Source organism: Amblyomma americanum, chromosome 10, assembly GCF_052857255.1.
Source record: "Amblyomma americanum isolate KBUSLIRL-KWMA chromosome 10, ASM5285725v1, whole genome shotgun sequence".
Classification (NCBI taxonomy): Eukaryota; Metazoa; Arthropoda; class Arachnida; order Ixodida; family Ixodidae; genus Amblyomma; species Amblyomma americanum.
In genome coordinates, this window is record NC_135506.1 from 21,112,100 (window position 1) to 21,184,188 (window position 72,089).

At 44.3% G+C, this 72,089-nt stretch overlaps 1 protein-coding gene across 1 annotated transcript; it reads left to right on the forward strand.

The window, feature by feature from the left end:
- The first annotated feature begins 1,164 nt into the window (after positions 1-1,164).
- LOC144108072 (uncharacterized) lies at positions 1,165-44,114 on the forward strand. Its single transcript, XM_077641353.1, has 9 exons — positions 1,165-1,492; positions 16,786-17,241; positions 35,659-35,769; positions 37,385-37,591; positions 38,172-38,648; positions 39,645-39,938; positions 40,288-40,614; positions 42,443-42,766; positions 43,810-44,114. The coding sequence occupies exons 1-9, from the start codon at positions 1,375-1,377 to the stop codon at positions 44,058-44,060; spliced, it is 2,565 nt and encodes an 854-aa protein (XP_077497479.1). The 5' UTR covers positions 1,165-1,374; the 3' UTR covers positions 44,061-44,114.
- Positions 44,115-72,089: the final 27,975 nt, after the last annotated feature.

Genomic DNA, 72,089 nt, shown 5'->3' on the forward strand with positions numbered 1-72,089 from the left:
CCTGAAAAACTCACTTACAAAACATTCACTCCGCAGCGAGGAATCCTGCGTGAGACACTCCATCATGTTGGAAACACTATTTTAGCCCACAGAGGTTTTAAATATTAGAGACAGAAAGCTTGCGTCACCGTCTGCGCGAGTTTCTTAAAGACCACTTAACAAATGGAATGCGGGGAAGACAAGTTTTTTTTTTGTTTTCGCTTGGCTAGTGTTCGGCCTAAAACGCGGAGTTTGCCTCGGAATCGGCAGCTGCGCCGCAAAGCTCTCGTCTGCGTGCAGATGAAATTACTTTATTGGGGCGTTTTTCGCTTCTTTATTATACGTGCCACATGTGTAAGGCTGGTAAAGAAGGTTTCACAGCAATTATTTCAGCTTTGCCGGGGGAAGAACTGTATTATTATGGCTGAATCAAGATTTAGTGCCATGATGGATGAAGTGCAGCGCCACCAGCGAAGAAAACAAACTTGCCAGGAAGAGTCTAGTGCCTCTGAAACCTGCGCTAGAAGCGCAAGCTTTTATGCAATAAACTTATATAGTTACCAAAAAAAAAACAGGACGGTTACGAGTGTGTAACCTGAATGTTAGTAAGTTAGAAGTGGTGTGACAGCACATTTTTGTTTGCCGGTGGGCTTCGAACCCCCTACCTCTCGCATTCAAGGCGGACGCTGAAGCCACTATAGCCCAGGTGAGCCCTGAATGCGGAGAGGGCTATTTCCCTCCCACCACTTCACACACCACAGCCTCGCATTCTCTCTCCTTTCTCTCCCTTTCAAGTGAATAGAGGTATTTGCCTCTCTCCACACTGCTACCTTCAAACCGAGGTAGGTGGCGCCGCGGACGTCGACGAGGAAGGCCACAACAATGGTATGGTGACTCAACAAGTAGCCAATCTATTTCGCATTCTTCCTCTACTTAATATCTACCTCTTTCTCTCCCACTTAGCAGATAGACTGTCCACTGCCTCTGAGATGCCTGCCTGTTCACTGCATGCTTTCTTCTACCGTGGTAAGGCGGCGCGCGAGAGTTGCCGCCTTCCGAGGACTTCTGCCGATTCTCGAGAGAGGGCGCTAACTAGGCGTCTTCGCGGGTCCTCGTTTCCCGTTCGGCCGCTCCCTATCTCCCTTCGCTTTGCATGGTTCACGTCTACTGCGCTCTCGCTTCCCCATTCGCGTTTCGGACGCTCAGACTGCTAGGGTACTTCAAGGAGGTGCGCCCGCGAGTTTGCTGGGCTCATGTTTCCGTTCTAACTTTCCATCCATGCCCGTTGTGAGTGCTTGATAATTTGTTCGTAATCAAGTGTTTAAGCTCGAGGATACCCCTCTGCGTCGCTCGTTGGATTGTTTGTACAACCAATTCGTTCCGGATTTCAAAGAGATGGTTTTGAAAGCTTCAATACTGGAATATTCTTTCATGCGATGCTTGGTGATTTTGATGGTAATTTTGCTTTCGAGGACTACTGGAAACTCCGGCTCTCAAGAAGACCAGCATAAAGGTACTGAATTGAAACACGTAGTTTCAAAGAAATGTTGTTTCATTGTGGCATGTTTCATCACCAGCGTTATTTTTTTGCTTTAAACCGTTAAATGTTAGAAATCTCGACTGTTGTGACGATAGGGAGTATGCAGCACCTGCCCATAGTTCTGGCTTGTTTGCCGTAGCAGATTAGAATTTGTTCAACATTGTCCATGCGTGCTGTAAATTTAAGGTGTAAACAAGGAAGGGATTCATTTTACCCAGCATAGTTTCTTTAGTGCTCACAGCCAGAAAGAGGCATTTTTAAGTGGCAAATACGACTTGTTTTTACAAGAACAGCGACGCGTATGATGTTCAGATGTCTGCGTGTCCTGCAAGAAGAACACTATTTTGAACGTTTGCTTTAAGAGGGGCACTCTAATGTTGAGAGCTGTCGAGATTTTAGAAAACAATACCTCGGCATAATGTTTGCGCCACATAGAATAAAACCCGTATGTATGTATGTATGTATGTATGTATGTATGTATGTATGTATGTATGTATGTATGTATGTATGTATGTATGTATGTATGTATGTATGTATGTATGTATGTATGTATGTATGTATGTATGTATGTATGTATGTATGTATGTATGTGCGTTCGAACGTACGTACGTACGTACGTACGTGTGTATGTATGTATGTATGTATGTATGTGTGTTTGTATATATGCATGTATGTATTATGTACGTATGTATTTATGTATGTGCGTGCGTATGTATGCATGTACGTATGTACTTATGTACGTATGTATGTATGTATGTATGTATGTACGTTTGTATGTCGCTTGCTACCGCCACGGTGGCTCAGTGGTTATAGTGCTGGGTTGCTCACCCGAAAGACGCAGGTTCGATCCCGGCCATGTCGGTCGCATTTCGATGGAGGCTACATGCTATAGGCCCGTGTACCGTGCGATGTCAGTGCACGTTCAAGAACCACAGGTGGTCAAAATCACTCGGAGTCCTCCACTACGGCATCCCTCATTGCCTGAGCCGCTTTGGGACGTTAAAGGTCACAAAACCACAACACCGTATGTAACTTGCCTACCTGATCAGTGTGTTGGTTGTTCCTGGTAAAAAATTCGTGTTCAATATGGTTCGCCATTCATAGCGTTGTATATGTCTTCAAAAGCTGGATCTCTATAGTGGCCGTTGGGATAAAAATGGCCTTTCTCTACGAATTATGCAGATGTCGCACTAGAAGTCACTAATTTCTTGTATGGCTTGATATTACGGGTGCTTTTTCTCCCTTAACAACGTAGCCCCCGTTACAATAAATTCTTTGGTTACTTTAACAACTGCTGAGAGTTAGGATATTACCATTGTGCTAAAATCTGAGTGCCCTCAGTGCCAAATAGGCGCAGAGCACTGAGCTTTAAGGGAAGATTACTTTGCTTGGATATTTGATAAATGTACGAAAGCCGTGCAAGGTGTTCAATCCCTAATATGTATTTGTAATATGGCAGTTTTCTGCAACAATTTTAACCTTGAGAAGAAAAGTGCTCTTGAATTCTATCACGTATTTTCGTCAACGGCCGTTGGTAGTGAAGAGATTTTAGCCGCGAATGAGTATTGAAATAAGCTCAAAAGAAGCGACGAAGCAAGGACACGACAGGCGGAATGGTTACCAAAAGAGCCTGGAACTTCGACGTTGCCGAAGTACAATACATATGCCGAGTATTGGCAACATGTGCCCAAAGCACTGTGATTCAAGACCAGGTGACTGGCATTTATAGATATCTTATGCCAGCCAAGCACTCCTGGAGACAGAAAATTGCATTTGAAATAGACAAACTCAAGCATTATATTATAGTCCTTGAGAAGTTAAGATATTGCGCTGTTTAGTTCCAATGAACGAAGTTGATTTTTGTATTATCAGACTGCTTGCACTTTAAATCATTTTCTCGTTGAAAGACGAAAAGTTTAAGAAAAAATACCTGAACTTCAGGAAATGCAAAGAGGGAGGAATTACTCATTAGCTTCCACAGAAACACAGCGCAGCTGGCCAGCCAAATGTGGCTTCAGAGGAAAGGTATACAGTTTCTAAGGAAACGTCGTAGTTTAAGAAATATTCTTCCTGTTCCGGGATTCAAACCCTGGACGATAGCCTGTCCAGGGCATTCGTGCTATTAACTGAGCCAACCACGAGGCCAAACAGATCAGATACCTGAGCGAGAGCGAAGTAATAATTCAAGTTTGGAACCGTGTTGGTCCGATGTTTAAGAGAATCCCTCAGAGCGTAGTAGATCTTTAATGATGTAGTAACCGCTAGTTAGCATCCACCCAGACTCATCCATGCAGCTGCAAAAGAAAGATGTACAGCTTTCACAGAACTTTTGGATATAAAAAACATTCATCCTGGTGCGAGGTTGGAAACCAAACACCTTCTGAAATGCGAGTAATGGAACCAATGCCGTTCGTGTTAATTTCCGCCGATTCCACTCCAAAGAATTCTAGCGACGGCCGTCATTTTGAAGAAATGTTAATAAATGCAGTTTTGCAAAACCCCCCGATAACTGCTGGTAACTTTTTAATGCCGAAAGGAGGTCAGCAGAAGCCGATAGGTCTGTGTCGGAAATCCTTGCAAGGCTTATCATGTGGCTTTTTTTTCATACTTTCATTCCTTCTTGCTTTATTTCCAACGTTTTTTAGCACTTTATTTCCTTATTTCTTCTACTCCTTCTTTTCCTGGCTCTGTTTCTTTTTTCTTTGTCAATTCATTTCTTCTCTCGCACTTCTTCCCGTGTATCCTTCTTTTCTGCTTCCTGTAAAAGCAGCTTCTTTTTTTTATGTAGTCCAACATAGTGAAACCGGCTCTTCGGTTCCGCTCACTCACTACTAACAGGCACATGACGAAAGGCAAATGGCTCCTAATCAAACAGAAGCTTTGTAAACGTTCTCTCCTTTCTCTTTATCGAATGCACAAGCTTCGAACTGAGAGCACTTTGTGCATAAATTACAGCTTTGCAAACACCGAAAGAGTTTATTCTCTCCTTGATCGTTTTATAAGTGCAACATTTCAGACTTCGACACCAAAGAACACTTTTGGCAGCGACATAAAGCACTGTACTGCGTAAACAAAGTTTTTATTATTATAATAACAATAATAAGCGAAAACTGTAGCGGTACTTAACGCACTGATGATTCGCTTCCAGTGCCGCTTACGTTACGTGTTTAAACTTCATCACCAGGAACTCTTGCATATTTAATGCCTGCAGTTCGTGGAATAAGATTTTTTGTAAAACTTTTCCAAGAATTATGCTAACGCTACCTGTAACCCTTAAGCTGCAATTTGTTTCATCGAAGCACATTCATGAAAACAGTATTTATAGAACGAATTTTAAAGTCATGTCTACAGTTTTCCTCCTAGCACAAATAGATTAAAAGAAGGAATGCGATTCAACCACATTATTCGCTAACAATCGAGATCGGATAGATGTTTTTAAACGATGCAGCAGCGCTGTAGACTCCGGCTTATTATCAAAGGCTTTGGGCTTAGGTGTACCGGAGGTGCGGTGTGGTCAATGTCGTTGCCTTGTAATCGAATTGATGCTGATTAGAGGCCTAGGATATGTGGTATGCGTCTACATGGTAGCGTTTATTGAACGTAGATCTTGATAGGAAGCTGCATTATGCATTAGAGGCTTATTCAAAGGCACAGAATGAGTCTCTTACGGCGCCAGAGCGCACAGGTTTATTCACAGCCTAAGGCGGGGTGATGAAAACTCGAGACACTGTGGTGGTTGCGTTCTGCATCTACAAGCACCCTTCTTTTTATCTTTGCGGTTAGATTATGCTCGTTGCTTAGTGTAAGCCACCGCTGAAGGGTCTGAAGACTTTTCATTGTTATAACTTCGTGACGAATTTATTCGTGTTATTACTGTCGAAAATGACTGCAACTTACCTAAATTGCTCACTGTTATGTTTCAGTCTACCTTCTGCACAGAATTCCGATTTAAGAACACAACACTTCGTGTAAAAAGGAACCCTGACAACAAAAGTGCTAAAAGCGCTCGACAACACAAGCGTTACAAATCGGAGCTACTTTTATTTCAAATAAACAAGCTTAGTTTTCATTTCCGCATACATTGTACTGTACAACACAAGTACACAGCAAGAGCACTAAGATCATAAGCAAGTGGAATGCGTTTTATGCGCCATTTTCTGCAAAACGTTCGAACACCAGTGAGCCTGACTACAAATATTGTTAGGTTGAAGCCTTAGGTGCAAGTACAATATTTTAAAAGAGGAGAAAGGTACAAGCATGTTAAAACGTATTACCGCTAAGGGAAATGCGTATTTGCAGCCTCGTAAATTAAAAGGCAAATCTGATTTTCTCTCGGCATTTCACGCTTACGTTATAAACATTAGTTGCAGTTAGAGCACCCTATGCGCTATGGTCCTAAAAGCCAAATCATGCTACTTTCAAGCAATAGGCAGTGCTGCACTATTTATTTTCTCCTGCAATAATCTTGCGGTTGGGACCCTATAAAATTGCCACGACAGCTACTTCACATTTCTGTTCTTGGCGTCGATCCCAAATTGCCAATTGGCGCAGACACAAATTTTAAATGTCAATATTCGAGGTATTTTTATTTTAAACCAGAATTGAACTCGAAATGTATGTGAGCGATTAAAAATAAACCTGCATGACATCATATTAAATGATTTATTTTAATTAGTGTGCAGCGAACCCAAATTATGCTTTTATGGCAAGTGTTCGAAATAAAAAGTACTCTCACAAAGGATCCTACGTGAAAATTACATAAGCATTGCACGTGCCTAATTAGGACTTCTGGAAGAAGCAGGAACAACACTAGACGGTAGTTTATTATTAATGGTCTCCGTGTATTCCTGTAGGTACCTTTGTTTATATCCTACGGAACAGCGCTGCTTTTTGCATTCAGTTCAACAGTCCGTTCTACCACAAACCCCGCATCATAACCTCTCGAAGATGAAAGTCTTTTTTACATTTTTCATGAATGCAATAAACAAGATTTACGTAAGAGGCGACCGCATAAGAAAGCTCGTCGTGTTTTTTTCAGACCTGTGAGCCTTAATCTTATATATGAGCGCTCGGTTCTCTGCGATTTATAACTATCAGGAAAGATAGATATAAATGTGTTTGCAAAGTATTGCCGCATTAAAGTATGAATGTAGAACGATCACGAATGTATACCGGCATCCTAATGCACGAGACGCGTGAGGGGGAGTGAAAAATTAACGCAATGCGTATGCACTCTTGGGCCCGTTTGTTTTGAAAGGTGTCACCTCTAGAATAAGTTTAGGGCTTGAATTAGACCATGAAAGTATCTACTGTTCCCTAGCACTCCGAACTTTCCTCTATTCGTGGTAGCAGTACTGCGGTAATCGTCGATGCGAAGACTCGCTGTCTCCGAAAAGTGTTCAGTTTCGTTCGCTGGGTGTGCTTTGTGATAAAAAAAAATGCGTTTTGCGTTTAGCTTACGCTCTTTCTTACGTTTTCCGTACTATAAAGGTTTGCAAAAAATATTTTCAAAATGATCGGATACAAACCTTACACATATTAAATTAACTCCGAGGGTTAAATTTCTTGCCGTAACGCGTCTTCGATCCTATATATATATATATATCAGGGTCTGGCCTTCGTCAGACTTTGACGAAGGCCAGACCCTGGTCGAAATGCTAGAATAAAGATTTTTACTTTTTCCACCGTGTGCCCACTCTATTGCGTTTATATATATATATATATATATATATATATATATATATATATATATATATATATATATATATATATATATATATATATATATATATATATATATATATATATATATATATATATTGTAGGGGTGTGTTTATTCGGTGAACCCAGATGATTCCAGCCGCTCAGGGGAGACTCGCAGCGAAGCGTCAGGCGTGGCGAAAGAGCAAGGCAGCGAACAACTTCTTCGTCCTTGAGAGCGGCAGCACGCGACGCATGTCAGTGGTTATATCGATGAAGATTACCACACTACAGTTTCCCCCCGGGCAGAGAAGGAGCCATCCTGGCGACTCATGGTGCTGAAAGGACAGACGGATCGTAGTAGGGCTTGATTCGGTCCACATGAACTATTTCGCGTCCACGGCGACGCAAGTCCGCAGATGGCGTAACGGGCTCAACTACGTAGTTCACAGGAGATGTTTTTTGAAGCACTCGGTATGGACCGTGATACCGAGCAAGAAGCTTCTTTGACAGGCCGGCGGTTGTGGCAGGAACCCAGAGCCACACCAGGGAGTTGGGCGCATATGAAGGCGCCTCACCAGTGTCACGATGGTGTTTTTGTTGCCATTGATTTTCCTTTGTGAGCGAACGAGCGAGCTGACGGCATTCTTCTGCATACTGGGCGGCGTCCGAGAGTGGCGTCGATTCAGAAACATCAGGGCGGTAGGGAAAAAGCGCGTCCATTGTGCAGGTTGGCTCGCGCCCGTAAAGAAGAAAAAAGGGAGAGAATCCAGTGGTGGTCTGTATCGCAGTGTTGTACGCGTAGGTTACGAAGGGAAGAACGTGGTCCCAGTTGGAATGAGCGTCGTTGACGTACATGGCCAGCATGTCACTCAGAGTACGGTTGAAGCGTTCTGTCAGGCCATTCGTCTGAGGGTGGTAAGAAGTAGCGGTGCGATGAATGATGCGACATTCTTTCAGTAGGGCCTCGAGAGCGTCGCACAAGAAAACGCGTCCGCGGTCACTGAGCAGTTCCTTCGGAGTCCCGTGGCGAAGAATCAAGTTGTTGAGAATGAACAAAGCAACGTCTCTTGCAGAGGCAGAGGGTAACGGTGATGTTTCAGTGTAGCGAGTCAGATGGTCTACTGCCACAATAATCCACCGGTTTCCAGCAGGAGTAGTCGGAAGAGGGCCATAGACATATCGTAGGCACAGACGTGGTCAGACGAATTATCTCTAGGCAATGGCGAACGGGAAAGAGCATCCGCGTCCGTATGCTTCAGCCCTGATCGATAAATGACATGAATGTCAAACTCCTGGAGACGAAGAGCCCAGCGAGCAAGGCGACCGGATGGGTCTTTCAGAGAGGCAAGCCAGCACAAAGCGTGGTGATCGGTCACAACGTAAAACGGTCGACCATACACATAAGGACGAAATTTTCCGATAGCCCAAATAATGGCCAAACATTCCCTTTCTGTGACTGAATAATTAGATTCTGCCTTTGTCAATGTTCGGCTGGCGTATGCCACAACATACTCGCTGTAACCAGGCTTACGTTGGGTAAGGACGGCACCAAGCCCAATACCGCTGGCATCAGTGTGGATCTCCGTAGGCGCAGCCGGATCAAAGTGGCGTAGAATGGGCGGCGAAACCAAAAGGCGGCGTAAAGTGTCAAAGGCTTTATCGCAGGCTGGAGTCCAGGCGGAAAGGTCGGAGCTGCCGGCAAGGAGCTGGGTCAGAGGAGCGATGATAGAGGCGAAGTTCAAGATGAAACGTCGAAAGTAGGAGCAGAGGCCGATAAAGCTCCGAAGCTGCTTCAGGGAGGTTGGCTTCGGGAACTCTGCAACTGCGCGAAGTTTGGTGGGGTCGGGAAGAATGCCGTCCTTAGAAACTACGTGGCCTAAAATTGTGAGTTTTCGAGCGGCAAAGTGGCACTTCTTCAAATTCAACTGAAGCCCAGCGCCGGCGAGACACGTGAGGACATCCTTTAGGCGGAGAAGGTGAGAAGAAAAGTCGGCAGAAAAAACTACGATGTCGTCCAGATAACAAAGACAGGTCTGCCACTTGAGTCCACGAAGAACAGTGTCCATCAGGCGCTCGAAAGTAGCCGGGGCATTGCAGAGGCCAAAGGGCATAACGTTGAACTCGTATAATCCATCCGGTGTTATAAAGGCAGTTTTCGAGCGGTCATTATCAGCCATCGGTACCTGCCAGTAGCCGGAGCGCAAATCCAAAGAGGAGAAATACTCGGCTCCCTGTAAACAGTCCAAGGCGTCGTCGATTCGCGGCAAAGGATAGACATCTTTGCGCGTGATTTTGTTAAGCCTACGGTAATCGACGCAAAACCGGATGGAACCATCTTTCTTGGTGACCAAAACAACCGGAGAAGCCCATGGACTGTTAGATGGCTGTATGACGCCCCGGCGAAGCATGTCGTCCACGTTGTCAGCAATGACTTGGCGCTCAGAGGCCGACACGCGATAAGGACGCTGTCGTAAAGGTGCGTTTGTACCAGTGTCGATTGCGTGCGTAACGACAGACGTGCGACCCAGAGCAGTGTGAGGAAGGTCGAAGGCAGAAGTGAAGTTCTGTAGAAGAGCAGCGAGTTGATCGCGTTGTGCGGGTGGGAGATCTGCGTCAATAGCTTGTTGAAGAACATCGGGTGGTGTCGAAGCGGTCGCTGTATCGCAAGAGCTGAGCACATTAACGTCTAATGAAGTAGGCGTTGCAGGAAGAGTATTGACAAGCGCGGGATCAAGTTCTTCAATACGACCGAGACACTCGCCGCGTAGCAGGACGGACGGGCACGAAAATGGATTTGAGACGTACATTGCACTAAGGCCATCTTCGATCTTGAGGACCGCAAATGGAAGCAGGAGGCAGGGATGGCGTGAAGCGGCGTCGGAAGGTGTGAAGAAGACAGTCGAACTAATAACGCTTTCACAGGAGAGTGGAACGAGGGCAGCAGAAAATGGAGGAATGTCTGTGTCACTGGCGACGAGGAGTTTTGCAGGCCGGGTAGGGACGTCACACAAGACGGTATCACAAAGAGGTAAAAAGGAAACTTCCGCGCGGGCGCAGTCAATAACGGCATGATGAGTGGAAAGGAAATCGTAGCCCAGGATGATGTCGTGTGAGCAGCGAGACAGTACAATAAACTCGATGGTGTATAAGACGTCTTCGATGAGAACACGGGCCGTGCACGCCGCTGAGGGATGAATGCGCTGTGATGAGGCGGTGCGAAGCGAAAAGTCGGAAAGTGCGGTGGTCACCTTACGAAGACGACGGCAAAGAGCTTCACTGATGACTGATACGGCAGCGCCCGTGTCGACTAGAGCGAGTACTGCGACGCCGTCGACAAACACTTGAATTACGTTAGTGGGAGAACACCGAGGACTTGAAGAGTTCGAACCAAGCGCAGTTCTTGCCCCGGGAACTGCGACTGTTAGTTTCCCTCAACGGTGCCGGTAGAACGTCGGAGTGGGGACGGGGAACGGCGACGAGGGGAAGGTGATCGGCGAGCTGTGTACGTTTGATTGTCACGAGATACAAATTCGGAACTGGGCGGATTTCTCGGCGAGGGCTGGTCTGTATTGTAGGAGTAGTTCCATAGTTCAGGTCGAGAAGGTGGAAGGCGTTGGCGGCAAAGGCGTGCGACATGGCCCGGCAGCCCGCAAGAGTAGCAGATTGGTCGGTTGTCCGCGGTACGCCAAGGGTTCGTAGGGCGTTGGCGTACCCTTGGAATAGGGACATGGAATGCAGACCCAGGCAAAGGCGAAGGAAGGTTGGAAGGAGCGGCCTGGTAGGAAAGAGATGCTGATGGCATGAGCGGCCTGGCCGCAACTTGGGCGTAAGTCAGTGGTGCCGTTACTTGCGCTGGCACGGGGCTGGGCGGCAGCACAGGGCTGGGCGGGAGCATGGAGCTGGGAGGAAGAACGTCAGCGATGTGATCTTGAACGGCACGCCGTATGGTAGGGGCCAAAGACGGAGCCATGTCAGGAACAAGGCGGCCACTATCCTGTAACTGAGGGACCAGCGATAGCTGGCGGGCGACCTCGTCTCGAACGAAGGCTTTGATTTGCTGAAGTAAAGGGCTGTCCTCTGATGGGGTAGAACCGCCCAGCGCAAGTGTAGAGATGGCGTCGTCTCTAACACCGGACCGCCGGGTAGAAGCGCGCTTCTTACGAAGCACGTCGTAGCTCTGGCAAAGCTTGATCACGTCACTCACCGTGGCAGGATTTTTTACCCAGAGCATTTGGCACGCGTCGTCAGAGATGCCTTTCATGATGTTCTCGATCTTATCCGCTTCAGTCATTAGCGGATCGACACGCTTGCATAGGTCCACGATGTCCTCTATATAACTAGTGAACGACTCATCGACTTGCTGAGTGCGCTCACGCAAGCGTTGTTCTGCCCGGAGCTTGCGAACTGCAGGGCGGCCGAACACTTCTGCAAAATTCTTTTTAAATGCAGACCAAGATGGCAGGTCTGCCTCATGGTTGCGAAACCAGAGGTTCGCCACGTCAGTCAGATAAAAGATTACATTGCTTAGCTTGATAGCGTCGTCCCATCTGTTGTAGCTACTGACGCGCTCATATGCCGCCAACCAATCGTCGACGTCCTGGTCGGCTGTGCCACTGAAGAAGCACGGATCACGCTGCCGTAGAGCTCCAGAACACAGCACGGTGGTTGGGAGGGGCGACGATGTCGTGGCAGTGTCATCCGGCATGCTGGAAGCAGAGGGTAACGTGCGGCTTCTTAGTTCCAGGGTGGACGGGAACGTACCCAGCAGCACCTGCACCAATTGTAGGGGTGTGTTTATTCGGTGAACCCAGATGATTCCAGCCGCTCAGGGGAGACTCGCAGCGAAGCGTCAGGCGTGGCGAAAGAGCAAGGCAGCGAACAACTTCTTCGTCCTTGAGAGCGGCAGCACGCGACGCATGTCAGTGGTTATATCGATGAAGATTACCACACTACAATATATATATATATATATATATATATATATATATATATTTTCCATCCCAAATAAACGTTACGAATTTTATTAATTCTATGCGGATATAGCCTATATAGGTGCAAGGCAGATACCCTTTATTCGTGAATACAGACAAGCCTGTATCGTTCATGGCTATAGCTCGAAAGCGCAGCTTTTTGACAACTGTTCTTGGCGGCCAAATAAATATATTCGAATAAGAACCGCTAGAAGGTTTCGGACTGATCGCTCTTACCTCGCTAGTCCGGCTCGTATTTGTGATAGGTTTGGTGTTTATAGATTCCAACAGACGGAGAACAGCTGAAAAATTCTCACTTAGTGAAATTATCATACCATACTGAATAAATATTTAAGCGTGTACCCTGCGAATGACAGAAATTTAACTTAGATGAAAAGTGTGAATAGGCAGTAGACTGTGTGGTGACAATCATTACGGGACTAAAAGAAAAAATGTGAAAGCAATTAATAACATGCACTTACTAATATGGCTTACCCGTTTATGGTATGAAACCGAAATAGAGTTTACCCAGGACCTGCCACAAAAGCCTGCTCTGTGTTTTCTTGACTCTTCGGTCTTTGATATCATAAAACTTTGAAGCGACACATTAATAAGATACAAATTGAAATCAAAAACAAAATTTTTCCTAATTAGGGTATGAAAGTTCCTACCTGTCCTGGCGGCGTATCTAATACGCAATTCTCTCGTTAATTCTTTAGTTTCACCGCCTCGACTTCTGAAAGTGCTCTTTATCATGGCACTTTAAAATGCAAGAAATGTTTTCGTTTTCTTGCTAGTAATTTGCATTAAAGCAGTAGCAGAGAACGACCAGACGAATCTGTTCTAAATTCATGTTCCTTCATTGCTCTGATTCCTTTGAACGAGCATCACGCCCGCCAAACATTTCGTCACCGCAACTCTTTGGCACTGCTTTTTCTGTGTCTCGTGACGTCGTCATAAAGAAAAGAATAATTAAATAAATTAAAATCATGTTTTGGAGATTTTGCCATCCCGGCCCACTTTTTTTTCTGGTTTAGTGAGCAATAATGGAGCAATCATTTGTAATTCAGCCAATAAGTAAGTCAATATTGTTGTAATCTTGCTTCCCATTGGAGTGCATCGCGTTTTCTTCAATTCATTCATATTCATTCGCCTTCATGTTCGTTTCGCAGGAAAAATTGTTTTGGTTTTGAAAGAAACAATGTTCGAAAAGATTACGACACAAAAAAATGAAACTTTCTCTTCCATTCTTAAGCTGCGTTCAAGCAATGAGAGCGAAGGTGCCGGATGTCTCTGCCCCAAAGCAATTACTGCAATCAACACGCAGTCTGGTAGTCGAAGAGTTCAGGTCATTATCTGAGCTCCGAGAAAAGCCGGTACACAGCAATAAAATCGAGGCGTAAGTCACGGCTCTTGCGTTGCAACGCTACGTCCTCTCTTTCTGTCTCTTTCCTTGCGGCGTTTTCTAATGAGCGACAAACTAATCAGCAGCAGTCAGTGTACAGCAACTCATTATCAATATATCTGTTTTTCGCGCCTGATCTCCAGCTCATTTGCTTCCTTTACTTGTGAGTGCCATCGTGATGTTTCCCTCCGAAGAGCTCGCAGTGACTCAGAAGCCATATAATTCTGTTTAAATGCTTTTTGAGATGTCTTCTTGTTTTTTTTTCGTGCAGCAACAAAGATCGTTTGCCTGAAGTGATCGCAGACAAAAAAGATTGCATCTTGTATCGCGGAGCTAAGTGTACTTAATTTGAGCGGGCGAGTTCCTTACCGGGCCTATGAGTGTTTGAAGGAGGATGTCCTTCGCGATGCACGCAGTACGAAAAAAAAATTCATCTAAATGCTATGCTTCGCTTTTTTTCTGGAATGATATAGTTACTCATTTCTTGCGCAACCATGCTTAATCAGTGTGCCCAGAAAATACCGCTGCGTCTCACTGTACGCAGTGGTGTCGAGGAAACTCCTTTACAATTTTGCTGTAGAGCACTGTTGCTGGCGGTGGCACCGCACACCATGTGAATAAATAAAATAACGTTGTAGGGTGTCACGTACTGCATTATTAAATGGCCCAGGTTTTCCTTGTTGGCATGAAGCGGTTACACGTTGCACCAACCAGGTTTCTGCCAAGTTGCCGCATGGCTTAAGTATTGGTTTGAGCATCCGCCTCATATTACGCAGGCGCGAAGCTCAATCTGTAGTGCCGGTCGGCACTTCCTGTCTGTCATGCCTCTTTGCTTTTCTGGGGATTAAGAATGCTTGGCGAAATTCAGATTTGACACAACTCAATGTACGGTTTAGGTTTGGTTTATGTGGTTGAACGCCCCAAAGCGATTCAAGCTATGAAGGCCGCCGTAGTGGAGGGCTCCGGTATTTTCAACCAACTGGTGTTCTCTGTCATACAGCAATATATCTTCATGTAGACCACAAGCACGTTACTGTGGCGTCTTTTTTAGGCTGCCCTAGAGTCATTCAAAATTAAATATACTGATGTTTATCGCCAGTTTAACTAGGTTCTCGCAAAATTGAAATTCTCAACAGTACAGCAGCGTCATTACATAAAACTGAAGAGGTGTGCGCGAATAGTACATTTTGGAAACTGAACAGAAAACAAATAGCGCAGCATTGCTGACAGATCGAATTCGAATAGTATTGCCAGAGCAGAATTGGATACTAATTGAATTGTGATTGGACAGAATCGAATACGATTCAAAAAATTTCATGACTATTTTCTACAAAACGACTAAGCGCGAGCAAAAGCGAAAAAGGAATTAGGGCTGTGCGGTAGTATGCTATTCTTCATGGTGTTATAGCTATAGCGGTCAAAAGCTGGAAACCGACCTCCTCAACGGGAAATCAAAACATAGGCCGTATTAGATCTAATACCGTATGTCAAACGTAAAGGAAAATTATCTTTTGCTACTTGACTAAATGAATAAACTGGCACCCCATCCCAATAGGTGAGTAAGGCGCAAACTGTATGCAATGACCTTTGAGATCAGGTATTGCTTGCATGCTTTGATGAGCCTGCTTGTGCCCTGCCGAGTCGCCGAATCTTGGAGCGCATGTTATACTCTGATGAACACGGCTACACGAATGAACCGCGTCGGGACCCCGTTTCTGAAACAATCGTCAAAGAAAACTACCGCGAGCCTCTTGGGAACTTCATGTCAATTATTTCAATATTATTTGAAAACATCAAAACATATTCTATCAGCTTCGAATTAATTTGAACATGTAGCATTTTATTCGTTCAGCGAAATGGCACACTTGAACTGATGACTCATTGCATACCCCACGAAAAATGCCTCTGGTTTGCATTGAGACGCCTGGATCACGTGATCTGGGTCACAGAGCCATCTATACCATATACTGAGCCGAGGTCGCTTCTCGGGCAGCAATGGCGTTAATTGCACCGACGGCACTCCTTCGCAAGTCATCATTACTGACCAGCGGGGGATCATGAAATGTTTTCGCTCCTGTATTTAACGCAGAACTTTAGTCTAGTTAACACCTTATTGTTAATAACTCTTGCTATTGTCGGACACAAGAGAATAAAAAAGTGGTTTCCCTTCCAGCGAATGGCTTAGGCCGATTCTCATGAACCTGGTATCGTGTGAGTAGCGTGACATGGCAGTGAGTGGCGTGACAATGCAGGGAGTGCACTATCTCTGGCAGTGCAGGAAGGTGACCATCCGTTTTCATCTCCCACTCCCTTAATTGTTAAGCTAGCATACTCATGAGAATAGTCTGACTCCATCGGCTGAAAAGGATCCTTTGGCGGGAAAAGCCGCTTTTTCCTCGACGCGTATTCGACCTAAAAGTTCCTTTAGCTTGGTGCACTAAGGATCAAGTTGCCGCGCTCTGCTAACCCACAGATATCATATTGGGTAAGGGAACGGAACGTTGTGTCTTCCTTAAACCCAATATCCGGTTCTTAAAGGGGCTGTGAAGGGGGCTCTAATAAGGTTGCGGGATGCCTGGGATATTGAAGCACGCCGCTTCACGAGTAGTGTCCAGAAAGGATATTTTAATTGCGCTTTGCAGAAGCGGAGCTATCTGCAGTTAAAATTTCAATTTCAGCGTCTTCGCGCCTTTCCCTCTCCTCTCGTCACTTTTTGCACGCTGGAAGGTAGGCGCTCCTACGCCAACCCCCCTCTAGGAGTGGAGCTTCCCGACCCGCCGGAGATAAGCGGCTTATTTGCCGCGGCCACTGTAGCTGCCTGACGTCTGAAAGAACCTAACCAATGGCCACCTCTCACCTTGTCTACGCAGATGCGGGGGACGGAGGAGGGTGCGAGCATGAAAAAGTCGGCAGGAAGGGCTCGCCAACTTTGACGCGCGATTGTGGATCGTCTGCTGCGTGTAGAAGAGTATTATTTGGCTCTGGTTTTCATGGCAACGCAGTGCAGTGATTAAGTGAGTTAATTTGCTCTCCTCGGAAGGTGTTTCAGGGCCCTTTAAATTACGGCTCTGCACGGATGGCAAGGATACGCCAGATCAGGATGGGCACATATCCTTTTCTTTTTTTTATGGACTTATTTTGCACCTAAAAAACAGTGGTATTCGGTGACAGGGCGTTTCCTCTCGCAGCCGTGTCTTCCGCAAGTCTGCTGCGGCTCGACGTCCTGGAAGGCGAGCAGACGTCACTGCCCTGTCCAGCAGACGTTGCCTCGCGGCGGGCTGTCTCGGCCATCTGGTATCACTTCGCCACCACTGACCCGAGTAGACACGAAGACCACTCGCCTCACATTTCCAGCGTCCATTCGCAAGCGAAGAAAGTCTACTCACTCGTGGCCCCAGCTATGCCCTCCACCCCAGTGCTGGCCGGAAGTGCAGGACTAGTGGACGGCACCCACTGGAAGCAGCCGTCATGGTCGGGAAGGGCGTTCTTCTCGCTGCTCAGCGACCCACCAGCGCTGCTTCTGAACCGGCTGGAGCGCAGTGACACCGGAAGTTACGTCTGCAACGTCACCTACCGCGATGACGGCGACAATGGCACTTATCCCTTGACTGTCACCGAGGCTCACGTTGAGCTCTTCGTTTCAGGTGAGTATCTTTTTTTAATCAGAAAAAAACTAACCAAGCCTGCTATAAAGAAGACCTGATTAATTCGATGAGCATTAGGTCACCCCTCCATGTTCTCGTTGAAGTTAAAGTTGAAGTTGAATTTGAAAGTTTATTAAGGAATCCAAACAAATCTACAAGCGTATACAGCGAGAGGTCCCATGGTACAAGACCGATGGTACAAGATAAGATTCTGCATGTTCTAATAGTGCCAACATAACCGGTCTATTCATCGCTAAGTGTGATGACACGTGCTGTGTCGCCTAGCGCGAACAAGGGTTAAGCTCTTCGAGAGGTCATACTGAAAAGCAACTACGGGGCAGACAGCCAAGAGAGTAAAAAAATTGCGAGTGAACAAACCTGCCTTACACGCCATGCCGCTGGCCTCATTCAGCCTGTAATCTGCATTTATTAGAGCGAAACGCTGCGATTTTTAGCTGCTGTGGCTTTAAGCTCCGGATTCAGGTAGTGGGTTTCAATCCTAACCGCGGCGATAGCATTTTGATAGAGGTGAAATGCAAAATGGCCAGTGTGCTTTGGGATATCAGTGCACGTTCAAGAACTCCAGATGGTTGAAATTATCCAAGCACCCTCCAGTACGGCGTCCATAAAAACCCGACTGTAGCTTTCCGATGACGTTTCACTCCAGATATCAGACCATCTCTTGATAAGAAAACAAAAGCCAGATGTCCTACGTGGCGGCAAGAGTCGTGGTTATCTCAGTGCTCGCGAAGGCATGTGTATATGATAAACGCGCACCGTTGGCGCAGCGCATTTTTTTGTTCCAGGGAAGCGGCAGTCAGTCAAAGCAAATTGTCCAAGCTAAAAATCTAAAGGACCACTTTGACTTCCAAGCTTTGTGATAGTCCAGTAGAAAAAAACGGTATAAATTAGAGTGAGTTATTCCTGTGGTACGTTTTGGAGTTTTGTGACGAGGGGAAATTTATTTCGCTGAAAGTGGCGAACTAAGCGAGTGTCAAGACGCCCTCAAAGTTCACTAGGTGCTCAGCATGAATTCCTGTTTGGCGCAGAAAAAAAAAAGTCCTTTCTCCTGTGAAAAAAATGCCGCCGGGTGGCTGAATGGTTACGACGTTCGGCTACTCTGCCGGAGTTCCCGGGTTCAAACCCGGCCGCGGCGGCCGCGTTTCGATGGAGGCGAAAAGTAAAAGGCACCCGGGTGCTGTGCGATGTCAATTGTTCCGGAGCCCTGCAATACGACACCTCTTTCTTTCTTTCTTCTTTCACTCCCTCCTTTATCCTTTCCCTTACGGAGCTATTCGCCCATCCACTGAGATATGCGAGACAGTTACTGCGCCACTTCTGTTCCGCAGAAATCGATTTTCATTTTCATTTCTCCTGTGAAAAAGCACGTGATTTCGTTAATAAAAAGTATACACCCAGTCGAACTTCATGACACTGCAGAAGTTATTTATCAAAGCGAAGGTTAGGACAATTAAAATTCTTTGTCATCAAAAACTTTTTCTCGTTGTTTTCTCCAACTTTTCTTTGCATTTCTCTGCTTATAGTCCGCTGCTGTCAGAGCGATGAAAGGTCAATGTTTTAAATTAAAAGCCTGCCCCTTGTTTCCTTCCGACTATTAAAAGTGGAGGTCCGGTGCTGGAAACTTCTCAGGAAGAGAAATTTTTTGCAGCTGTTGAAGTGAAGGCTCCGTTCTCACTTTTCTTCCGACTTGGAGTTTTTCTTTTTTTCAGCCTTCATTTTCAGCGACACATGTAAAGGTGGTTATGCCACGCTCGGTTCTAATGAAACTCTGCTGCACCTGACGACGCAGAGATCAGGTACAAAAATTAATAACCTAAAATTATTATAACCTAAAATTACTATAATATTACTAAAGAAAGCGCCTTCCGTTAATCGAGTACATGCACTAGGCTTAATTTTTGAAATTGGGAGAAATAAGGCACTCTCGAATAACAACATTTTCTACCCCTAGCCACGTCACCTGAGCAACAAAGTTTCCAATGTTAAAGGGAAATTAAATTAAATTAAGTCAATGAAATGAATGTAAAAGAAAATGAATGAAGTCAAAAATGAAAATTGGTTTTCACAAGAAACAAATGGGTGACTAGAACACAAACCTAATACAGAAAACTTATCGTCATCAAGATTACAGGCGTAAATTCCTCATTAACTACAGCATTTTTAATTATTGATTTTTCGGTTCTAGAAAAGGTTACAAAAGCGGAATTTTCCCCTCCTCTCTTATCTGCTCTATGGCGCTACTTGGATTACATTGCTCTTTAGCTTGACACTATTTTGGACAATTTCTAATTTCTCGTTGTATTATAACTTTAAATGATAACGTCGATAACAAGCTGGAAAGTTTATAATAGTTTGTCCTAAAGGAACCCGGTGAGACACAAAAGTGTGATAGCAGTTGTGGTGATGGTGGTTATAGTGGTTATGGCGTTAGGGGCAGAGGCATTATAAAAGCCGAATCTGATTTTCAGTGCAACTTTAATGCCCGCAACTTAAGCTTGCCAAGCCTCCTCTAGTGACACACCACACGCTTATGTAAATTACCGTTTCTCTGAATTTAATCCTGCAAGTTTGCATGGTATCTCTGAGGAAGCGTTCCACAAAGTTACGAGAGCGCGCTTAACTGACACTGCAGAAGTGCAGCACACCCCGACGTTATTCTGGGATCAAGCAAGCTCGGCGAGCCGTTGCAGTCTTTGTCGCGGACCCATTCTCATATGTGCCAGTCATTGTGCGGCCGGTCATTTGCACTGGGCCTGGGTTTCCTGGCCTTAATTGTCCGGCCGTAAATAAAAATGTTACAAGTTAGTTGTAGACAGCAGGAGTTGCCTTTTCCTTTAAGGGATCAGAAAACCCAGTTTTCTCCCTAAATGTTCGAGTACTTAATCTTATTAAGTACGCAGCATTTTTTTGCAAGGACCTTTACATTTAAAAGAGTTCAAAATAGGCGAGCAGGTTCTCGGACTCTGCTTACATTCTCTGCCCTAAAACTTATTCTTAATATTTCATCCGCCTTCCAGTTCCCTTGTTTCTTGTGTGAGATTCAAAAATAGCCGTATGTCTGCAAAACAAAGGAAGATATCTCTAGATAACCAAATTCCGACAGCCTTGGAGTCACTAATCACTAATTGGACACAATCACCCCTGCGAAAATATACCTTTGGCGTCAGACCGCATTAGCTAGTGTACTACACTGCTCGCAATAGACTTACGCGCAATGCACCACAACCAGTCCCAGAGCTGTAATCTAAACGTCAGCCTAATCTAGTCTTTCGAAGGATCCCAATGTAAGCCTTGTAAATGGAAACGAAGAGAGCCGTGGTGTGACCTGAATTTCAGAGCTTAGCGAAGAAGCCTGTTCTAGACATTCTGCGGCTCTTGTGGCTTGAGCCGGATTTAGATGTTTCGCCTTACTGCGTCTGACATCAACTGCAGCACTTCGCAGCTCCTTTTACTGATTTCTTCCATCTCTGTCTACAAATAGCTTAGTCCGAGGTAAAACTATCTTTTTACGCGTTTGTTTTTATTTCACGTTATCAAATTATTGTATTTTCTTCACGTAATAAGCCGGCATTTGCAAACCCCTCTTACGACTTTCTCGGCATTGTTTTTTCCCGGTACAAAAATAAACTGGCGGTTTGCACTCGTTATCTAAACATAGTTGGTTCCTTCTACTGGTACGGAAGGTTCTTATAAACAAGAATGAAATAGGAAATTGCCGACTCATGCATTATTTATTTATTTATGTATTGCTCTCAAATTCTTGAAGTTTACTGCTCTATTTTTGAAGTTTACTGCTCATATTAAACAAATTAAACTAAGACATCATAAGGCTTAAGGATTCTTATAAAAAACACGTTTCTACTTCAGCATCCCAACGCTAGTCACGCTTTATAATGCCTTCATCCACAGTTATCTCAATTATTCTATTACTTCCTAGGGTCTTACTTATCCGACTCATCTACCACCTCTTGAACACATTTTTTTTTAATTGCGGTGGTTTAGCTCCGGTTAAACCTGGAGTGACACGATAGCTACAGCTGGCCGAGTGGAACTTGCTCTGTTGAATTGCAAAGTCAGTCTTTCGCCGCTCCGTTTCTAAGGGCGTTCCTTCTTCATCTTCGTCCCACTTGGCACGGCGCATGCGCACAGCTGTGGCAGCTCGGTTTCGCCAGCGCCGCGCCGCCGGCAGCAGCAGCTGCTCCGCACCACGTGGCTGGTCACGTGACCAACCACGGTCACGTGCCACCGCCACGCTGAAGGCCCGAAATGCTACCGTAATGTAGCTATCGCTGCAACAAGCTGTCTGATTCATTACAAACAGTCATTACAATTCCTAACTCACTCCACTTTTCACTGAATTGCGTATTCTTCCGTTTAATTTGCTAGTCTGATTTAACTTGGGAATTACTGCGTTTCAATTCGTCTGTAATCAGAAGTTGCTTTATATTATCAATAAAATTAACTGCCTACCACTGCTGCAGCCGTGCGCATGCACAGTATAGCACGACCAGGTTCCTGCATAATCCCTACAATTACCGATTCAATATATGAACGGTTCCACGGCAGCTGAAATAGCGGTTTCGAGTTCCTTGATTTCTTTTTCTTTTTTCCTCGGCTTATTTTTTCTGCGGCCTTTTGTACGCTCTGGCTTTTTCCTGTTCGTCGTTTGTACTCTGTTGCTAGTTGCTATCATCCCTTATACTTCTTTGGGGTGTCGTACGCTTGAGCCGCTGTTTTATATCCTTTGCCTATGTAGTGTGACCTATATTTGAGCCACACAGGCAACGATGTTTTTCTTTTTTGTCCATACGCTGAAAGTTGTCCCATTTTTTTCGGATATTTTAAAGACACTCTTCGCGTTATCATTTGGCACCACGTGGTCCAGTGTGAGTGGTATTATCGTGCTGGTTTTATGAAAAATAAACAGTTGGTATGGTGTAGTCATTAACATACCTATAAGGGATTGTTGAGGACAGTTTTTTTTTTCGCCATCATCGCTGATGCCCTGAAATAAAGCAAAAAAATGCTAAAGCATGTACCCGCGTCACCAGCACCTTTCGCTAGCTAACTGCGGTGATGATGTCGATGCTTTCTTTGATTTTTGGATACCTGGTGCAAGGTCACACAGCTATTGACTTGATAATATTCAAGTCAATGGCGGTATCCAAAAATCAAAGAAAGCATCGATTCTTTGATTTTTGGATACCTGGTGCAAGGTCACACAGCTATTGACTTGATAATTATCAAGTCAATGGCGGTATCCAAAAATCAAAGAAAGCATCGACATCATCACCGCAGTTAGCTAGTGAAAGGTGCTGGTTACGCGGGTACATGTTTTTTGCATTTTTTATTTTCTAGTTTATACTAATGGCTGCGCTTTATGTGCAATCAGCCTCTTTGTCACTAGAAATTGGTAATATATTTGACTAGGCCAGATTAAGTTTCTCATCTGAGAACAACAATAAATCCTCTTCCGATTTCAGTGCCTTTCTCTGATTATACGAGATAGCAGATGGAGTGCACTGACTGTTGATACTTAAACGTAGTTCTTACGCTGCATGCACGAAAAACGGAACGAAAGTCCTCACTAGACCGCGAAGCTTGAAATAGGAGTTGTATTTTCCATTAACACTTTCGATAGCGCTCACTTGCGCGCAATTCCCTCTTGATCATTTCTCAAGATCTTGAACGCAGAATGGTCTGAACTGGAGCTTCACACACACGCATAATTACAAGTCCAGGCCCTTAGTGACTCAAGAAAGGTAAAAAAAAAAAGAGGGGGACCTAAGTCCGGTTAAAATGTTCCGCCTCTGGGAAGAAAAGTACTGGTTCTTGAATTTAAACCAGCAAAAATTGGTCGATGTTCCCGATTTTTACGCTTTTTCAGTTTCTTTCCGCTGTGCATCGAGACTGCGGACGAGACCAGTATCTTTGTTCTTTTTGTGTTTCCGTTTGCTCCTGGCTGGGTACTCGTATAAATGTCGCAAGCATTCTGTTGATTTATGTTGATTTATTCTGTTGATTTATCTTTAACGTGCACTCATCGCACATTAAAGATCCCCAGGTGGTATAAATTATTCCGGAGGCCTCCACTACGGCACCTCTTTCTTCCTTTCTTCCTTCACTCCCTCCTTTATATCCCTTCTCTTACGGCGCGGTTCAGGTGTTCAACGATATATGAGACAGATACTGCGCCATTTCCTTTTCCCAAACTAAACTAAAGCGCTTTTCGTTTGGCTGCACAAGAGTTGGCTTTAATTTAAAAACTGGACTTTAGAACGCGATGCTCAAAGGGAAGTAGACTCAGGAGAACCATGTAAGCAGGTAGCTGAAATCCTTGACTGGATGACTATCGCGTATAGCAGAAAGATAACAGACCCCGAAAGAATTTTGTGGAGCAAGCGAACTTGATTATCCCGGCATTCCAAGTCAAATCATAAAACAACAATACGCTCGTCACATTTGCAAGAAATCTAGAGAGTAAAAAACACGCAATAACGCGAGAGGTAGTTTTCTCGTACAAAGTATCGGCAAAGTGTGAAAAAAAACATGAAAACTTGGAAGCACGATCGATTCTTGCTCGTTTAGATGCAAGAGCAGATACTTTCCTTCCTAGAAGCGGAACCTTTTAACCAGACCTAATTTCAACATGCTATGCATTTTTCTTCAGTAATCATCAGTTCGTGCATGTAATTATGTGTGTGTTGCTCCGCAAAGTTGAAACATCCGCTTTAGGTTCTGCACTCCACACCTTAAGCAATGCTCTGGAGTATTCTACGCGCGTCTGACAGCTAAAGAAAGGGGGCAGCGAAAAAAAAACTCTTTACACAGCATCCGTGGTTTCGTAAGAAATGGCGAAGGCGAATACAGTGAATTCCTAGTCTGCATATCTCCGTCCAAATAAAGACAAGTCTCGCAAAGTTCAGAAACGCGCTGCGGCACTGCACCTTTTTGGTTCGCCCTGATGCGCCTTTCATGGTTCATGCCTTGCAGTTATTTTTTCCGGTTGCTTTTTTGATCCTTCTGTGCAAGCGCATAAAAAGTATGTTTAAGGCCAAAAATTTTAAGTCTAACAAAATGCACTACGTTATAATTATTTGTTAAAGCGACCCTGAGGAGACTTTGAAGCTGGCCTATATCAATAGATTACCGCAATGCAATGAAAAAAAGGGGTAACTTGCACGCAAACGAAGCTTATTGCTTATGGTTGAAAATGCCAATAAATTGAAACATGAATCGGTTCCCTCAGCTCTTTTCTTACGCAACCTATGATCACGTAGATGCATTCTATTACTTGCTGGTATCTGATGCTGCATTACACTATCCTTCACTTAATCATCTGCGGATATTCCCCGTTGGAGCGTACGAGACCTCGTAGGACAGTTCTTGCACTGATAACACGTGAGTTGGCAAATTTCCTTTCGTAGTCATTTCTTATCAATATCTCATGCATCACTAGTAATATACAGCTTGTAAATAAGCAGAACATTATTTAAGATACGGCCAATTTTTTCGTTCTGTGCTGAAAATTTTTAAGTAAAACAAGCCGGTGACTGAACACGCAGGGTCTTCAAAGTGCGTTTCCAAACCACCTCCTCAAAGAGTAGCTATATTTAGTAGGAACTACAAAAACTGCATTTGCTCAATGGGAAAACCCTTAATTCAGTGAGATAGCACCTAAAGACCACCCTCGAGCCTTCTGTAACTAACCACACCGTAAAAATGGCAACCCCAGGCCAGTGGGTTTGTCCTGATAAGTACAATTTTTGAAGTATCTCGATCTAAAGCATGGCACGGAATAACCACTTCGCAGATAGAATAAAGCAAGCGCAAGAAAACAGTTGCGCCGAGAAGCCTCGATCCTGGCACTACAGAACAAGCGGAAGGTAGGGTCTGCCTAATAGGATCACATGCGCCAGACGTCCAGGAAAGCAGTCGTCACTACTTGTGCTAAGGGAGGAAAAACTCAAAGCGTGCGAAGGATGTACAGACATGAAGCTGTCAAGAAATTCGCTGTAATATGAACTGGAGACTCCTGAAAGGGCTGCGCTACGAGCCTATACAAGCAAAGTGGGTAAACGTGACTTGGGGAACGTTAACGTTTAGGTACGTTGGGGGCCACGCTTAGATGAGATGCAGCGTCTTCCTCAAGCACAAAAATTAGCAAATCTGACTGCAAATATACAAGTCAAGGAGGCTTCCTATACCCCGCCACCAATTACAATGAATAAGTACGGAGTACCAGGGAAACGAAAGGCAATGCGAAAAAAAGTGAAGGGCCAAGGAAAGAGGACTGCCATTAACAAGGAGGAGGAGGAGAAGAACTTTAATGAAACAGGTTAGGTCTGCCTGGTTGTTGGCCTGGCATGCTGCTCCAGGGCCATTAACAAGCGATTCCCAACGTACATAAATGTCCACAATGACACAAGAAGAACAAGTCCAGCAGTATACGTAAACAAGCAACCTTCTGAAGTGAACACGATTTGTCGGAAGGCAAAGCTTCTCAAGGAGCAGAAAAAACGGAGCAAGAAGTCACGAGCTGAAAAGGGTAAAGGCGACCTGCAAATCGAAAACAGGAAAAGGGTCTGGTAGAACTTAAGTTACATCTCTGGAATTGACCGAAGTATCTTTAGGTCTCTCTAAACATTTCCTCGCTCACACGAGGAGACGATTAAGCTGGGAACTGCTTGAACAGCATTCTTAAAGGAGTTATCAATATATCAATGTGTATATCCTAATACTGGAATGTTCCCATGAAAAATGGCACCTACAGGTACAAATCGAAGAAATGAAAGCACAACGTAAAACCGATAAATTAACCACGTGCGCGAAGTGCTGCTGATGAAGCCGCAAATAGAGAAGCTAAGAAAACAACAGCGTTGGCCATTAGGTGAAATACATTACAACCGAGGTAGGATGTCTCGAAACTGAAAGCTGAGGTAAATCCTATCACACTCAACCATCAAGTTACACATCCCTCGACACCGCATGGAAGAAATGCAGCATCGTCACGTTCAACCGACTCTGCCTCACTGATGAAAGAAAATGAAGATGCACTGAAAAAAAAGAAATATGATAGCCTGAAATAAACACGTCCAGAGAAACTTGTACCGAGCTGAATGTCGGGAGAATGAAATAAAATACAAGAGCCACATACCGGCCAGGAACGATCATGAAGCATTCTTTAGACAGGTTAAAATTCGTGACCCAAGTTTTTATTAGTGCAAAGGTTTCGTCTGTTATGGCAACAAGTTATGGTAGATTTTGCACTGCCTAAAAACTTCTAAGAGCTGTCATGTGAACACGTACGTGGCACACACAGTCAACAGACAACGCCAGCAAAGATACCACAACGGTCTTTTTGACGCGAACGTTTCCGTGATCACGGCAATGGATCACAATACGGCATCTCTTGCAGCGCTGCATTTCTTCACTGACGGCATTGTGAGCAGTAATACCATCAATATTGAGGTCGGACGACAACCCCCATGTAATTATCGCGCTGCTGCAAAAAAACACATGGCACAGAAAACCGATAGCGACATCATAATGGTTTACTTTATGGTTTCCCCTGGGATGGCAAAATACTGTTGAAAAGCGAGGCTTCGGCAAATACCTAGATCATAGGCAGCTGTCTGGCCATTAATTAAGCCTTCCACAAAAGAACCCGGGAGCCGATGACGCTAACGATCTTCACTGGTCGCATTCCTGCAGACGGCTGGTCTTCGGAGGATCAGTGGTTGTGGTACAGTTGCTGCAAAAATCCGTGCTCCACGCTATGACTAATTACGTCACAAAATCTTTTTTTACATTCCTGTCAATCGGATTGTACGTTATATTCTGTTCGTCTTTGTGGCACTCGGTTTTATTTTTTATTTTTCAAAGAATGTACTTTTTCCAGGTTCATTGCATTTTCGACCAGCTGGTTCTTCAAACACGTATGCCTCTCTAAACTGGTGATAGATTTCCCGCTCTCCTAACATCAATCCCGACAGCCCATCAGAACAGCAACGGCTACAATTGTTTATTTAGTTCTACTTTTTGAATGCCTCAAGGAGTAGTTCTATTACCAACTCTCCTTTCTCTGAGCGTAACATAATGCGCTAGCAAATTCATTGTTACTAGCTTTTGATCAGTCACTTCCTAAATGACCTGTGGTGATTAAATATTTGCTATAATGAAAGGCTGAAAGAAGGGCCATAGAAGAGGCTAAGAAAGCCAACAGTGCGGCCAAGTTTCAGCAAACTGCAGTTATGTCCGAAAGAGAGTTATGCCTCTGTCTTTCAGCGCTATTTAGCTATGGAAATTAACCAACTTTTCCAGCTTTCAATTATTTTATCTAATTTTTATTGCTCTAGGCGATAATATATATATATATATATATATATATATATATATATATATATATATATATATATATATATATATACTTTTTGAGGAAATTCTCCAAGCACATCCAGAACAAGCACGCCGTCGTCTATAACTTTCAGTGCTATGCGGGAAGAATACAGAGCGGAAAACCCGGGTATTTTGCTCCCGACGTCTGCCACGGCTAAACGTTAATATTTTGCTCAACCCGCCAAGTATCTCAATTTGCTGCACAAAAAGTTAGCGATAATATTCTGCTTCCTATTCAATTCCCCACGGGCCTGTTTCCGGGCCAAACACGTCGACTTCATGAATGTGCCTGATTGGGCCAATATTCTGCGGCAACCGCACTCGTGGTCTCCGGCGACAAAAAAAAATGAATTTGGTTTTTTAAGGGAAAAAATGATGCAGTTACTGTCTCACACATCTCGATGGACACCCGAACCATGCCGTAAGGAAAGCGATAAAGGAGGGAGTGAGAGAAGAAAAGAAGCAAGAGGTGCTGCAGTGGAGGGCTCCGGAATAAATTCGACCACTTGGGGATCTTTATCGTGAACTGGCATCGCACAACACACGGCCCCTTTTGCGTTTTGCCTCCATCGAAACGCGGCCGCCGCGGTCGGGTTCCAGCCCGGATATTCCGGATCAGTAGTCGAGTGCCTTAACCACTGAGCCACCACGGCGGGTGGTCTCCGGCGGGCGTCGTATTATTTTTCTTTTTTTCTGGACCACAGCCCCGCCGCGGTGGCTCAGTGGTTAGGGCGCTCGACTACTGATCCGGAGTTCCCGGGTTCGAACCCGACCGCGGCGGCTGCGTTTTTATGGAGGAAAAACGCTAAGGCGCCCGTGTGCTGTGCGATGTCAGTGCACGTTAAAGATCCCCAGGTGGTCGAAATTATTCCGGAGCCCTCCACTACGGCACCTCTTCTTCCTTTCTTCTTTCACTCCCTCCTTTATCCCTTCCCTTACGGCGCGGTTCAGGTGTCCAACGATATATGAGACAGATACTGCGCCATTTCCTTTCCCCCAAAAACCAACTATTATTATTATTATTATTATGGACCACAGTTTCCGCAATTAAGATGCAGAGCTGCACGGGACGTCTCCTCGAAAATGTGGGGTTCAGTTGCTTTCTATGCAGACAAAAATTACGGCAGTGGTACCACAGTGATCATGACTGAGAAGATGTCGTTCGGTTGCACACATCAACAGGCTAATGACGACCATGGCTGACTTAAGGCAGGGCTCGTTGAAGACAATAGGAGGTTTTTTTTTTTTTGCTCTGCAGCGAGCGCAGCCTGGCTGGTGATGATTTTTGTTTGACAAATTTCATTACACGTTTCTTGTTTTTCGGTTGCTTGCTCTTCTGATTACTGCAAAAATCGTTTTCACCTTCTTGCTCCTGGCGTAAGAAAATGTCTACCGGTGTTATTTTATAATAATAATAATTGGTTTCTGGGGAAAGGAAATGGCGCAGTATCTGTCTCATATATCGCCGAACACCTGAACTACGCCGTAAGGGAAGGGATAAAGGAGGGAGTGACAGAAGATTCTAAGGAAGAATGAGGTGCCGTAGTGGAGGGCTCCAGAATAATTTCGACCACCTGGGAATCTTTAACGTGCACTGACATCGCACAGCACATGGGCGCCTTACCGTTTTTCCTCCATAAAAGCGCTGCCGCCGCGGTCGGGTTCGAACCCGGGATGTTATTTCGCAGCGATAGCAACATTACGGTAGCATTTCGAGCCTTCAGCGTGTCGGATGCACGTGACCGTGGCGGCGCCGCCACTGTCACTTGGCTGGTCACGTGGTTGGTCACGTGGTGCGGAGCTGCTGCCGGCGGCGTGGCGCCGTGGCTTATCACGTGGCTCGTCACGTGGTTGGTCACGCGGTGTGGAGAAGCTGCTGCTGCCGGCGGCGCAGCGCGCCGCCGGCGTAACCGAGCTGCCACAGCTGTGCGCATGCGCCGTGTCAAGTGGGACGAAGATGAAGAAGGAACGCCCAGTGAAACGGAGCGGCGAAAGTCTGACTTTGCAATTCGACTGAGCAAGTTCCACTCGGCCTGCTGTAGCTATCGCGTCACTCCAGGTTTAACCAGAACTAAACCACCAGCATTTTTTTTGAAGAGTTTTAACGTTGAAACGAAGCGCACAAGAAGCATTCGCATTTCGACTACTGAACATCAAGCTACAATAATTTCAGTTTGGGGTGAACGTATTGCAAGGCCTGCAGGCCGCCAAGAGAAGTAAATTTGTACCTCGGCACTAGCGCTGTCACCGGCCCGACATTGCCGTCCTTACCAGCTGGTCTTATTCCAGAGAAAGTTGAGCTCCACCCAACTTGAAACTCAGATTGGAACCCTTCCCGGCCGATTGATATGCAACGCGCTTCTCATTGTTAGGCACTAGAGAGTTTTATCACTCTGTTCGTCACAACCAACTCGTAGTGGTTTCTGGCTCCTTTTTTGCGAAAAAAAACTGAGAAAAGTAAAACAGAGGCTTCTGTGGCTGAACATGAGCATAGCTGAGTTCAACTCGCGTCTTTGCGTTTCTTTTTCGGCACTGTGTGAATCAGTGAGCAATACTAATCTTGAAGACAGCAGTCTCTATAATTTAAGAAGCAGGGTAGCACGGGAGACATTCATGAAAAAGTTGTGCAGTTATGTTGTTTTCAATGCCGGCAGTGGAAAGGCAGCCGAAAACACTTCTGTGGAACGCAGAAATAGAACAAAGGTAACTAGCGCGGCGCTTTGTAGAAATTATAGTTGTTAATTAGAAGGCATTACCGAATATATTGCTCCATCACCAAAGCCTTCATTATACTTTTCTATCGCTTCTACTCGCAATTTAACTCAGGAAGTGTACGTTTTGACCTGTTACTGCAAGTTCAGCGGAAGTCACCACTCAGTAAATTAGCATGAACTAAAACTACGATGTAAAAACAAGTTGCTCTCAACTGCGAGTCAATATCGGCGGGTTTCTGCATACTAATTCCGGTACCGTCTGCAGTTCTGTGTCTCCGTTGTATTATACCACATCCCCGGCTCGAATGTTCTTGCAGTTATCTGGCCATTAGCGCAGGCTCAGGCATTTTATTCTTATTATTTCTGAAGCCTCACAATAGCTTTATGTTATCTGGCCAAACCGGTGACTGCAAGGAATTAAATTATTTTTTATTGTTTTATACCCCACTCCAGCCAATATTATCAGGACATGCTACAAGAAACAGGACTTTATATGCAATGGAATAATTTACTAGGACAAATTCAATTAGTAGGTCTCTGTCCTTGTGAGAATAAAAAATTGTATTCGCCTATATTGACTCGTAATGACCACCGCCCGATGGCAGAAAAGCCAACTAGCCGCAAACCCCTGCTGGAGCCGTAAAACAAAATTTAAATTAGCTGCGTAATCAGCGAATGTGCTAATAAATATTCTGATTGCTTAACAGAGGTAGCAGCTTATTAACTATCGAAACGGTGCACGCTTTTTCTGACACGAGAGCAAAGGATTGCTCTGCCCATTCAATATATTTCACCACCGCCGCGCTTCACGCTGTTCATTTGCGCACAGGGCGTTTCGGGACATAGGAGTACGCTAAAGCGTTCTCGGTTCAAGTCCGCATTTATAACAAGCCAAAAAAATGGCAGAAATGAGGTCTCGCTCCCGCGATTTCCATTTAGTAATGAGATTGACGTCTTTGCTAACTCTGCTTAGGATTCGCAGCCAGCCCCTGCAATGCATTTCCATAAAATCCGCCACGTGCTGGAATTGTGACACGTCAAGCATAAACAAAAGCGGGCACACTCTTTTAACAAGTTTTGAGATGCATGGCATTGGGTGGAAATAGCTACTCGAGAGCACTTGAAACTTCTGGTTTTCTTTTGTGCTCATGAGGACAAATGATAGCAGTGCATCATGCCTTTTACGCATTCTTATTTTTTCTTTTACTTTAAAGCTTGAAGCACCACCTCCTGGCACCACCCAAATGAAGTGCGTATATGGCAGTAATGAATAACAATATTCACGACTGCCGATACCAACAAAATGATATTGAAGTGCGATACACTTAAATCAGGGGCTTAGGTCAATTCTAGTAGCAAGGACGCACAGAAAGATTCGTTGGATGTGCCGAATAATTGGCTAGAAAATACAGCCTCTATTACTATACACTTGCGACTGGATGACGATAAGGCACTCTCAAACAAAAAGGCGTACATCAGGGAGCTGGATGTTACAGGCAAGTGCTACAGATGGTGCAGGTAATAGTGCAGTGCGCTGTAATGAAGGGGCAGGAAATAGCTCCGCATTTTGCAACGAGTCGCGGCATACCGGCGCGCGGCTGGGCAAGAATCAATCACTCATGAAAAAATAAAAATCAAGAAATATTGTATGGAAAATTGATGGCTATTTACATAACCGTTCTATTTATTTATTTGTTTTTTTCTTTCTTATTTTTTATTTATTTATTTATTTATTTATTTATTTATTTATTTATTTATTTATTTATAGTACCCTCAGGGCTCGGGTCGGGCGTTACAGAACAGAGTGGAACGCATTATAATTACAGGAATCAGAGAAAAAGACATACATACACAGGTATAAAACTGAAAAATAACAAACAGTGGAAAAATGATTAAAACAGAAATGCAAAATATGCAACGGTATGAATATATATCAAGGAGTGCAAAATATGATTAATTGGAAACCTCAAAATAAGCTGTTAGAGCATTTTTGAACAAGCTAATATAGACAATAGCGCCTCGGGAAGGTAGTTCCACTCATCAAATGAACGCGGGATTAATATTATTGTAAAAGGAATTTGTGTGGCATGCAAAAAATCAAATTTTACGACGATGATCTACGCGACGTGAAGAATCTTGTCACTGGTCCGCAATATAAGTGAAGAAGACAAGAAATAAGAGCTGATTCAAGATTAGGAAGTATAATGGCAAATACATAACGCCAGCCCGCTAACCGGTTCAAAACGTGGAGAAAACAACATAGAACGTCTTGTTGTTGGCGAACATCCGGTTTCAAAACGCTTCCTCTCAGCGAACGGGAATAACAGTCATATGCGTGAGCGCACAAGTTTCGCAAAATTCGAGCGCAAAGGGTGTCACGTCCACTTGTACGTCCAAACGCCTGTTATCCAGCAGATACGTCTACTGTATTTCTGATCGCACTGAACTGCCGTGTTATGAAGCGAACACCTTTTTTCACTAACTTAAGAAGGAAAATGAGTCTGTTGTGTTGGGTTTCATGGCACATTGACAGAGAAGGAAAATGAAGCAGCAAGAATGGCACGCTTGTGCTGAGCTCGCCTCATGCAGTCATCGCTGCTCCGACGACCGAAAAAGTGGGGCGGTTATAAACCTTAAGCCTCGCTGTTCCCGCCGCCCTCTATTTTGGCACAGTTGAAGCTTACTGACTCATGTGCTGTTTTCCCGAGCGAGAAACCTGAACGAGATGTTGCCCTTAGATGGCAGCCCGCATGAAAGCGAGAAATGTTACTTTAGAACATTAAATTTTTTAGCGTGCACGTCCGCTACAGTAGTCATGATCTCGTACAGATGGCGCTTATTGTGTAATCTTGACCTAGCATCTTGACCAATCATTGAACCCGTAAATGTTCTTCTATTCTTCTACTGAGAAGTCATTCCAACGCACATGAAGTTACCACACAGATGCGGTAACTTCAACAAGACAGAAAAACGAGATTTGCAGCAACGTGTATGAAAAAACATAAAACGAAAACAAAGCATGCCGCATTGAATTTCACCGTTGATCACTATTTCCTAGGAACTTAATCTCTACTTAGGATTTTTGGATTGGAAAGCACTTGCGTGGAAGCGAGCAAGACGTTTAGTGAGTCTATGGCTAAGGACTTAATTCAGGAAAAGTTGTCTAAAATAACGTCGACATCTGCCATATGTTATGAATAGTCCCACGTGGAATTGAGTGGTCTCATTTTCGGTTGTAACTATATAGTGCTCGTGCTTTCGGTCAATCGCATTTTCACACTGGATGAAGTGAATTCAGTTAGTGTTCTTTGCCTTGGTATTAACTTCATAAAAGGCGTAGAACGATGAGAAATAAAAAACATCGCAACGCCAATGCCTGATGAACCTCTCCACACCTAGCCGTTTAGAGGGATCACGCTGATAAACGCTACCGTGTTCAGAATTTAGTTTAGCGTATCCGGTTCAGAATACGACCTATACTGTTTTGCAGGAGTATGCGACTGGTTTCCATAAAATTTTCTCATCTTGATATCAGTATTGACCAACAAATTTGACCCGCCGCGGCAGATTTATGTCTTCATGGCGGTGACCACTAGTCCACACATTCAATCGCATTCGTTGTGACCGCATTCAGTAGAAAATGAAATGAAAAAAAGTGGGTGAACTTAGAGAGCGTACTTCGTTGAAGGATTCCAAGTGATATAACAATTTATCCCCTTCCCTCCACTACGGTGTTGTCGATACTGCAGCAGTGAGCCTCCAAGGCGTAAAGCACAAAACACAATAACCTATTGTCCCTTAACAAATCTCCCTTTGTGCATGTGCGGCTTCCTTATTCTATAGTGCGCTTATCATTTGCGATGCTGGAAGGTCTAGCGCAGCGTTTAATTCAGGATGCACAGCCACTAAACAAAAACAGTTTATGAAAAGTGCCCCAGATGTGTCAACCCACGACACAATAGCTGAACAAATGTCGAAGGATTTTAGGCGCCATCAACAATAAATAGCCCTTTCTCAAAGTACACATTAAACCTAAATTCGACAGAAAAGTGTCCCGGAGCGCGTTTTGTCTCTATTTCTCTCCTGATTTGCTTTGTGTCACCTCTGGAAGCATGCGCACCAGCCTTCGGGGCCAACAGTCAAGAGCGCACTGCTTTGGGCCATTATATTGCACTCGCGCTCTCACGCACAGAAAGTGGGAAAAATAACTGTATTCAACAAAGGCGTTCTTCTGGTGCTGCATCCTAGCGTCCACGCTCACTTCTTGGACTCCATCAAAAAAACATCCCTACGCCCTTCTATTATTGTAAGACGCCGATTTTGACATCAGCGCTGAGACCTAGCAGCTAATGTACTTTTCTGGCTGCCCTCCCATAACTATGGCCAGCCAATATCAAAAGCCCGAAAAGATTGTTTGAGAAAACCGCATTTAAATCGTAACAGTAAATTCTTACTGCAAGAGAAAACTTCTCTCCCGTGCACCGCAGGCGCTCACACCATGCAGACAATTTCGTGGCGAAAGTTGGAAGATTGTGAACGTTTAATATAACCGTACGCCACAGCGCCGCCCACTCTGATTGAGAGTTCGTGATAAACTACTCGGCTGGGTGACAGCAGAGCCCATCATTTTTCTACGCTATACATTTGCTACTGACGCTTCTTGGGTGCAACTTCAAGCTCACTCCCGAGCGTAGAGGCCTTACTAAATCGTTCTGCCTTGCAGCGTTGCACTATTGATTCATTGTATGCCATTTATTTTTCGTTCGCGAATAATGATGTGAGTTTGATGGAGCGAAAGCAGGCCAAATAATCACATGATCGACCTCCAATGCTTACAGAAGAAAAATCTCACATCAAGATTGCAGCACTGGCAGTTCCTAGAAATGTATTGGAAGTGCGTTCTTAAGCGCGCAGTGCTTTATTTTTTAAGCAGCGGGAGACAAAATACGCTTCATGCTGCCTCTAATCTACGGGCGTCACAAGAAAGAACCATGGCACAACGAAAAGCAACTTCCACGTTTAAGACATCGTTTACGTTCTGAAGCATTTTCCCGGCTGTAAGTAGGCATCGGCATCGTTGTAAGTCGTAAAACAACCCTAAGCGTCTCCACCTTTTGTTCAATAGCTGCCTAAATAAAAGGCAGGCTAAACAATTCACGTGGCTATACCACGCTCCATATTCATTTCTTTGAGGCGTGGTATAGCTATCGGCACAGTTAACTTGCTCTGTTTTTGAAAAAAAACTTCAGCAGTTTTTCGCCTGTTCTTTTTTTCTCATCTACAGTTCCACTGCCTCCCCCGTTGATCATGGACCACACTGGCGCTCTCTTAAACCGAACGGCTGGACCGTACGCGGAAAATGACACCTTGAGACTCAAGTGTGTGGCACCTTCAGGTGAGGACATCACCAAGTGCTTACTGTCAGTTATGAATACCTCCTCACTTCATGAAGCGTTATGTCACCTTTGATTTCTATTCAGGATAGCTAGCAGTACATTCCCTTAAGACAAAATATGCTAAACTGATTACTTGTCCTCGTCTGAAGCGCATGTTTTTTTTTATACTACTATGAAATGTCCCCTTACCCCAAACATAACGTCTCTGTTCATGTCATTAGCATATTCTCACCTGTTTATTTATTCCAAACAAAGTTCCTTGAACTATGCTAAGAGCATGCCATACGTAAAACCTCCGTGTCTTGACAGAGCAGCTTTTGTGGCCTCGATATAGGGTTTGTAATGCCTGCTGTGGTAAAATGCAGTTTGTATTCTACTTTACTGCCATTTTTCTTTTCTGCCAGACCTAGCTGGGATCCTTTGAAGTATGAGAGCCAACATGCTTTAAATTACAAGGCTGACGACCGGAAGAGTTACTACTGATTCATCTTTAAACCGGAAAGGCGCAACACAGAATACGAGAAGAAAACAAGACGGAACATTCTTGCTGGCTAGTTCGTACATATATTCCGAATTGCTAGCGCAAAAAGAAGAAGACTCAAGAAAAAAAAGAGGAGGGCAAAGCGCTTCCACTCAAGTTTCAAAGTTTTCCGGTGTTCGGGGATGGATGCCAATAGATGTATTTCCGAAGGCGTAGATCTAAAAAAAAACACTGTGTCCTATCCAGGTTGTTTCTTGTGTCCTCGTCTTTTTGGACTAAAAATTCAGGAAATAAGAGAGAGGCTTGATTATGAACTCAAATTTTATTGAAGAAAATAAGCTAAAGGCTCGCACACAAATGCTCATGCGTATGTTCTTTATGAGGCCAACAACAACTACAAAAATTGTAACTGAGTTTGGTGTCCACTATTTCACTGGTTTTGGTTATGTGCGCGCGCGCACATCTTTGCGGAAGTCTTCTTTTGATTCTCAATAAAATTTCAATTCGTACTCAAGCCTCTGTCCCATTTTCTTTGCCGGTGTTGCGTCTTTCTGGCTGGTTTTAAGATGAGTAACTCACATACATTTACATGCGCAGGGCTCTAGTCGTAGCTTTGCTGCTTTTATGCGAGAAAGCGGAAAATATAACAGAGTCGAAGTGTCTTTTGTAGACACAATGCCGGCCTCAAAAGAAAGAAAACTTTCTCATCACTTTCGAACGTACCTACCAATTAATAGGCCTAAATTTACCTGGAACAAAAATCCCTTTGAGCCGTGTTTGCTAAGTTACGCACTACATATTCATTGTCTAAATCAGAGTATTTTGCTCTCAGATGAGGTTGTTCTGAGCAAGAATATTAATTGGGCAGCTGTTCTGCATCAGTGCTCCTTAACCGCATACGTAATGAGAAGCGACGTCGCTAATTCGCTAATTCGTTTCACCGCTTCGCCCACGCTCAGTTCTCGTTACTTATAAATGTTTCTAAAGTTTTCTTGCATGTTATTGGCTAAGGAGCATTACGAAGTTTGAATGTGACATCTTGAGTTAATCTGAGAAAATGAGCTGAAGAAAACCGCGCCGCATATTATCTGAGCAAGCGAACTCATGCGATGGCCTGATGTTTGCCCCTGCAGCCAAGCGCAAGTTGAATCTGGAATGGCGGCGAAATGGCAAGCAGCTGAGCCCGCATCTAGCCACCCTGGTGACATCTGGCGGTGGCTTGGAAAGCACTCTCGAGATTGGCCCGTTACTCAGAGAGCATTTGTTTTCGAACTTCAGCTGTGTTGTTTCCAGTGACTCCTCGCGACCCGTAGAGAGCTCGGTGGTCCTCGACATGTTCCGTAAGTACGTGCAACCGGCGTTTGCTGTATACCTCTCGCGTCCACAATAGACAGGACACGATTTTTTTTAACGGAATCGCGCCGGCGTCCTATGGAATGAAGACTTTCATCGTAGATCTACTCCTTTGTAAATATGACACTGAAACGTTCCAACATGAGAAGATCATTTCGAAGATGCTTAGAGGTATGATCGTTTGAAATTTGGTTGTACTAAGCCGAGCGTCACTAGACTTCGGGCTGAGAACTTTGTTTCACTTAACTATCGTGTCATTTGTGCGTAAGTAAAGTCAAGTTCATCTGATACATAAGCTTCGTATGTTCAGATTATTGGCTCCAACATTAGCTTGGGTTGCTGGTATTCGTACTTTCATTCAGTTACGCAATTTCGATTAATCTGTGACAACAATGAGGCATCCTGGCTGTTAGAAGTTTTATCAAGCGGCAACATTATTTTCCGCTCTTTTGTTACTACCAAAAAATTAAGGGCGATAAGCTCACAACGTTAGAAAAGCTCCGAGTTTCACCCCAACAGATAGAGCATAAAGTTATTCGCATTTGATTGTTGTCACGTACTTCCCAGTGGCGCCCAAGGATGTTGCTCTCAGGAACTGGCCTCATGGCAGGAACGACGCTTCGGGTTGGGTGATGATGGCCGCCTCTAAGCAGCCGGATACGTCGGCGGCCAAGGCTTCGACACTCGTAGCAGTACAGGCAGTAGAGGCGCCAGGATCAGCCGCATCGCACAATACGCCGACAGCGTCCTGGACAGCCGGCACAGATTCTAAGGAGAACTGGGATACTGGTTTTCCCGCTCCTCGAAGCTTCGAATGTGTGGTGACTGGCAGTCGGCCATATGCCAACGTCACGTGGTTTCTGGACGGATGGCCACTGGACGGTCGCCTCAGTCACATTCGCACTGAGGGCGACGTCACGGCAAGCGTGCTTCTCCTTCCAGCTCTGGAGCACGCGGGAAAGCTGCTCGAGTGCCGTGCAACCAACAGTCACCTGCCGGAAGAGAGGGGAGTGGTCAGACGCTACCTTGCGGTGAATATCTCAAGTAAGTAATCTCCCTCTTTTCTTGATTTTAATAAATGTTTAGTTGGGTAGTAAGACGCTAGGTTGCCTGTGGCTGAGGAGATAACTATGAGGAAGGGAAAGACGTGGTAACTGTCCCATCTTGGATAGCCAACCCTCTCGTTATGGAACGGGAGCAAAAGGTGAAAAAGGGATTGAACAAAAAAGCAGTTCGTGCGCTTGTAACGCACAAACTAGAGGGCGGGTTAGGGTTTCTAACCGGCTGAAATCTACCTGAACTAAGACGCTGGCCGAGAGTTCCTAAGTGCTGGGATGACTTCCATACAACGCTCACTACAAAAAAAAAATTAGGCTATGAAAGCAAAAAAATGTTAGGGACATCTTTCGCTACAAGAAACATCCGCTTTTCAGCTTAGAAAACATGTTGCCCACGATTATTTTAGAGCGTCTGCTCTTATTAGCTCGTTCTTCAATTTCACGCCGTCTTCGTGGGCGCCGTCGGCACTGGCATCGGCATCAATGTCCGCAGCGCCACCTGCCCCTGTGCCGCCTGCCATTTTCCTCGTGGCAGGTGGAATATTTTTACGTTTTGAGGAGAAGAGAGAGAGGCGGGGAGGTGGACAGTGGAAAAGCGAAGAGGCGAAAATTCCGCGACAGGAAGTGAGGGAAGGGAAGAGAAAGTGGAAGGCGGTGGGTGACGCAGTGGCTTGGCAGTCCAACTCGGTTGCTGTGGGTGGTTGGCTATAAACCCACAGAAACCCACTGCAGAATATGACTGCACTCCTTAGCAAGTCAAAATGTACCTCCCGCTGTCTGATTTAGCCTGAAGAAAAAATGTATGTGAAAATCTTTTGGTGTCACACCTCAGATAACGCTCAAACATTGGCGTTACGCCCTCCTAACCATCTTGTGAATATTTTATATATTTTTTTCATTCGTGCGTTAACGTTCAGGCATGGTTTGTAAGTGCCTATACGTCCTGTAACACTTCAATTTGCACTCATTGCTCAATACGCAGATAAACCGGAAGTGAACATCAAACTTGGATCCGGTTTGAACGCGAGCCACATCGTCGAAGGCGCCGATGTGTACATGGAGTGCTCCGTCCTCACAACTTCCACAGTCACCGACGTCACCTGGAGTCAGGATGGGCGCGAGCTCGGCGAAGAGCCAGCAGAAGACATGGTGCTGACGTCGCGATATCTTGTGATCCGCAGTGTGGAACCTAGACACAGCGGAAGCTACACTTGCACCGTGACCAGCAGTGACAGCGAGAACGTTGAAAGCAAGCCGCTGCACCTTCACGTGCAATGTAGGTAGCGACTTCCGATCTGTTTCCATGACGCATGAGTAATGTCTAAGTGTTTCTATTTGTCTCTTTGGCGTGTTTACTCTGCGTTTTACCTGTGTTGTGCATGCCGTGTGTAGTATCATAACAAAGATAGTGCCTTTATTTCTCCTCTTTACTTTTTGTTCTTTTTCTTCGCTTCGTTTTCTAACCTCATTTTGGAACGAAGCGGAAGTCTGCTATAAAGCTAGACTCCAAATGCTAATACATTTTGTGCAATTAGATATGTAAATTTTGAAACGTCTACTGTCTAGGTAAGTGAATTCGGCCAAACATGTAATTCATGAAACCACACTACTTCCACGATGCGCAGATTCACCCCGATGTGACGGGCTCGAGGAACACACGATAAGTGCAGAGAAAGGCACGCCTGTCAACGTGACCTGCAACGTCCGAGCCGAGCCTATCGAAACGCTGCGCTTCTTCTGGCTCCTAGAGAACCACACGGAGACCGCAAAGATTCCAAGGGAGAAACGCCAACCGTCCCGTATGAGGGAAGTCCACCGACCCCTTGTGACAGAGTCTAACCGCTTAGAGATCATCGTCAATGACACTTTCTTAAACGCTACCTTGGGATGTTGGGCTGAAAATGCTGTGGGAATGCAGAGAAAGCGGTGTCGCTTCAAGTTCGCTTATAAGGGTAAGTTTTTTTTTATTGCCATGTCACACCTCACCATGTATGCAACAACGGCATGAGGAAAGATATTTAGTGGCACGACGAGCAGTATTTCCAAAACAAGAAAAAATCGAGAAGCATGAAGAAATACATTAATGGGTACATAATAAGGTACATATTTCAGGCTGTGTCGGACACAGTTGCACGAGGCAACCTCAGCAGTGGGCTTGGGATCACACCATTTGCCCTCTTCCCCACCCATACCAAGCTTTTTTCAAAGAATTGTCTTAAATTTAAATCTAGACTAGCATGAGCGCAAAAAAAGCCTGCGTGGGTCACAACAAAGAAACACCATCTGGATTGTTCAAAAAAATTGCAGAGAACTCACATTTTGTAAAAAGCTGTTATACAAGCAATTCTTTTACTCGGCCATTCCTAATCGGTGGCGCTCAACTTTGGAATTATGCTTTATAACTTGCAGGCAATTTCTTTCGGCGGCTCCTACATCGAAGACATGAATTAAGAACCGGAAAGGAGGTACAATGAATAAAATACGACGCCGACGTGCTTTTCCGAGCATGTTGTCAAAAAATAAGGCAAAATTTAATGAGTAGTTTGAATTATGACTGGCCTCGAACTACCTCATTTCTCTGGAGCGGCGGTGGACCAGTGTGGGCATGGTATGGGCGCACACAAAAGGACAAGAAAACTGGTAAAAATCATATAATAAGGGCGCCGCATAGACTCTTTTAGAGAACCGCTGGCAATTCCGATGACGGTAGGAATGCTCATACGATGCCAAATATGTTACAGTTTGCTTGTTCAACTCCATTTTACGACAAAAACAACCCTTTTGTAAGCTTTAGGCGCAGTATCTGTGGTGCCATCACCAATCAGTCGGAAGCAAGTCGTTGGGGCCAAGTTCGTCTATTATACTTCAAATTTAATTCAGTGATTTGTCTCTCGTTTCGTATAAACAAATGCTCCGGAAACAAGTCTAAATGAGCTTTTCTAGAGCCATTGATGCACGAAAAGCAAATTTATGGCAAACACTATGGCCTCCTCCACTCTTGAGAAGGAACTGCGAAGCAAAAAGGAAGCCATGCTGAAAACGATACTCAAGCAACTGAGTCGCAACCTTAGATGGCATCTGTAGCAATACGCCAAGATTCTATCAAGTTTAGAAGAACTTTTTGTTGGTCTAGATTGTGCATGTTGTAACCATACAACTGTAGCGCAACCAAAACGAACACAAGAAAGGGGCACACAGCCCTAGCGCTAAACTTCATCTAACTTTATTCACTGGCAGCGCAGCAAATATTAAAAAAAAACAGAACACGTGCAGATACCAGTTCACACACACCACTGTCAACAGAACCGTTCAAGATATATCATCTCCGATTTGTCTATTTCATATAAGGAAGGGAGGTGTTTATTGTGTTAGCGATACGTCTGTGAATCTATACAAATCGGAGATGGTATATCTTGAGTGGTTCTGTTGACAGTGGTGTGTGTGAACTGGTATCTGCACGTTCTCTGGTTTTTTTTCCTTATATTTGCTGCGCAGCCAGTGAATAAAGTTAGATGAAGTTTAGGGCTAGTCCTGTGTGCCCCGTTCTTGTGTTCGTCTTGGTTGCGCTACAGTTCTTTGGTTATTCTATAAAGTGCAGCTTTTATTTCAACTAAGTTAGGGTGCAGACATTTAAGGCAGAGACTGATTCCAGCTGAAAATTTGGTTCGCAAGTTTTCGAGTGCGTCGCAAAACCCTTACAAAGCCTGCTTTAATCCCTACGTCAAGGTTTCTCCGCTTGTTTCACAAGGGGAAAAACGAAGCACGGTGACTTCCTCGCAGGCGACGGCTTCTCCGGGCTGGCATGCAGCGTGAGCAACTGCACGGATACGTCATTCTCTTTGACCTGCTGGACACCTCCAGTGAACAATATTACGATGGCAACGTCCCGAAAGCGGCAACAAAGGCTACGGGTCGAAGTGTTTGACTCGAGTCGCAGCAACCGCTCCGAGCACAGCTTCTGGAGCCGTGACATGGGTCCTGTGTTGATCAGCAGGCTTCGCCCTTCCACCGACTACCTGGTCGTGGTCCGAATGCCTCCAACAGCGACTTTTCGCACATATGTGCGCACCCTCAGTCCGACCCAGACCCTCATGGGACAAGGAGGTAGGTCTCTATATAGGTAGTATTTTTACTTATGTTTCTTTTCTCTTGTGCCGGAAATGAAAGGCTACACACCTGCTAAGAGGGCTGCGTTCTCCCCAAAAAAGTTGTGTGCCGCCAAACGTTTTCGCTTCATGGTTGCTGAGAGGCCTACTTTTCGGTACATCTGTTATCTTTGGGCTTCATGAATGGCCACTGCGGTAAGCACGCATATAACATAGAAAAGAAAAATTATGAAGCAGCGCATCTTGTCTTCCTACTGGGACTCTGCGGCAGCTACATGCTTGCTGGAATTTATTTATTCTTTTGTACTCCTGTAAACTGCGGCCATTGGATTGCACTGAAACTCTGAAAGTAAGCCAAACAACGCTAAACATAGATACCATGATTACACCACGATATACATACAGTTTGCATGATCTTTCTAGCGCTTAATATTTCGAACGTTAACATCCGATCTCTTAACAAATATATTTACATTTATTAACTACACCAGCTTCTTCCTAAAGACCGGCAATAATTATTCGAAATGTATCTAATGCAAAGGCGTTTGCATTCTTTGGATGCCACGAAGAGTACAATGTGCATTAGCATTACTGACAAAAGATTTAGGATGTTTTGTTCTTTTTTTCTCGGTCCCCAGTCTACGCCAGTGATTCTTCCAGCCGCGTTTCTGATCCAACTGTTTTTAGATGTCGTTTCACTGCAAGCAGTAAAATAAACATAAACACCGAATTTGAAGATACATACATACCAGGCTAAGTACTAATAGTGTAGTACAGCCCAGGGTTCGACAGAAGTTTGCCTGGTCAGGCATAGTGTTGATGAAGTTGAAATTCACTGACTATGTTGAGGTTATGATTGACGCTTCGGAACCCGTACGGGTTCCTTGTTCTCTGTGGTGGCCAAGATTCTGTCGTCCTTTAAGTATGTAGTATGTGACGTAATGAGCGTAAGTAAACTGCCGGCAGATTTGCATTTGTCCTATTCATAGTGTTAGTCACTATGAATAGTATTAGTTTCAGTCACTACAAATTTGTTCGCAGATTTCAAGAAAACTACGCAGCAGGAACGCTGGACGCTGACACTGAGTGTGGTCGTGGTGCTGACTTGCTGCCTCGCGGCCGCTCTGGTCGCTCTCGCGAGCACCTACTACGCATGCGCCAACAGGAGGAGGCGCAGGAAAGTGCGATGGGAGCCAGACAAGGGTGACGGTGCCAGTGCGTCATACACAGACAAGAAATCTGATCACGTGCACGTGCATAAGCTTAACTTCGCCTCTATTGAGATCAGCTGAGTGTGGAAACAATGTTTGGGCTGCACCAGGACCAGCCATAATGAGGACGGTAAAAAGAAGGATTCACAATCTTCCCTGCCGAGTTTCGCTGTCTTCAACATTTAAGAAGACATCTGGACAGCACACCACCTGGTGCTCTTCTTCCGTATGTTGTGTTGTGATGTGTTATGTTGTGTTTCCATGCTGATGAACAGGCCAAGCTGTGCCACGTTACGTATGTTGCTCATGTTGGTCACATATCCAAACACAATACATTCTTGAGGGCCTCCACTGTCTAGCCTTCACTGTTGACCCCGCAGCGGTAAAAATCACTAACCCTGGGTCACTGCTTATTGCTGGAGGAGTCTAGGCAGTCATCAGTAAAAGATATCAAGTGGGCATGGACCTATCATTTTAAACCCTATTTGATCACATCTGCAAGGTTGATCATAAGGTAGCCCCAGTGCTGATTTATTGGCCAAGCAATGTCAGCCAAAGCATCGGCTTGCGATGATAACATATCTTTCGAGGCACAAAACAACGTCCTGAAGAATAATTCCACGGCCGGCAGTAGGATCGCTAACACTACCTTGTCCTTGTGACATGAGCGCACTGCTTATTTCTTTCCATTCTTTTTTTCCAGCTCAGGTTTTTAACATTTTGTGAAACTCTTTTGCAACCTCATATCCGCATCGTAATTATTATTTAATGCGCAGAAACTTCGCTGGACCGCGTTTTCGACATGTGCTATTATGACACCACCAGGGCTCAACGACTGTCAGCAGTGGTCGTTGAGTGATTATATAGGTAATCCTTCTAGAAGTACACCTGGCAGTCTTTTTGCGGATGCACCTATACGGAAGAGTTTGATGGGCTGCTGACATGAATATCTTTTGCGAGAACATGATGAAATCGTAGATTATCCTTTTGCTGAACAAGAAAACGGAACTTTTGACTATCATAGAAGGTGACTGTTCGGGTCGAGCCAGGTAATGACAATGCGGAAGTTAGCGAACAACAAGAGCAAAGGGCAGTGAGAGCAAATGGACACTTCATCTTGCTTTATTTTTATTTACCGTTCTTTCCCGGCTGTGAACCCCGGCAGCGAGCTGCAAGAAGCGACCGGGGCCTGCACACGACACCTCGCGGACAGCCGTTCCTGAAGCACATGTGGCGCACCCTCGACGTTGGGAACAATGCAGTCTGTCTGTCTTCTTTTTTTCTTGACAACGGGTATGTGGTACGCTCATAAACTTGTTCTGACTTCTTGGCCCAGAGATACTTGAGCGCATAACTATGTTTGAGATGGAATTTCTTGTGCTTGTATATACAGCATTTAGTGACGATGAAGAAATTGTATATTATATTCCATTTTATAAACTTCAATATTTCGAACACCTGATTTGAAAACTGGCGCGAGCCAGGTGCATTGTGCGTCGTGCCTGCTGAACCCTCCGATGTGCTGGGTTCCACGGTAAACGTTACTGGAGTGCTTGTCCACAGTCCCCTTCCGGGAAGCCAGTGCATGGTTTGGACATGCATGTTGTTGACGTGACTGTTACGAGCTAGAACATTCGCCTGTTTGCGACAAGAAAGGGAAGAAATTATGCATAACCCTGTGTTAACAGAAGAGAGCGGGATCTCCTGGGCCAAGTTCAAGATTCATCTATCCCTCAAAAAGTAACAAAAAAAGCTACATTGAAGTTCTCCGCTTTTCAAAATAAGACACCTTCGTTCATTTCTTTGTTGTGAGTTGCGGTAACTAAAGCGGTTTGTATCCTATTTTACGCCCACTGAGCCCTGATGTCCAATTTTGAAGATCTGTCTCTTAATCCATTATTACATGCATCACGAGCTTTAAAAGTTTAATGCATAGTTATGAGATCTTATAGATTGCAAAAACAAACAGAAAGAAAATCTGGGGCCAAAATTGAAAATTTAGGGCCTAAATTGTTAACCATGTTTACATTTAAAGGGACACTCAGGGGAACTAAATTGGTCTGTATCGATAGTGTACAGCGCATTCTAATCACATATACCTCTGACATTGAAAACAATGTTTTCTATGCTAGAAGAGAGCAAAAATACGAAACATAGGTCTCGCCATCATCGGCCTATTTCGGAAGTAAAATTGGTGTGTAGACAGAGAATGTTTTGCACGGATATCAGAGGCTACGCGACACCACCATGCAATGGTGGAAACTCGCTCTTTTTGGCAAAGAAGAGAGGAGTTCAAACTGTTTCGCAGGAAGAAAGTTTGTTCCGGATATTTCGGTGATAAGCGCCTCTTCCGCTGCGTGACAAGCGTCAACATACCCAGAAAGGGGCAAAGAATGAATCATTACTGACGATAATAATTGCGCGATGTTTTCATCAGTTCCCCTTTAAAAGCCGGGGATATCATAAGCGAAATTATTTAAGGAAAATAATATAAATTTCTCTTCTTTCTTGATAAGATGAATTAAGCGCCGCTTTTTGGCACAAAGTCCGTGAACATACCGGAGCGATTGCAACATGCGAACGCCGTTGGTGCTGGAACATTCGAATATGCATCATTATTTTAATTAGGCAATCTTTTCAGCATAGCAAATTTTTGCACTGTATTTCCTGAAAACATGCAGTGCTTTACAAGCGCGAGAATGCTTTAATTTCTCTATACTCCGAATACTCTACTTTGCTTTTATACAAAGCCAGCTAATCTACTGCATGGAGTCATGGGGTAACACATACCCCACATATCTCGAACCTGTAATCCGATTGCAGAAGAGAGCGATAAGAATTATTACTTATTCAAAATATACTGACTCTACTGAACCACTTTTCAAGTCCACCGGCATTCTACCTTTCCATTCCATGTATACATTAAAGATAGCCCAGACAATTCATAAAATACTACAGCTCAATGAACCGCTTCCCCACAGTATCTTTATAACTCCTAAAAGGGAGACTAGGGCTGCTAGTGCAAAACATTTCATGTTGCCCGCCTGTCACAATACTTACGGGCAAATATTATTAGAATTCAATGAAGTTTTAATCTGGAATGGCATTCCTAATGAGGTTAAAACAGAAACAAATTTTGTACAATCCCTCAAAATGTTCCTGATGAATATGTGAAGTATATGGTATAAATTTTTACTTTTTGTTTCGAAGAGAAATATGTTTTTTGTGAGCGTTTTGTTTGTATTCCTGTATTTTTTCTCCGCAAATCTTATAACGTTCTAATTTTCATTTTAGGAATAGAAATGTTCGTTTCCGCGTGCTGCAAATATGTTGTATTGTATTGTGTTGGACCCGAAACTAGCTCCTGGCTATGGGTCCAGTTATTATTGTACATATTGAATTGTGCTCAGTTTCATTTTCGAATAAAAAAAATGGGGGCACAAGGCGAAGCTTCGATCAAGCAGCTATAAGCTTGACTTTGCCTCCTGAGTTGCTTTTTTTGTTCTCCACTCTGTCAAGCTAAATTTCACAAGCGGAAATCGCCGTAATTGCTTGCGCTGTCCCACTCTGAATCGCCATGGTGTGTTCCCTGCGGTGGCGAAGTTTTTTGCTTGCAGCATGGCAGTCTTTTATTTGCCTTTTGTTTTCTAAAACGTTTCGTAAGAAATCTGTACATGTATGTGTGCAGCCAGAGTTAGGAAGTATGTGTTATTCTTGATGTTGCATAAGAACCAAGGTTTTTCTTACAAGAATCTCATTTTAGCCCCCCCCCCCCCCGTTTTGTGTGTGTGTGTGTGCGTTTTTTTAACCTTTCCGAGCCTCTGTCGTGTCGACCACCGCAAGTTATTTTTCAAGCGACGTCAGTTGTTATAAGCGGCGAATCAATCAACAGATTTTTTTGTACTGATCTTATGCGTTTTTTTATTATTAACCTCGTCTTATAAAAAAAACTAATCTGCGAGGAAGTCTGATGGCGTGGTATTCCACTGGCAACAACAGAATTGCCCTGAAGTGTGCGATATTGTCGGGATTTGCTCCAGTGTTTATTGTGCACGTCAGCGGATCGCATGGCCCAAGGAAACGTGCATTCATTCCATCAAACACATGTAAATAAAAAAGTGGGCGTTCTCAGAACACGGATGCGTGTTTTTCGTAAGGAACCTCCAGAAACAACTGAAATTAGAATTCAAAGGGGGAAGGCGGATGGCAAATATGCTGTTCCTTTGTTGAACAAGGCTTTAAAAAGGAATACAATCTATGCCCTTGTGTTTTTCCAAATGATGAAAAAAAAACGGAAGCATTCTTTTATGATTACGTATCTCGCACCAAGCCTAAGCGGAATTTTATGGTTATTTTCTCACTGAACAGGAGACCGCATGGCACATTAATACACAGAAACTAAGTCGGGGTAGTCATACGTGCTACACACTTAATTTTTGGCACTTTCGAACGTTTCGTCATTTCGCCGGTTCACCTTTAATTGTCTTTTATGCTTCGACGGGACCAGTAAGGCTGCGTGCGCAATGGCAGGGGTCGTTCTTGAGCCAAACAAGTATCCGAATTCGATATGTCATTACCTGACCCTCATCCCTCAATTCCACAAAGGTGGCATCTCAACGACTTATAAAGGCGCCCTAATAGCGAGTGTACGACGCGGTGTCTTCTGGGCTTCTGAATCACGTAATCTTGCGCTCGGTTCCATTTCTGACAAGCAAGATGCGGTTAAACCCTTTACAAAGTCTTTGGAGAATGGTGGGGGTTAGGTTTGATGAGTTTAGGTTTGGTGGTGAGGTTTGATGTCTAACAGATATTATCTGCAGCAAAAAAAAAAGCAAGTAATGTCGCACAGGGCATTTCGCTTTCACAAGAAACCCAGTACAAGAGTCTACCTGACAAGAGGTATCTAAGGGGCTTCCCGCTTTCTTTCGCTGAATTTTTAATTAAACTTTACTCCTGTGTTTTAGCTAAGCAGTCATCGACACAGGACGTCTTTAGCTTCCTTGCCGCCAGATAAATAAAACTTGCACTAAATCATTATATGTATTTTATTTACCTGAAACAAAATTGACCAACGTTAGTTGCTCCTCTAGGTGTAAGGCATTCACGATGTGAAAGTTGTGTCCGCGCGGTGCCGCTAACTATTGTTTATTGTTTTTTTGTGTATCAATATGAGGCGTTTTTGTTTCATGTTTTTAAAATTTTTTGCAGTCCAAAGTACATAATATTGTTTACTTTTGTACCTTTAGACTTTGTACCATTTCCTGTCTTCAAATTAATGTAACACCCTCTCTCACACAACGGTCCAAGTGTGGAACCTGTGAGGTACTTGAATAAATAAATAAATTTAAAGCTCAAAAAGAAAGCCGTGTTCAAGTTGTGAGAGATAAAAGTATTTAATATAGAAGAGAAGCTGTTAAGACGACGAACAGGTGCATTTGCTCCATCGTTCTTTTACTCATAAAAACTGGACGCCGGAATGTGCTCCTCGCCTAGCGTGCCTACCAGAATATCGCATAATCAACGTGCCCTAAAACAGAACAAACTTTCCGTAGCCACGCGAGTAAGTTAGGAAACATTCTGCTTTAGTTGTACCTCCATACATGCGAACCTGAAGCCTTGCCTCTACCTCTACCTCTTTCCCTTCACCCCCGGAACTCACCACTTCGGGCACCTACTGCCCCCACCCTGATGTGCGTGGAATGTGTAGTTCCAGCGGGTATGCCAACTAGCAATTGCTAGTTTCTACTTATATTCCAGGCGCTTAATATGCGACTGCGAAAACTATTTATTCTTCTCCCATTGCTTACAATTGAGTGCAGCGAAGCAGTTGAAAGGTGAGTTTTCAATTTCGATTAACTACGTAATCCTTTCTCTACTCCTTGTAGTCACTATATCTAAAATTTTTGACCAGGCCATGTTGCTGAGGTAGTTCACTACGTGTTATTCGCGATGGAGCCACATTAATAATAATAATTGGTTTTGGGGGGAAAGGAAATGGCGCAGTATCTGTCTCATATATCGTTGGACACCTGAACCGCGCCGTAAGGGAAGGAATAAAGGAGGAAGTGAAAGAAGAAAGGAAGAAAGAGGTGCCGTAGTGGAGGGCTCCGGAATAATTTCGACCACCTGGGGATCTTTAACGTGCACTGACATCGCACAGCACACGGGCGCCTTAGCGTTTTTCCTCCATAAAAACGCAATCGCCGCGGTCGGGTTCGACAGAGCCACATTAGCGTACAGTTTTCGCTCTCTTTGAAACAACGAATATCCTGGATAGCTACGTTTTCCGTACAACAGCCAGTGGTTGTTATGACGAATAAAAGGTCCAAAATTTTCAGCCGGCATTGTTGGCTGTCAGCCGATTGCAAGTGAATGGCAGTGTGAGTGTTGTTAAACGAGAGCGCTGACGCAAGAAATTTTTAGGTGTAAGCAGCTTCTTGAAATCTAGCCGTCTCTAACTTCTTAGCAACCCGGCACAGGATCAGCGAAGCAACGCGTAGCATTGTTGAAATTTACCAGGTATTTCCCCACGTCGCCACGAAATGAAGTTTGTAGGTCATAAATCATGACAACAAAAAAATATTCTGTCACTGGATTTGACTCAGAAGAGCCTGAACTAACTTAAGCTCATTTGTGTTCAACTCAGAGGCTAAGAAAGTTTATACACACGACTGCCACCATGTGCAGCTTGCTTATCTGAAATTCTCGCCAAACATTACTATTTTTATTAGTACCTGGTTCTTCAGTAGTTCTTTGTGTTCGTGTAACTTGTCTGTAACTCTAAGCGATAGTTTCGTTCTCTGCCCGAAGCGGACAAACTTCGGCGCTGGCACCCATCAAGGAGCACATGTGAATAAGTTCATTCTGCGCAAGGCGTTCGTTATCTTTCAGTTCATGAAGGTACACTTCCGAAGGCGGGCTACGGAGACGTTGCGAAAATAATTTACCATACTTTAATAAAGATAATAAAGTCATACCTTTTGATGCGTACCTGAGCACGTGGCAATTCAGAACGATGTTTTTCGATTCGAAACATTTAGGGGCGCCGCGCCACATCATTGTCACCTTACATAAAAGGGCACCTTCTCAGCAAAAAGACAAAGCTGCGCTCACCAAACTGCAGAATTAATATATTAAAAAGGTAAGCAAGTGAAACCACTCCCTGCTGCGCAAGTACCACAAGCGAAATCGAGAATACTATGCTCCCTAAAGATGAAAGCCGTTATGCCGGGCATAGCAACAGCCAGCGTGACCTTTTTGACGCGCTCCTCGACCACAGCTGGAGACAGTTAGCCATGCATTCAGCGCTTGATTGTTCATCCATAATCGCAGGCCGGATGGGGCTCAATCTAGAGCAGCAAAGCGTAATTTCCTGCTTAGCCTGCAGTCATGTTCACTGAGCCTCGGTGAGACTCCCTATAGAGCTGCATCGATCAAATGAGTGCCGTCTGCTAACGCGTCCTTTTTCTCAGCGCCCTACTTTCCGTCGCAAGTAAGCTATAAAGAAATGAGCCCATCCCACGTTTAACCGAGTTACTTCTTGCGCTGTGACAAACTACTGGTGTCGCCTCCAATTTCAAAAGCTCTTTTTTTTACACCCGTCAAAACTAAACTGCCTCTGGGACGAAACGTTTGCTTTTAGCTGACAGTGAGCGTGGTATGCCTGCAGACGACTGGTTGCGTCATTCAAAACTAGACTCCCCGCGAATAGTCGGGAACACAGTCTTTGCAAGCTACGAGTACAAGGTTTTAAAAGCGTAGCCCAAAATCGCTCGCTGTTTATTAATGCTTACACAGTAATAACCTTGTAGTGTCACAATAAATTAGCAGAGCGCTTTTAATCCTCCCATAAAAACTAAACTACCAGTGAGGCAAAAATTTGTCTTTAATATATTCAACGAGGCATGCTTGTTCACGCCTCTTTGCGTCATACAACACAAGACTCTCCGCGCAAGAGTTCTACAACACAAATTAGGATAACCCTAAAAACGTCGCTCCGAATCCCCTGCAGTGGATTCATTAACTCCGAAAACGCCGAAACATGGGCGACGTCACTTGGAGTTAAGCAATGTTTCCCACAAATTTGCGCGCTGCGGCTGGGTTCCGTGTTCACTTTGCGCAATTCATGGAAGGATCTCGGGGACTCATGTGCGACCAGGAGTTCTGGGTCTTCTTCATTACACGTTCACGTCCCCTTCATGGACCCCAACGTCTCCGGATGTAGGACTGTTCACAGGAAAAAGAAACGAAAGGCGCGCCACGCGAGCACTTCTCCAAATGAGTGGTACCCACCACCCTGAATGCCTTTCGTGCAAGAAAGAGGTCTTCCTCCAAAGGTTACGCCTCCACGTTGATCTTAATAGTAACCTGGTCGTGGCCGGCAGAGCACCATGTCCCCTTCGGCGACCTGTTCCCATTCTGTCCTGCTCCTGTCTGTGAGTCAGACTCCAGACACCTGTTCTGGAACTGCTCTTCTATACATGCCTTCCGGCAGAAACACCTGCTCCAACGCGGACCACCCCCAGGTAGGCCGTCGGATGTAGAAGACTGGATCTTGAGTCCGTACCACCGGACATTGCTGGACTTTCTTGGCGAATCCGGTGTGTATCTTTACTTCACGATTATTTCTTTATGACATAAGACACTCGGTCGTTATAAAACAAAGTCCTTCCATTATTCGTACCCTTCTCCGCATACGCGGCGGGTTTGGCTCCCTTCATACAAGCTAATAGGCCAGCTAACTTCTTCTTACTGTAGAGAAAATGCGTGTGAATAATGAAATATACTCTTATAGCTTCTATAGCGGGCAAGAGTCTGTCATCAAGAAACCAATTATTCGCCTACTAAAGATAATCCTCGGGGAAAGTTGCAAAGCCAACCGCTGGTACCTACGCAAAGCACAGTCTTGACGGACTTCGCTGTGCATCGCAAAAATACTTCGCCTGATATCTACATGAATTGGGTGCGTACAAGAGCGACTGCCAGAGCGTCAATTTGTCGCTGCACTCATCATCAAACGCAAAATTCAGGGGCTTCCAGGTCACCCCGTAACTCGCACACAGCTCCTTGCCCCGAGCGCCTTGTTGACTAGGTTCGAGGTGTAATCACGGGGCAGCCCATAGACTAAACATCGAATACCTACAAATGTTACAGCGTAGTAAATGAGTTTTAAGAGCCCAGTGCGACTCTCAACAATGTGCAGGATGCTGGCATCCAGACCACCACTTCAGGCAGCCACATCTGGATCTTATGAATCTTACTGGTCCACCACACAACCGATATGCGTCTCTCCCATAGTAGATCCGAGCACGGTAGTGCGCTCTTATCACAGATGGCAGACCTGTTCTAGTCAACATGGTCAGCAGAACAAATTCAACCGACTGGCGCAGGCCAAGCGGCAAGCCAGTCAAGCAAAACTTTTGAGAGCCATGAGCACGCTGTTTACACGGACTATATAGAACACCTCTTAATAACATAACAGGTTGCTTCACATTATGATTGAGGCCTTTTCTTTTATTGCAGCATAACACCAAGCCCACTGATTCAATAGCGGTTAGGATGTGTATGTGCGACTTATTCTTTGTAACGGAGGTAACAACTTGTCCATCAAAAGTGAACTTCAATGTTGGTCTGTAGGATGAGCTCGAGCTCTTAAAAGTGCTTATGAAGGAATTGTATCCCATAAACGCATGCTTGCTTCAGCTCTTTCGTTTCGCCCGAAGAAGGAAGGGTGTCGTCCCCTCCTTCCATAAAAAAGAAACAAAGCGAGAAATGCCAACTAAAAGGGCCTATTAGAGGTAGTAGTCCAATACGATTGACAGAGCGACGTCCATAACTTTGAACTTTTACATCATGGTCAATCATTACAATTTATTAAAATGTAAAAACTTGAGTAAAATCAGATCGGTAACTTCTGTGCACAACATAGTGAATCTTTATAACAGTGGCGTTAAATTGTAGAGCCTGGACCAACCCTAAGATAACAGAAAAGCAAGCAATAAAAATCACAAAATCTTGGCTCCAGCGCCATCCACAACTACCACCGGGACATCATAAGCGAACTTCCCTCGCACGGAAAACTGCTGCATTGCGTTTCTCTCCGACCCCAATCTGCGCAGTGGTAGCTATTCAGTGCATGGCCGCATGCAAGGAGTGACTATACGTGCCTATCGTCGCATTTCTGGGCTCTCTTCCCTTTCTAGGAGGACACGTTTGCGGAGACGCTGACGAGAACGTTAACCCGCGGGGTCTCCAGGGCTCAATCTAGATACGCGAACTTCTCCTTCTAGCGCCCAACGTCTTCTGACTAGAGGTGGAAGTAGTTACTGCGCTCACACATAAGCAGAAGACTGCAGCGTTAACGACTGCCAGGTGTGCACCTCGCCAGTCGTAAAAGTCTTTCGCTTTGCACAACCACGCCTCATCAGGATGCTTCCTTGCTGTCTTAGAAGTTCAGTGCCGGAATAAGAGGGAAAAGAAGGCATGGAAAAGAAAAGCAAAGTAAGAGGGAAGGAAATACTATGATGAAGAAAGGAAGAATGACAGAATTAATATAGAAAGCAGAAACAAGTATAGAAAGAAAGGCAGCAAAAAAACTCGTAGGAAATCGACAGGAAAGAAAGATCAAAATAAAAAAGAAAGCAGAAAGGAAAATAAACTGTTGGTAGGCATGTTTTTCCCAAAAGCAGAGCCTAATGAAGACCAAAATTTTACTATATGAGTACTGCAAGAACTAAAATTCGAAAAATAGACAGCAAGGCCAAGTATTTACTGCCAGCGGCTCTCAGCACTTGTTTCTAATAGTGCTACAACATGAAACCGCTGCTTGCTCGGCCATTCAGGCCTTTCACAAGTGGCAGCTGTTTCTAGAGTGATTTGCGAATATTCCGAACTTTCGATAAGCGCATCGAATATGTTTTGATTCCATTAGCTGATCCAATCAAATCACGCGCATTCAAAACTGTTCTAAAAGAATTTAATAACTTTTTTTCATAACGCGGAATAAAGCTTGACGTAGATATTTTTTCTGTGACTACTTCGTAAACTGTACAAACTCCAATAGCGCACAGCTTGCCGTAGAAATCGGTCTCCCCTGGACGAAGGGTGCAGCTCCATGGCGTGGTCTATCCTTTTCAGGATTAAAAAACGCACATGCATGGCCTCCAAGATTCGGTAATGCGGCAGGCCTCAGGGAGGTTTGGTTAACCCTCTCTTCATGCCAGATCTTAGAATAATTTACTCATGCGTAGCTGTCGTTCCTCCTACGTACTGAGATGTGGCGTTAGTTCATTCATTAGCGTCACCAGTAGCAAAGGTTTAGTGTTTCACATCTATCATTTGATGGCCATAGAATTAGTCCGCTGACTTTATGACGCATACTTTCTAATCGACGTAAGAGTTGCCTCTTTTGACAGCCATAGTTAAAAATGCATGAGTTATAGTGTCATACTGCAGTTGCTACACACGCACTTCGTTGTTTAGCACTATTATTCGATATGCAAGAACATTCGCGCAGAAAGCGAACATTCGTAAACATTTTCTGTTCGTATTCGATTTGATAGTGTCACTATAGTGTTTGTAATCTATACTATTCCTGACTAAACAATTTTTATTCGATTCGGTTTTAAAAAAGTGCCATTAGCACACTCCTAATTTCTTCTGCTTCCGAGCAAAATTCTCTAAAAAGTTGCTCGGCCGAGCTCCCCTACGAGACTACTAATAGAGAAAACTCTGCACCAACTTTCCTTTAGTCTGTACCTTACTTCGGAAACTGAATCTTCCACCAAAACAAAAATCTTAATCCAGCCTGCTTATCAGGTGGCCGGAAAGGCCTTGTAGAAAAACTGCTGAAGCGGCAGTCGAAGCTTTTAAAACTTGTCGACAAAATTGCTTGGACACTAGGCAGCTACGTGCCGTTTTTTCCGACCTGAGTGCTTGCACTTGCTAGGGCAATAAATATGCGACATTTTGGCACTTGCAGATCTCGTGCAAGAAGTCAAATACTAGAAACAAGGTAGGAATGACTTTCCAGGTTCAAGCTACGTAGTAAACGTGCATGAAGATGTCGATCCAATTTTTATTCAATATGGTACAAGAAAGCAAAACAAAGTACCTCGTTTCGTTGCTCGTACTTGTATTATAAGGATGTGTTTCTGCGCGCTATTTGCTTTTACATGAGCACATACTCACATCTCTATTTTCGAACTGCTATTCGAGAATTAAGTGGTCCTTTAAGCAGCATTCATCAGAATGCTGAAACACGCGCACTGCAAAACGATGAGGAGATGGCGAATTTTGTTCAATTTAGAAACAGGGTTTTTTCGAGCCATATCATCTAAAACTGCATAATGATAAAGAACAGTCGAGTAAGCCGGAATGGCTCAAGTGAACTGGCGATCACTGCACTGCCTAAAATCCTACAGCATACACGAATAGTTTTCCAGCCCCCTGGTCGGCAAGCACTTTAGCGAAGTGAAGCTGTTTGGTAGCGCTTTCTCCCAGTAGAGTCGAAAGAAAAAGTCACAATACAGCCGTATTTGTCTAATGCCGCACCAGGGGTCTTCTACGTTCAGTAAAAGATTATGAGCATTTACAGCTAACAAATGGGTGACGAAACATATTGTCATGTGCTTTTTGTCGACGACGAAGAGTTGAAGGCGTTCAGCATGAAGGTCATCTCTTCCCTTACGGCGCGGTTCAGGTGTCCAACGATATATGAGACAGATACTGCCGCATTTCCTTTCCCCAAAAACCTATTATTATTATTATTATTATTATTATTATTATTATTATTATTATTATTATTATTATTATTATTATTATATTATTATTATTATTATTATTATTATTATTATTATTATTATTATTATTATTATTATTATTATTATTATTATTATTATTATTATTATTATTATTATTATTATTATTATTATTATTATTATTATTATTATTATTATTATTATTATTATTAATGCCTTACTGAGCTCTCCGTCCCCGTCACAGAAAGTTGCAGACAGATGCTCCAGCACGTGCTCAGTATATGCTCAGTGCATGCAGAGTATGTTAACAGTTTTGGTGGAAGTGCTCGGTACAAGACGGATCCCTCTGGTTCTCGACGGATCCGCAGAGTTGTTGGATTACCTCCCCTTCCATTAGATATGCCTCAAGACAGGGACGCTAAGCAAGCAGCATCACCGCGAACCGCGCACCTTTGCTGGAAGGTCTGATGAAGACGTCGACGAGTGGCTCACAAATTACGAGCGGGTAAGTCGGTATAACCGATGGGATGCTACTGTGAAGCTAGCCAGCATCGTATCCTTTCTGGAAGTGACAGCGCTGATTTGGTTCGGCAACCATGAAGACTCCCTCACTACCTGGGACCGTCTTAAAGAAGAAATAAAGAAGTGCTTTGATGACGGATCGGCCAAAATGAGACGCGCCGAGCAAACCTTGTTTCAACGAGCACAATTACCTGGTGAGACTTGCAGCACGCACATATAAGAAAAAGTTGGCGCGGAAAAAACGAGGACAAGCGAGACAAAGACGAGCGCTCGTCTTTGTTTGTCTCGCTTGTCCTCGTTTTTTCCGCGCCAACTTCTTCAGTATGCATTTCAACCAACTAGCCCAACTCTCTGCGCACATATAAGACATCATAAAGCCGCTCAAGGTAGTGAATCCACAGATGTCGGAAGCAGATTAAGTTGGACACTTGATTAAAGAGATCGCTGAAGATGTTTGAAAACTGAAGATCGCTGAAGATCGCTGAAAATTTCTCTTTACTTCTGAAGAAGCGCAGTGTTTCTTTCAGTAGGTCACCTGAAACGCGAAAGCGGTATGCTGTGTCCCGTGCGGTACGCAATGAGCGAGAGAAATTCCCTGTCTCAAAGAAAACTTTTTTACTAAGGCAGTTCCTAGAAATGCAATACCTTCCTGAACGTGCAGATTCTGCCAGACATTTAACTAATAAGCAAAAGGGAAGGCAAAAAATTTTCTTGCGTTGTTGTACAAGAAAATACTTTCTGCTTCGCATGTATTAACAGCCAAGACGGCTATACGGAACAAGTTTTCTGAAAGTGCTGGCCACCTATCGATCATAAAACACTCCCTCTCTTTTCACCAAGAAACTTAAATCGTTGGAAGACTTTTTTATCGGCCAATTTGTTACCGTACACTTCCCTCAAGGATTAAGGGCTGCACAAAAAGGAAGAAAGACGGCAGGATGATGCGGACCATCTCATCTCTGTTCTACGTGTTTCGGGCCGCACGCAGCCTTTAACCAAGATGAAACGTGAGTCTTCAATCATACGCCCTCCATCATACCTTCGTCAACCACTGTATTTTTTTCTCTCGCACTTAAGCATGTAAGGAATCAAAGAAAAGTTATGCACTATGTTGCTTCCATTCGTCTTTAAACCTATTATGGCAGGCTCTCAACCGGCTTTATATATTATCTCAAAAGAAGCGTCTTTTTAAATTAAATGCTCTATTATAGATTTTTCTGGGAAAGCAAAAAGAATCAACAAAAAATGCTCTTTTAATGTCTCATCTTCTCCCAATGGGAAAAATAAATGGAAACAAATCATCTTCGATGCGAAGAAAGTTTCAGCTTACTGATTTTCTATGTTGTGCAGCATTTCCGATTTTTCTCTTTTCAAGAGCCTCGACAAACTTGTTCACGATAGAAATCATCACGCAATTGTACGATTATGCTTGAAACGGTGTTATAAATGTCGTAAGAATATAATAAAACTCAGAATGATTTAGATATTGCGTAGGGTGCTTGATAACAATTCTCAGTGCCCCTTTTTTTTAAATCCCTGTACAGACTTCATTTTTATTTCCTCTAAATTGTTTCTTCGGCACGTCGTTATGTACAAGCTGTAGTTCTATAGAGAGAAAGCTGTAGTTCTAAACCGTTCGAGCGGCGTAATCCGCGATACAAAATAGGCTGTCGCAATCGTTCAGACCAGGAAGCGAAGAAACGATTAAGCAGCCCAACCAGTCTAGCTGCACATTCTCACACTCAGTCCGTTCCTAACCAGGTTTTACCGCTAGTTGTCGCATGTGAAGTCAGTGAGACTCAAGAGGCAGTGCCCTCCTCTTTGAAGCTAGGTCAGGGTGTCTTAGAACGCGCAGCTACTAAAAGAAATTTATCAAAGAAGACACATGTGATGTCTGTGGTAAATATGTATAAACAATAGAACACCTCATAATAAAATGTGATGGTATCGATCCCGATGTTGAAACAGGCACAGTCACTCTTGCTGAGTCCCTAGAGTTTAGAGATAAAAATAGTCATGTAAATAAATCTGCGGTGGAAATCAGCAAAAAGTGATTGGAAGATTGGTGGCTCAAATGCAGAGAGGTGACATATGATTAAATGTGTAGGAAGACGTATTTAAGAAAAATTACGAATTTTAATACCTTTTATTTGCAAATACTGTTGGCCTTGCAGCCGTTACAGAGGTGGGGCGTAACAGGTTTCCTTATCATTATACATAAATACAAAAATACAAAGTCGTCGCCATCTACACAATCATATTTCTTGCAGCGTGAGGTTTTCCTTTTTTTTCTTTTTTACAGAAGTAGTGTTGATAAACATTTAAAACATTTTCAAACACATTATAAACATCTTAAAACACAGTTAAACAAAAATAAAGGCAAGAAAGGTGAGAATGGTGGCAATTGCCTTTACTCCGTTTCAAAGGGGACGCTACTACCTTCCATCTATTCATCCATCCATCCAGACGTCAGAAAACTCATTTCCAGAGTTCCAAGCACTCGCTCTTCCCTCTGCACAACAGCACACCGAGATGACGGCATCTGCTAACGGGATTCTTCAGCGTCACGATGAGCAGAGGTGAGCCGCACGCCTACACTGGGAGCAATCGGCTTACGAGAAAAACGCCTGTAGGAAGCAAACATGAAGCGTATACAATGGGAGCTGTATCGAGAGCGCCTACGCAGCGCCTGCCATACGCCCTCGCAGTAGGAATGGTGCGAGGCTCTGCGAGGCAATTTTCAGTCGTCAATGAATCAACATACATGAATAGCGGGCTTTGTGAAACGATCGCTGTCGGCGATGCCACGGAGGGTGTTTATTTATGCACAACAAATTTCAGAATTTGCATAGAATGTGCTTCGTTCTGTGGCCCACGCACATAATTGGTCTGCGTTTTTTGTGCGAGTGTGTACGCGATGTTCTCTCGCTGCGCTTTCATCTGCATTTCTGAGTGACGTGTACACTCGCTCTGTGAAACGATATTTCACGCCCAGAGAAGGACTAGCGCCCGTGGGCAGACATCTGTACAACTCATTATAACTCGCTCATCGATTCTCGTCAATCTTTGTTTAATGAATGGCCCATCCGCACACGCGCAGCGAACTGCCGCTAATCTGGCAGCGTAAATATTAATTATTGAAGTACGTCCGGTGGTCTTTTCGGCCTCAGGTGCTGACGAATTAGAATTGGAGGTTCGCTTGCGTATCATCCTGAAAGTTCAATAGCTCGAGGTGGTGTGATGCTCGCGGTGAGCCTTTTTATGAACTACACGAACATTCGGTGGCTTTGCTGAGCGGGCGTGGGTGAAGACAAAAAATTCTAAAATAAGCCTACACGTGGAGTTTCTAAAAAATTGCTGTAATCAAGGAAGCTTGTTTTCACGTATTCGAAGCGAAGAGTTGATTATGAGTTAGAAGGTCTAGACCAACGACCACATAAATGGTGAATACAGTCTGCTCGTAATTAAATTAATACTTTTCACCTAAAGGTAATAAACATTGCTCAGGTAGAACTCGGAGGGGTTTAAGAGATCTTTGACGGCTATTTTTGCATGATCGCCTAGATGTATTGATATCTGGTTGCGTGCCAATACAGCAGACCTGAGTGCAAGCTTCGGCCATAGTTGTTTCAAAGCGATACTGTGTACGTCGATTAAACACGTGGTTTAAAGCCGGCTGGCGGCCGGCCGAGTTCATGCGTCGGCACCATTCTCCATGCGTCTCGTCATCCATCTTGGAGAAGGCGATTGCCCGTAGCCTTACGAAATTTCTCATAAGCCTGGGAAAAATCTTTGCCCAATCTCTATGCAAGCAGTACAGCGCAAAGGACGTAATGTTATTGTTGCAACGTTGAGACCGTGGGTGCCCTGGGTCGGGCTCCCCGTCTTGAGGGGGGGGGGGGGGGGTCATACCTAGACAGACAATTTGGAAATATAAAAACAAAAAACACTACAGAATATGGCTGGTAGCAGTGCTGCTTAGCTCGCAGCGTTGACGTCAGAAAACTTATCAGAAAACCGTTCTGCACGGGCAGATTGGAAAAAGTAGGTGTGGCAGTCAATTATTGCGTTTATGAAAGCCCTTGTTGTGCTGTGCAACACAGCACAAGCGCCGTGTTGCACACTGGTGTCACCTTCACCGAAATCATAAAAACAGCGACTTTTAAAACTTTTTTCGCTGAAACAAGACTCTACACGGTGCTATATTTTTGCAGTACTCATCGGGACAAAAAAGACTTGCTGTAAACATTCCGGCAGGGTACGTGAACCTCAATTAAAGCTAACGTACTTGACGTTTATTGTTCAGTAGGGGTTTCACTAACTGCTGCATCAGTAGGTAAAAATATAAACGCAGACTTCTTAGCATGGGAATGCGTCTGTGCCTAGAGTGTCCGCGTGTGTGTGTTTATTCACATTCTCTTTCATGTGAAGGAAGATTAAACAAACATGATGTTAAGGAAGATAACAAAACAAATAAAAAGCCAATAAAAAACACAAGAAAAGCTAATGCGGAAGTTAGAAATCACTATCTTTATATTTCATGGATGAACTAAAAAAAGAACGCGAAGTGTTCATTCTAGAAAGAAAATTGGAATGAAAAATGGTCATCAAATGCCCTTCAAAATGCTTACTCCGTGATTCAGTGCAATCGTTCGAGAGAAAAGGGCTTCTACCGGCGGTAATTGAAAAAAAAATTCTCGACTTCTTCCCAGGAAATGATCAAGGTGCAATCTTATAAAAAAAATTGTTTTATATGGTTGTTTTTTAATCAAATTTTCGTAAATACTAAAAAAAAAACATTCGTGGGATTAAATCTGTATAGCTGACAGCGGCGACAATCTCAAATTTCTTTTTAGCGCTGAGATTGTTGCCTGAGTTTTATTCTCAAAATATTGTTATCTTTGTTTTCTATTTTCCGACAGTGAATAACAAGATCAGAACTTCGCGCTCTGCTCCTCTTTTAAAAATATAACTAAACAAACAAAAACAAGCAAAAGAGACAAGAACAGCTGGTACCGAAATTCAAAATCGCTATCTTTGTCTTTGTGTTAGCACTTACTGTAGAAGCTGCATTAATCGTACGCAATAACAAGCGGCACAGAAAAGCCGACGACTCGTTCGTCCATTTTAATCTCTCGTTCGGTTCGAATCTGCTTGATTGCATCGTATGCAACTGGGGATGTTGAGATTGCTTCTCTGCAATTTTCATTCATGGTGGTGTTATTAAGACTCGGAACTCTTGTAATTTACTTTCTTCTTTTCTCGAATGATTGTAGCAGCCTTGCATTGTATCAACTGTTCTCTCTGCTAGTGTCTTACTTCTGTGGCCGCAGCTCTTATTCGAACTCCGATAACTCATTGTGATCAAAAATGGTGCGACAAGGCTTCGCTTTCGCATTTCGCATTACCCGAGTGGAAACCAGACATGCAGAAGGGAGGCTGCACGCCTTTTTTTAACATTTCTGCAGAACACGGATCTTGTTTTTAAATGGTGACAGCAGGAACGGACTATGGCCTACTGTGATTTAATGTGTGCATAGATGGTGTCTTCCGGAGTGGACTACTTTATACTGTGAGTGAATATGTGTATGGAGTGTGGCACTACAATGGCGTATGTTCTACTGTGACTGAATATGTGCATATATGGTGACTTCTGGAGTGGACTGTCATGTGAACTGTGTGGATTGATTGTGTGCATAGATGGTGACTGCGGGAGAGAATGTGTGCTATTATAAGAGACTGTGCGCTTAGCGGGGTAGATGCGGCATTGTTCATATCGAAGGGACGCTGCGGTGGAGCAATTGCCGGCAGACAAAGCAAGGCTAATCCCACCTGTAGCATTCAACACCTCAACCTCAATCTCAACCTTACATAAAGGTTCATCTTGGCATTATCTTGGTTGGCATTACTTTCAGACCATCTTCATGCGAAGCCTATTCGAAACCATCTCTCTGTGATCGTTCCTCTTTAACACCTACATGATGTTTTTGTGAGATCGCTTCGGGTATGCTAGCGTAGCCACCTACACCCATACCTGAGTCAAGATGAGATGGCATGATCTGAATCATGTTCATGAATTTATATTCAAGTCATATATGAAGCGTATAAATATCACAGAGTCACTTGACTGAAGTTGGAATAAAAGCAGCCTTCTGTGCAGTTGTTTCTCCCTGAGACACCGTGACCAGACTGCATGCATCCACCAAAAGCGTTAAGAACTTAAGCTGCAAAAAGGACACTGGGGCGCACGGATACAGCGAGGTTTGTGGCCAAGGTCACTGCACTGCTTCATTTCGCTACGTCAGGTACAGCAGAAGGTGCGAACTGGTAACTGATAGTCCGCAATGTACAAGTTTGAACTTCGGAAGACCACCCTGCCTCTTAGCGTCATCTGCGCAGTTCACAGCCATCACTAAAGCTGCCGTGGTTACAGATGATCATGAACAGTGTATGTGTGTGTTGAGTGGTGGGGAGAAGGGATAATAGGAAACGAGCGGGTCTGAGATCTATCAGAGGATTGCGTGTGCATAAGACGGTGCCGACCGACACTTATAAGGTATACTGTGCATCATCAGCCTGACTACACCCACTGCAGGGCCAGGCCTCTCCCATGTCTCTCCAATTAACCCTGTTCTTTGCAATCTGCACCCACCATATGCCTACAAACTTCTTAATTTCATCCCCTCATGGAAGGTACAATTACGGTAAGGTACTATTACAGTCAAAAATTTCAGAAACGCGTTGTTGGCGAAGCAATTTAATTTCGCTACAACTAATGAGCAGCTCTAGGAGGTTAAATTGAAGACTACTTAATACAAACAGGCAGTATTAGGCTGCGTATACCTATTCAACCCTCGGGGTTAAGATGGCGTTGAAATTGGGTTTTTTGCTAATGCGGGATTCTGCAAACCTTGGACTGCGGTTCCATGAAAAAGGAAAGGTTCTCAAACTGCTTTCTTCTTTCAAAGACAGCTTCACATATTCGAAAGGTTTACAAATAAAGGTCCGCGCAGTTTTTACAGTAATTATAGCTCACTTTTTTTCGCTCAGCCACAAAGAAATCCGCAGCTCCCACATAAGTTTTAAATGTAAACAGTTCGGTATTATCATGATCAAGGTATTATCTAGAATGTAGACAGCTGTAGGGACGCCTGCTTTACGCAAAACGTAGAAAAATAGGTAGCATAAAATTGGAATTTGAAACATGAGCTCAATCAGAGACATCTCCAAGCTAAAGGGTTGGGAGAGCAGTATTTAATACCGCAATATTTACTTGCGGTTACGTTCAGAGAGGATCGTGCCATGAAGCGTGCCATCAGGATTGTCATGAAGCGTTTCTAAATTGATTCGCGAGCTGTTCTTCAAAGAGGCGTGTTATTTTTGATGCAGTTTAAAAAAACATGTTTGTTCACAGATCAGTGTTTTTCTAATGAATCGTCTTCTAGACTGCTTTGCTTTATCCTATACCTGGAATTACTTATTTTGGAGTGTTTTACTTGTTGATGTGATCCTTCCTACAATGGATTCAGTATTTCAAAGCAATAAAATGAGTTGGCCAGAGCGCATGACTAGATTAAATTTCTTGAAATTACAAAGATAGGAGGGAGCCTTCACTTCCGAAATGAGTTTTTTAAAGAGCAGTACACCACCATGGGAGCTCTGAAAGGCTTGAATTCTATGTTTTATCCTGCCCTGTGTTTGGTCGCAACGCTTATTGGGGCCGTGGAATAAAAGATGCGGCGCGCTTCATATTGTTACATACCCCTGTCAATATTTGTTCTATATTCAGAGCTATTGTTTCAAATCTGGGACAATAATTAAAAATAAACAGTATTTGTACAGCAAATGATCATTTAATTCAGGGACCTGTTTAATAGATGAGAAAAACACTCTGCATGAACCTGTGAGCGTAATAAATTGCATTAAAATTTAGATTCTTTTCTGTTCATATCCTTATTGCAAGTAAGTTTCTTGTATTAGGACAACTTCTAAAAACGGCATCTTTAAAAAAGAGATTTAGAAAAAGCTACATTTTTTCTGGCGAATATATGTTTTGGAGTAACTATTACCTAACCTTTCGTTCCCGTGGTAGGTGACTGATCGCAGGACCGACTTTTTCATGTAAGCAGCTGTACTAACCTGTGTAGCATGAATGATACGCTCGTTCTAGTTAAAACACGCCGAACCTAGGCTTCATTGACACTTGCATCCTTCTCCATTAAAGACGGCCGACACACACGTTTTCGTGTTTAGTGAGAGGTTAGGCATGTAGCTGAAATGGAGTTTTCATGTAGCGCTCATTTTGATGACACTGCAGTGCGCAGGAAGCAAATGAATTCAATTTTTATTTTAGTAGCACGTGGTGTACAGTTACTGCGCAGCATTATATATAACAAGCAGCATTTCCATTACCTTGCAAAGGCGTTTTCAACATGCAAGCCTCAACATGCAGGACTTTTCATCATGGACAGAGACACGTACTCCTTGAACCCTATCGCGTTAAAACTGTTTTTTCCCGCTAGAGATATGAGATATTTCGAGAGAAAGGCCAACTTTTAACTTGAAGAATCTACGTCGTATAATTTGAAAGACCGTTGTATCGGTAGTCTTATGTCTTGTTTTTTAGTATTATATCTTGGCATTCTTACTCGGACCTCATGCGCTATTTTTCCTATGTTAACAAAGAACCGTAGTGCCTCCGGTTATTTACCGCGGCAATCAGTGCTCAACTTTTTCCGTCATTGGCAGCAACAAGCTCTTTCTGTGACCTTGGAATGGGAAAGAAGCAAAGACTTTCAGTCTCCTTCCCGTTTAGGCAAAAGCAAAGACTTTTTAGTCTCCTTCCCATTTAGGCAGAAGCAAAGACTTTTTACTCTCCTTCCCGTTTAGGTAGAAGCAAAGACTTCTTAGTCTCCTTCCCGTTTAGGCAGAAGCAAAGACTTTTTAGTCTCCTTCCCGTTTAGGCAGAAGCAAAGACTTTTTAGTCTCCTTCCCGTTTAGGCACCGGCCTGTCGGTGCAGATCGCGCAAAAGGTAGCAATGCCGATCGGAAACAAAATTTTAAGCCACATCGTTGCCTCAATCCTAGCCTTAACAATGCATGAGTCTTGCATGAGGAGCAATTCACAAATAAACACTGGGAGAACACCTTAATCGCATCGCCTCTCTCACATTCTGGGCACAATTTTTTGTGAGCTTTGATAAAAGTAACTACTTTAACACCTATGACCAGATTGAAACAAACAACCTCTCTCTTTTTATCCAGCTGCGTGCAAAATCTAATTAGCATTCTTCATCGAGAGCCTCGCTTGCAACAAAGCTGTCTGTTCCAGTGAGTAGTCAACGCCGCTTCATGTTCACCTTTAATGTTTATGGGGGTTTAGCGTCCCAAAGCGACTCAGGCTGTGAGGGACGTCGTAGTGAAGGGCTCCGGAAATTTCGATCACCTGAGGTTCTTTAACCTGCACTGACATCGCACAGTACACGGGCCTCTAGAATTTTGCCTCCATCGAAATGCGACGGCTGCGGCCGGGATTGAACCCGAGTCTTTCGTGTTCTCCTGTCATGCTTTTTAAACAAGGTGGATGGAAATAATTAGGAAGAGGATGTTTCGTTTGGTTTTTGACGCCGGACGTGAGGGCTCCCCCGCTCCCCCTCTTATAACGTTTTGCGCATGCGCAGCAGACAATTAGGCAGACGACGCCGCTGCGCCCAGCGTTACCATTGGCTGCGCCGTCGACCAAAGACTCCCAGAAGTCCTTGCAAAAGCGCGCGACTTCCGGCACACTTTTTGGAGTGCAGCTCGCATAACAAGGGCCTCTTCTTAACTTTTCTTCTTCCATGCTTTTAAGAGACACCTTGAGCAAAAAATAACGCAAAGCTGGGCGATTTGCTTCTACTAGTACACCATAGCGCAGAAAAACGATGACGTCAGGATCTTTTCTTCTATTCTGTTGTGCTCGTTTTTCTGTGCTGTGGTGTACGCCTCCATCTATCTTCAAGCAGACGATGAAGATGGCAGGCGAGCAGTTTCTTTTTGTTGTTTTGCTGCCTGTCATGCGTATGGTAAGTTCATTTCCTTGCAAGCGTGCTACCGTGCGTACCACCTCTCATCCTTTTGACGCGACGGACCAGAATTTTCAACTTGCGACCACAAGCAAAACTACGGCAAAAAGATCAACAAAATCGCGTGAAGTACCCAGAAGCACTTGGCGTTCTCTTTGAAAGCCGCCCAGATAGCCACCTCTTAAAGGTTCTTGTTGTTATACAGGTTCACTGTTCAAGAGGGGGCTAAAAAAGAAAGTAATATACATAGTTTAAGACGGCTGCGAGGGAGCGGGAGAAAGATGACTGTGCGATGGACAGGAAAAAAGGGAGAGGGCGAGGCCACGAATGGTTCGGCTGCCCCGCGCTCTTAGCCCCTGGTCGTGGTGTTCATTTGAGGAAGCGAGTCAGGTAAGGAAATTTTTTTTTATGTCCTTCTTCTGGCCACAGCGGGTTCTCGTCGTCCTCTTCACATTGTCGTTATTTTGCCCTTTCCGCGAAGATAGCACCCTTGCACGCCACTCTCAAGCCGATATTTTGGGGTCTGGCCGGCCGGCTTCAATCAGCCTCCAGCAGCGCGTACCCGAAACAGTGTTGGGGCGAAAGAGAAACGGTTTTTATCATGGCCGCCTTTCAAGAGGGTTCTTTTTTTTAGTTTCCAACTGTTCGAGTTTCGGCGCACCGCTACACTCTATTCATTTATTCACAATATACACAAAACGCACCCTACACTGCGCTCCGCTCTAACAAAGAAAAGAGGTGGACTCCACTTACTCAAGCCCTCTGCCGTCAGCATCGTCGCAGCTCCCTTAAAACCAGGCGCCATTGATCCTTGAGATTGCCTGCGAGGTGGTCTTGATCGAAATAACAAAATGGCAGTGGCTTAGCTCGGCTATGCCAGGATATAGGTAGCGAGAGGTACGTTTCCCCGGCTGAGCTTGTTGTGCTCGCTGTATGTTTAGCAATGAGAGACATTGGGCTCCACCTCGGCGGCTAGGCGCCGTCTATTACGCTCGGCGGTCTGGCATCTCCGTTTGGCAAGCCCTTCCTCTCTCTTTTCGGGCGTCTACGCTGCTCTCTTCGCCTTCTTACGCTCATTCTCTCTTTGTTGAGTAGCCAAGTGCCAGGCAACAACGTGAGGATCGGAAGAGTTAATCTTCTCTTGTCTATACCGCCGTTTAGCAGTGGCTGCACTCTCCTTCTCTGAATCCATGTCAAACGTTGTGATAGAGCCGCCCATTACGTATCCGCCTTTTATACGCAATGCTGAGCATGCGACCGGGTGACAGAGCGGCCTGCGGCGAGGCGGTGATGAAGCGCTCGGCTCCGACGGTGGAGCGGGCGTGCGGCCGCGGCGATGGCGAAGCGCTCGCCGCCCCAGCTGCTCCTCTCCGATTGCTATGGTAACGGCGCAAGCGCACAACTGGCCTCTCCCCTGTACCGCGAAATGCTCGACTGGTAGCCCAGTGTAGCTCTCGCTACAAAAGAATTACGCTAGTGCAAAGAACCAGTATTAGCATTTATGAGTCATATAAGATCTGAGGAGACAAATGCAGAAGACCTGGTCTACACATCATCTGCCCGACAAGAAGCATAGACATCGATCGTAGGCTGTAATAAACGTAGATAATCTGTGTCTACCGTGTCGGAAATTATGTAACGGTAAATTCGCATGCGTTATGTTTAGACCTAATAAACACGCCTGCAAAAAAAAAAGAAAAGTTTGTTTGAATCCATCGTCAATAGACCATATGGTGGTGCTCCGTAAGCCACGACATCGGCTTAGAGAAGTAGCTTCTGACGCCTGATAAATTTAGTGATTGTGGAGATACGACATGACGTTCTGCCTTATATCTCCGTCCCGGGCCGAAACTATTTTGAAAAGTCAGTGCTTCGCATGCACACTTTTGTATTTTGGCGCACGCAATCTGACGGGGAAAATGAAAAACCTCTTGCCTTTATAGTAAACCCAGCGAGATTGGGAGCACAATAACCTGTCAGAGTTTGTCGATTGCCACGCTGCCAGAAACCTAGGCAAAACTTGCAAAGCACTCCAGCAGACGCAAGCGACGCCATCAGATATGCATCACGTGCAAAACTTCATAACAGAAACTTCAAGAAACCGGAACGCTGTTGCCAAGAGGGCAATAAGAAAAACTAAATAGCCGAGGGCAAGTTGCAAATACGTAACATTCTTTTGAGTCGCTATACCACCGCACAGAGACCACACAACAAGCACCGCGCGCAGTATACGCGGCCCGTGTGGTCCGACCCATTATGGTTTTACGAGGAGAAAAGGGCGACTCGTTGTGCTTCAAAGGTTGTCGCCACTCTCAAAACGGGGGCGCTGGCATCGAGACACTATGACCGGGGATGATGCAGCGCTCCTAAGGTAATGCTTCAATGCCTTCCTTCAGAACTGTGTGGTGTTTCAAAATACAAGCGATAATGGAATGCAACCGACTGAAGTCAAACTAATGGTGGTTCATTTTACTTCCTATATAGACTGTAAACTTGTACTAGGTGAGTGTTCCCATCAGAATGTGTGGGAACGAGTAAACGTCATTTCATGGAAGTGATCTTGACGAATGGGAGCCGAATTAAATGGAACTAGTCGCATTTAAATGAGCAAACTAAAATGCACTGATCTTTGAAGCCGAATTTCATTTGCAGCCCAGGCATAAAGGCGGAGTTATTGCGTCTTGATCAATCGGCTCGCTTTTCGACGAGCAAGAGCCTTAAGTTCGAAACTGAGCTGCATCATTTGGTCCATCGCGGCAGGCTTAGAGTACAGAACACATTACGACAGTGTTTAAAAGTAGAAAGGAGGGGTAGTGGTGTCGAGGGAAGTTTTTTACAGCAGGAGCAATATTAAGTGGGTAGCCGTCATTAAGTATCATTAAGGATCTAACGGGTCTAATACAAACACTGCATTCGAGGAAGGAGGGAGCCAGAACTAATTATTCGCAGCTTGTACAAGCTCATACGGAAACCAGAGTCTGAAATCGATCTGCCTCTGCCGAATTAGGCGCTTCCGCTCTTCGGCTGTATTCGCTCACTTCGTGCGGGACGTCATTTCTTTCAAGAGGGCTAAGATGTTCATATCGTTTTTTAGCACGATCGTTTTAATTGCATTTAGGCCCCGTGCCCACGTTGTAGACGTAATGCAAAACCTTCATAACAAACAATTAGGACACCTTTCAGCGTTCCTAGACAGCAAAGGAAACCAGGGTCAGTATAACATAAAAATTACATATCGACTTTAACGTCTAACTCTTGTTGATTCTTTTCAGCCTTCCTCTTTGTCTAGAGTAATGAAGAGCTTTGCCATTGACCGCCCTTTACGCCCCTGCCCTTGCTATTGCTCAGATCCTCCATTCAGCGCAGAAGAAAGCAGGAGCCGAATATTATTGAAAAAAAAGAAAAGGCTATGCCATGCTGTTTGAGAAGTGCAGCCAAATCCTACAATTCTGTTATGTATTCATTCAGTTTTCAAAACTTAGGCGTCTGCTGTAGAGCATCTTGAACACGATATTTCTGTTAGGAGGGTGCAACATTTTTTTTCTTTGTATTTGAGGGCCAGCCAAATCATGCGCCCAAACGTCCTGTTACTCGTAGAATCGTGTGAAAGATGGCGGCAAACTAAGTCAACAATAACGATATTTCCAGCCATAGAGGACACTAGTTCCCTCCGTTGAAGCCTTAATAACCGGGTTTACTCTTAAATATTTAATTAATGCCAAAATTAAGTACACATTAAAAACTCAAAAGCCAGGCACGCATACTTAAAGATTTTCACACTTGAGATAATCGGTTATTAGTTAGCTGAGATGTAACTGTCACACGTGCTTGGGTCTCAACAATCTCACTTACTACACTCACTTATAGAAGGCTTTTTAAATATCAGGCACAAGCTAGACCAACGAGCGCTTACGTTCTGACAAGAAATGACCCAGCGCAGCAGCACCGACTGATACCAGTAGTTTGAGTCCAGGAGGAATCGTACCAATGAAGACGTGCGTACGTATTTCGCGCGTAAGATTTGATTTCGGCTGGAGCTTCTGCTATTACAAGGTACGATTACTGGCGTGTGGCAAGCTGAAAGCCAATCACGCGTAAATACGATGACGTAAGAATTGTTTCATAAATCTGGCCCCAGGTGGCATAGTATTATATTCGTATTATTGGTAACGTTTTATCTAGATTTCGATTTGTTTGGTTGCACCCGCAATGAGAAGCAAACTAAACAAGAGGTGCGGAAAAACTACTGATAAATCACTCGGTCGGTCAGGGCACGGTAACGTTGATAACCACCCTACCACCGCCGCATCCAGTCCGGCCGGGTCGCAAATACCATGCCCACCATGCTGTCGCACATTCACCTTACATTTTGGTCTCCTATCAAAAGCACCGCCGAAACTTCTCGCCAGGAATGTCAAATGATTCGACGTGCTCCGCTACTGGTAGGCGTCAGCATAGGTCCGCCAGAGCGGCATCTGCGTAAAATGCGCTGATCTCTTCAGAGGCGTGTGTTCACCACGACCAGCATAACGTCATCCTCAGCGGATTACGCCACCGGAAGCAGCGACTAATAGAGGAGGATCAAATGAAAGGAAGACAAAATTAAACGTTACAGTATGCAGGCCCAGGATCATTTTTTTTCAAAACTAGACAGGAACAACTAGAACGTTTTCTAGATCACAAACTGACTTCTCAGTGCTCTCGTTAACTTACTGGATTCCGCTAATTTTTCCCCATTTAACACAGAAGCACATGAGCGCTGCCCA

Coding starts and splice junctions, on each gene's coding strand:
- LOC144108072 (XM_077641353.1), top strand. CDS start 1,375: ATGGTTTTGAAAGCTTCAATACTGGAATATTCTTTCATGCGATGCTTG. Junction 17,242..35,658: donor CGTTGAGCTCTTCGTTTCAG/GTGAGTATCTTT, acceptor TCTCATCTACAG/TTCCACTGCCTCCCCCGTTG. Junction 42,767..43,809: donor GACCCTCATGGGACAAGGAG/GTAGGTCTCTAT, acceptor ATTTGTTCGCAG/ATTTCAAGAAAACTACGCAG.